General features: G+C 42.3%; 1 protein-coding gene and 4 long non-coding RNA genes across 7 annotated transcripts in view; 4 read left to right on the top strand and 1 right to left on the bottom strand.

Moving 5' to 3' along the window:
* The window catches only part of LOC115341667, an 8,668-nt gene extending 1,947 nt beyond the window's left edge, over positions 1-6,721 (top strand). Inside the window, exons 2-3 of the long non-coding RNA XR_003923480.2 lie at positions 289-420; positions 6,224-6,721. This is a non-coding gene — a long non-coding RNA (uncharacterized LOC115341667). The remainder of the gene's footprint in view (positions 1-288; positions 421-6,223) is intronic.
* Positions 6,722-14,867: 8,146 nt separating this feature from the next.
* Positions 14,868-21,036, bottom strand: LOC121233311. The gene is made up of 2 exons (XR_005932414.1): positions 19,284-21,036; positions 14,868-15,886 (listed from the first exon to the last, which is right to left on the bottom strand). It is a non-coding gene; the product is annotated as an uncharacterized LOC121233311 (long non-coding RNA).
* A 450-nt stretch (positions 21,037-21,486) lies between these two features.
* Positions 21,487-51,391, top strand: NAMPT (nicotinamide phosphoribosyltransferase). Of its 2 annotated transcripts, XM_030014465.2 has the most exons (12): positions 21,487-21,649; positions 32,945-33,101; positions 34,401-34,504; positions 37,025-37,153; positions 37,639-37,797; positions 38,158-38,294; positions 40,340-40,565; positions 41,755-41,874; positions 44,343-44,360; positions 47,104-47,244; positions 47,395-47,529; positions 49,295-51,391. In XM_030014465.2, exons 1-12 carry the CDS (start codon positions 21,590-21,592, stop codon positions 49,406-49,408), a joined length of 1,500 nt encoding a protein of 499 aa, XP_029870325.1. In that variant the 5' UTR covers positions 21,487-21,589; the 3' UTR covers positions 49,409-51,391. The 2 variants fall into 2 exon arrangements, with proteins under 2 accessions (XP_029870325.1, XP_029870326.1); XM_030014466.2 differs by lacking the exon at positions 44,343-44,360.
* LOC121233310 lies at positions 22,137-32,304 on the top strand. Of its 2 annotated transcripts, none has more exons than XR_005932413.1 (3): positions 22,137-25,199; positions 25,356-25,535; positions 26,168-30,113. It is a non-coding gene; the product is annotated as an uncharacterized LOC121233310 (long non-coding RNA). The 2 variants fall into 2 exon arrangements; XR_005932412.1 differs by adding an exon at positions 31,380-32,304 and having other exon boundaries at positions 22,153-25,535; positions 26,168-29,397.
* Positions 51,392-60,762: 9,371 nt separating the features above from the next.
* Positions 60,763-65,904, top strand: LOC115341753. The gene is made up of 3 exons (XR_003923523.2): positions 60,763-61,139; positions 63,187-63,353; positions 64,119-65,904. It is a non-coding gene; the product is annotated as an uncharacterized LOC115341753 (long non-coding RNA).
* The last annotated feature ends 5,631 nt before the right edge of the window (positions 65,905-71,535 follow it).

The raw sequence follows: 71,535 nt of genomic DNA, 5'->3' as shown, positions 1-71,535 counted from the left end.
TATTTTTTAAAAATTCAAAAAGCTATATTTAAAAATATTTAACAGTATATTTCTATTTTGTATATGCATCTCACTTCTCTGGGCAGTTGCAAACTTCTACAATCACACCACAAAGATTTCTCAGAGGGACTCACAAATTATTGATGTTTACCCCAAGGTAATTACTGTCACTCTATGTGTATCTTTCATCTGTCAGATATAGTAAACTGAGATACAGTCTGCCAAATGATGAATGCCTGTTTTCTCAAATCCCTTTAAAGATGCTCAACCTTTAACTGTTCTTCTCAGACACCAGATGAAAGCAGCATTCAGCCATTCAACAACTTCGTTTTGCTGCATATATTCTCCCAAGGCCATGAGAATGAAGATTCCTTAAGGACATAGGAAGGTAATCTCTGACAACGCATTCTCAGCTGGCAGGTACTTCAGCACATAAAAAATACCTGGAATAAATCCAACTATTTTGGGGGGAGTTGTATAAAGACTAATCAGATTCAGAATTCCTGTGCAAATGTTGATAGGTAAAATGGTATAAGATAATTTTAAATACTGGCTGTCTTCCTCATTCCTTCTGCACTCCCTTTCTGTTATTTTTTTCCTTACACTTTCTTTTGGCTTTGAAATCCCCAATCACATTTTCATTGCACATGTTTACATATGTAAAAATCTGGAAAATGAAGGGTTGTTTAATTTCCATGTACATATATGGGCTACGCTAAAGTCCATGTGAGTTACTATATTCTTCCTGAAAGTGCTGGAAACAGCAAAGGGCAATATGTTACTGCAACTTGTGAAAAGCTGCAGCTGTCTATTTAATTAGTCTGAGATTGCATTTTTCCAGAGTCAGTTGAGTTAAGAAGCTGTGAGCTGTGGACTGCCAGCTGACGAGGCTGTCATACCATGGCTTCAAGGGATTTGAACCTCTGCATGCCCCGAGAAAGCAAAGCATTTTCAAGGCTGCATATGAGCAATGTCCTGTTACAAAAGAACAGTTAACAGTAGTGTAGGTGGAGCCCTTATCTCCATCATCCGCAACAAAGCATAATTTTCTTTAAGAGACTGAGTGTCCAACCATATTTAGATACTTCTCTGCTTAGTACCTGATGAGTACAAGTACCCAGTGAGTACAAGTACCCTGTCCAGATTGATTGTACTCCTGTTATAAGGCATGTGCTGCAGAAGATCTGGCTCAGATTTTGCTTAGTGCCCAATTTCCCCAGTACAGACTTATCTGTAGTTCAAAGTAGGTTTCAGGCAATGTCAGGTCCCTCAGTGCTACGGAAAACAAATGTTCAGCTAAACATACGTTCCTCTCTGGGTATGTCTGCAGCACGTGTTTACCACCTGTTCTGGAGTGAACTAGTGGGCCCAAACTGCTGCTGTCAAATTGCTATGTGTCACTGGCAGTTAGTGGGAGATTGGGGATTGTTATTTTGGTCTGGAACACTATCCAGATCGGGCATGTCTCCACTGCACAGTGGCTCAAGAGTCCTTCCATGAGCATTGCACCCAAATGGCAGGGACACCTCTAATGCACAGCACAAACCTCATCCACCTGCTGCACGTGGGTCTTAGCGGTGTCTTTAGTGGCATAGGATCTAGAAGTTGCAATGGGGTCCCTATGGAATAAGTGACTTCTCCAAGACAAAAAGTGGGGCCTCTGGAGCAGAAGTGTGAGGAAAGTGTTCTTCTAATGGCAGAAAACTCATTGGCTCTGATGGTTACTCCACAGAAAAAGGAAACTGGGCTGGAGGCTCACAAAGCGTGCTCTTGAATGGTCTTAAAGGATTTATCAGTCCTGTTCCCTTTCTTTGGACTGCTGGTGCTACTCCATTAGGAGTGGCTCCTCTGCTACCCAGTTCCTATGTGGTCAACAGGCACACCCTTACTGGAAGAGGTGCTCCCACTGCAGACGAGGTGCGAGTCAACAGACCAGTCCTGATTCAGGGTCCCTGACAGGGTAGGGTCACCAGTCTCCGCTTATCTCTAGGCCCTGGGCAGCATGGCAGCCCGCAGTGTCTCTCCACCTGAGAACCTTGTGGAGAGAACACGTGTATCAATCCCTGCAGACTTCTGAAAACACACAATACAATGCACCGCTCATGTCTGCTCCCTACCGTGCCCTCAACACTGAGGTCTACATTTTCAGCAGTGGAACGAGAAGCCTCAGAGAGACTTGTTCATTTGTTGCCTGTGTTGTAAGAGGATTAGGCCATTGAGTGGCAAGGCTCTTTCAACACATTCAGCTCAGCAGCAGCCTATGCTTCAGGTCACAGAGAGAGGAGTTGAGCAAGCACAGGCAAGGGGAGGGAAGGGAGGAGTCAGTTTATGCACAGTATATGAAGGACACCATGGTAAATGCCCTCCTCTGCTGGTACTTTATAACCAACTCTAACTAGTGAGTGAACTGAGCACCTCTTGCTGATTCAGATAATCCTCTAGGAAACTGGATGATACCTTTGAGTACAGAGACAAAGCCCTTCCCACACTTGCTGTTCACCTGCTGTATGCTATGTGACCCATCCAGGTCGAGAAGTGGTCTGGTCCAGTATGTTTCTGAACACTTTAACCAAACCTTATTGCCAGTCAAGCGGGGATTTGGCTTTTAGAAAGGCAGGATGTTATTGGAGGATTGAAGACTGCTGGGGAGTGACAGGATATACCTGATGAAGTGGGGCAAAAGCACGTTTGTCAAAAGGCTGGCAATCCTGATAAGAAGGGCTTTAAACCAGAAAGATTGGGAAATGGAGGTTATGACCCACGGTTAGGTGAGGCAACAGAGGTTGGTAGTGGAGAGCAAATTATGCAAGTGAGTGGGAACAAGAGAGATGTCAGGAATGATAAGATAGGGTAAAAGGACACCCATCTCAAGTGTATGTCCACAGCCTGAAAAAAAAAGCATGAAGACCTAGAGCACTACATGCAGAACTGCAACATCACTGGAAAAACTGAGATGTGGTGGGACAGCTTGTATGACAGCAGTAATGTGAGGGATGGATAGAAGCTCTTCAGGAATGACAGAAGGGAAGGGGACAAGAGAGTTGTCCTCTATGTGAAGAGGCAGCTTGGATGTATGGAGCTCTCCTATGGGATAGAAGACATACTAGTTGAGAGCTTGTGGGCTGGGATCAGAAGACAGGCCAATAAAGATCATATTGTGGTGGGACTTTGTAACAGACCACCCGATCAAGGTGAGAAAGTGGATGAAGTCTTCTAACATGGAAGTGTCTGGATCGCAGACTTCTCAGTACTTTTGGGCGGTTTCAGCCTCTCTGATATCTGCTGGATGGGCCACGCAGTAGGATGTAAGCAATACAGGAGAATTTTGGAGGATGCCAGGGATAAATTCTTTACACAGGAACTGAAGGGGCCAAACAAGGGTGACATACAGCTGGCTCTGATATTCACAAAGAAGGAAGAATTAGTTGTGGGTGTGATTATCAGTGGCCGCCTTGGCTGTGGTGACCATGAAATAGCTGGCTTCGAGATCCTGAGGGGAGTAAGGAAGGTAAGTAGGACAGTACAGATCCTGGACTTTAAGAGAGCGAACTTTGGCTTTTTCACGCAACTGACAGGTAGAATCCCATGGGAAACAGCTCTGAAGTGTAAAGTAGCTCAGGATAGCTGCCAAGGCCTTAAGTACAGCATCCTCCAAGCACAAGTGCAATATGCAGGATGTCAAGTAGTCTTATCAGGAGACTTGATAGTATAAATAGGGAACTCATGACTGAGCCCCAGTGCAATCAAACATCATACACGAGGTGGGAGCAGGGATAGGCAGCAAATGAGGAATTTAGAAAGATTGTGCAGGCACACAGGGATGGGGTTAGGAAAGCCAAGTTCAAGTAGAGTTGAACCTTGCAAAAGATGTGAAGGGTAATATGAAGAGCTTCTACCACTACATTAGTAGTAGAAGGCTGAACAAAGAATATGGGACCATTGCTGAATGGGGTAGGCTATTTAGTAACAGTGGACTCAGAAAAAGCTGAGGTACATAGTGCCGCCTTTGCCTCTGCCTTCACTTACGAGTCTCTTGGGCACCTGGGTTGAAAAGCAGGGTTCAAGGAGCAGAACTACCAGCAATCAAGCCAGGAATGATTTGCTAGAATTCAATCCACCTAAGTCCATGGGACCACACGGGCTGCACCCAACAGTGCTGAGAGTACTGGCTAATATTGTAGTGAGGCCACTGTAATTTTTGAAAGGTTGGGGAATGTCCCCAACAAGTGGAAAAAGGCAAATGTTACACCCATCTTCAAAAAGGGCATGGTCAGCCTCACTACAATCCCTTGAGAAGTCACGGACTGCGGCCTCTTGGAGCACATTTCTGGGCACATGAAGGAGAAGATCATGACTGGGAACAGTCAGCATGGTTTAGCAAGGTTTTTGACATGCAGTCTCACAATAATCTTGTATCCAAGTTGGGATGTTACAATCTGGATAGCTGGACAACTAGATGGAAAAAGCTGGTTGGATGGTTTGTCTTAATGGTTAATGGATAGTACTATACCTGGAGGCAAGTAACAAGTGGAGTACTGCAGGGGTCTATCATGGGCCCTACCCTGTTCATTAACTTTACCAGTCACCTGAAGGAGGGACTGTCAGAGAGTTTGCAGGTGACAGCAAATTGACAGGGCAGGAGGGAGAACCAGACAGTATGGTCAAGGGCATAGCAGCCATTCAGAGGGACTTAGGCAGCTTAGAGGAATGGACCAGCAAGAACCTTCTGATAATCCACAAGGACACATGCAAAGTCCTGCACCTGCAACTGGAGAACCCCCTGCAACTATACAGGTTGGGCACTGTTTGGCTGGAGAGCAGCTTTGCTGAACAAGACCTGGAGGTCTTGGCAGACAGCAAGCTGAACATAAACCAAGTGTGCCCCAGCAGCAAAGGCTGACAGCCTCCTGGGGTGTATTAACAGGAGCAGCACAAGTAGGACGAGCAAAGTGATTACCTCACTTGGCATTCATTAGACCATGTCTGAAATACCACGTCACTATGGGGCCCTCCAATACAAGAGAGATGTTGATTAACTGGAATAAGTTCAGTGGAGGTTCAGGATGATCAAAGGGCTGCTGCACATGCCCCATGAGGAGAGGCTGGGCTTCTATAGTCTGGAGAAGAGAAGGTTCTAAGCGATCCATGGCAGAAGAGCAAAAGATAACAGGCATAAATTGAAATAAGAGAGGTTGTACCAGACTCGATACTGAGAAAAACTTTGTCCCCATGAGGACAATCAAGCATTAGAACAGATTGTCCAAGAAGTTGTGGAGCCTCCATCCTCTGAGGATTTCAAGACCTAACTGAATAAAACGCTGAGCAACACAGTCTGATCCCATAGATGACTCTGAGACCTCCTGAGGTCCCTTCCAACCTGAATTATTCTATGATTCTATAAACTTCATGGAGTTCTAATTGCTGTTGGAATTTGCCTCTGTGGCCCACTCCCAGTGAGCCTGGTGACACACCATGGATTCTGTGTTCAGGTAGGGACTGGAAGAGTAAGTTCTAATGGCTTTTAGTGGAAGTTATCTCCAACATACGCAGGTCTCATGCTGATTTACAACTGTCTGTGTATCCTGGGGCTCGTTTATGTGAAGAATTAAGAGGTTCCTATCTTGCTTTGTTTTACCAGAAAGTACCTTTTTCTTCCAGCCTTTCCCGCTTCTTTTAGCATACCACTGGAATGGTTCTGCTGATGATTGCTTGGACTCTTGGGAATGCCAGTGTGGCCTGACAGCAGGTAGACATTTTCCAAGGCTAGTGGAAGATGGAGAAGGGACACTGTAGCCCAGGAAGTTCTGTAAAAGGAAAAAGGGGGTGTGCAGAAGACAGTGCTGCACTGATTTTTCCCATGTAAGGAGAAAAAATGTAACTGCAATAGCACTTTGACAGTAACAACATGACACCAGGCCAATGGCAGGAAATGAAAGCGGATGCTCTTCAGAGCAATTTTTCCTCCCAGAACTGCAATCACAATGTACACAACCAACACAATTATTGCAGCATGGTCTTAACCAGAGTGACTGATGTGATGTAGCTCGCTTCTGTGCAGAAGTCATCTCCAGCTGATGTCAAACAAGGGAAACTCCTGTTTAACAAACCCAGCACGCTCTACTGTCTGTATGTGGTCTATAGCGGTAAGAATAGCTGGGACAGCTTTGGAAAACACTTGCATTCACAGTCTGTTGCACTCACGCTCCCTTGTCCCTTTTCTTAGGATTGAAGCAACTGTACAAAGCAAAGCAGTCACGAATTTAGGCTTCTGGGTAGTCAAGAACCATGGCATGAAGACTGAGGATGGTGATGACAGAGGAAGGAAGCTGTTTCCTGATTCCATTGGACAGACTTCACTTAGATCACTGTTCTTGACCTTGGATGGGAATGACAAGCCAGTGTCCCAGGTTTCCTCTAGCATGACAGGCCTTATATGAAGGCCAAACTACACGTGGCACCATGATGAACTCTTAGTCAAAGCTTTCATCTTGATCATCTTCAGTGAGATTATTTTTGACAAGCCCTTGACCATAGATTTACTGCCTAAATCTTGAACCAATATGCTGCCAATAAGCATCCCTTCCAGCACTGATGCTAGGAATTTCTCCTGATAGCAAAACCTGACGCCCTTCTTTCAGCATAGCCTCACACAAACAACATCATTTCTAGACCCAGTGTCTTCCTTCTGGAGGAGAATGAAGTCTGGGACATCTACCTTTGAGGAGAAGGAAGAAGCAAAAAGTAAAACCCTAAATTTAAACTGGATAAAGGATTAAAGATAGCAAAAAGAACAGCAAAAAACCCCAGAAGGAATAACAGCAAACAACAACAAAATGCAGTGTCCATGCCAATGGGCCCTAGCAGCAAGCTGCTGAGTGGAGGACTGCTTTGAGCTACAATACAGGTCATGGAGGAACACAAACAAAGTGGAGTGATCGGAGAATAAGGTACACACAGTGATGAAGGCACCACAAAAAATGCTAACTCTTCCAGATGACTACATGGAATTGAAAATTCAAGGGCTAAACACAATTAAATGGTGTAAACTGTTCTGAACCCAGAGCCTGGGACAAAGTCTGCCCCCCAAAAACCCAGTGGACATTTAAAAAATGGTTACAGATTTGTATGCCTTAATTTCCCAATCTATTAAATTAAAATAATAAGTTACCTACTTGATATTTTTTATAGACTTCATTCCTTCGATGTTCAAATGGCTCTAAGATCTTGGGAGGGTAGACTGATATAGAAGCACAAAACATATTCTTTTTGATTACCACCTTATTGATCAAAATTTCTCATATATTTGGAAATTCTCCCTGAATTAAAGTGACTTTTCAAAACCACGTAGCAGTGTTTGACTACATGTGAAAAATAACCTGAAGACCTTTGTTCCAATTAAGCTGAAGAGATGGGAAATTTATTCAGAATGTTGGATTAATATTCTTACTATTAAAAAAAACCTGTAAATCTCTGTGAGATAATAAAACCTCAAAAAAAACCACAGAGTATAAATTCTTCTCGTCTCAAAACTCTTTGGGCTTCTGATCTGGCTACAGCAGGAGACAGAAAAGTGTAAAATTTCAGTTCTTGGAGAAATAACCTATTAAAAAAAGTCTGTGTGAGGTATATAAAAAGGCATTTACCAAAGAATGTTTGTAATCAGCCTTCCATTAAAGAAAGGTATGTTTTCAAAATCTAACTCCATTGATGGCAAAAGCAAAACCTTCCAAAAATATGTACATGACAATATAGTGATGTGGACACTTTTAATTTCATTCCATAATGCAAGACCTGCCAATAATGGCATAAATAATCAGTGACTGATACTTTAAAACAAAAACCGCAGTCCATTTAATATGAGAATATACCTTTCATCTTGTCCACTGGCTAGTCCATAGAAGATAAGAATCTACTAGTGCTCCTGATGGTGTTTTTAATACTGAGAAACCCAGTGCTTGTGAGCTTAATAAGATTAAATGTGACAGGCTTGATATTGATATGATATACAGTCACACTAATGTGACATACAGCAGTTTTATTCATTATTTGAATATCTGTTTTTATCCAATAAGTTAGAAATTTGTTAAGAGTACAGGTCTTTATTGATCTTTGAAGGATTTAATTGTTATGATTTGACCAAACTTGAAACAGATCAGAAAAAAAGACATTTTGAAGTGTTGTGCTAATGTAGTCTTATGCCTTTGTTGAATCAGAGTTCACATCTGATAATCCATTTTACTTAAACTAGAGGAGGGGAAAATATCGGCTTAAATTTGCCTAATTCTGTAATCATTACACCCATTTTACATCGCAGTAACTACTACTGATTTCAGCATGTTTATGCCTATTTTATACCAGGGTAACAGAGAATGAAACAAGGCCCAAGGATTTTAACTTGACTCTTCTTAACCTTCCCTGTTCACACAGCTAAGTTGTATGTAATCAGTGTGTATGAAATGAGTAGAAGTTTATGCTCCAGCAGTGCCCTTAAAAATTGGAGCATCTGTACTTGCACGATTGCCACTAAATGCCAGGTAGAGCTGCACAGACCTGAGCTGTAGAAGATTAAAGCACTTCAGTTGCACTGCTTCTGTGTTAACTGCTAAGTGTTGCTCAGAAAATGTTAAGTGAAGTCCAGGTTTTCCCTAGGCACTTATAATCAAGAGTATTAAATCTATGCAGTAATTCACTATGATATTCTAGATAACCCAGCTGTAGATCAGAAATTTCACAGAAGATAAAATACAACATAGTCTTTTATACATTAATGAATCACAGTAGTATTTGCAGAAGTATTCAGAGGAGTACTGGAAGTTCTTGGCTCCTTATGATGAATTTACAGACTTTAAAATCTTTCTCAAGAAGTACACAGAAATATCTATATGGAGAAAGATTTCAGTACGCGTTGCTTAAACAGACTCGTCCCACCATCGTGAGCTCACCTCCTGAACCAGAACTGTTCTGAATTACTTTCATCTGAAGTCCACAATCAGAGGAAATAGTGGCTACAGCAATTGCTCAAAGTCATTTCCATCGCTTGTAGTGTCCTTCAAGGGGGACACCTACAGTTGCAATCTACATTCCTTATTCTGACGGGTCTTTCAATCAGCTCACTTGAAGAAGAGAGTCATCAAGAAGAGTCAGCTATCTTCATGAAGAGGTTACCATCTGTGCACAGTAAAAGGGGAACAGCTGATTCACATACTGCACTTTAGCCACCTTCCTTCACTGTCGGCATAACATTCAGGGTCTTCCATAATCTCTGGTTGGGATGACAGGGACCACCATTTCCTGGGTTCCCAATAGCCTGCATTATCCGAGCAACAGTGCCGCATTATCTGAGCGACCAGTTGGGGAATTTTCTGACTTAACAGGTAGGAAAGACTGAGTAGCTAGAACTAACGCATCTCATGAATACATATAGGCTTTAAAGAGTTTCTTATTAAAAAGAGAAGCTCAAATAAAACCTTATCTTGCTTGTTTCCAACACTTTTATTAACCTAGAGCGTGCTTGGGCTTCCAGGAAACCCCAAAGGTATGGATGACCCAGCTTTATTTAGTGCTCTGACAGAGAGTGAGGAGCCCAGAAACCCTGCAACCATTGGTTCCAAAGCTTCCAGGTTCATTCACTCTTCCCAGGGCTTCCACCTTCCCAGTTCCCTTCATCCTGCTCGGGCTCCAAGCCGAGCATCCGAGTTGTGCACTGCAGCTGAGGCACGTGTCTTGAAGCCGACCTCCCTGCCTCGATTTCAACATTTTTTTAAGACTGTGTTTAATAAAATGTTTGTGTTTATCTTAAAACAATTATTAACAAATCCTTCCACAACAAATATTGACATTTCTACCTTTGTTTCTAACATAAAGAATTTCATCGCACACACAAGTTTCCCAGAAGGCAGATATTTCTCTTTTCAACCAGCTCTGCTCCCAATTATTTCATGTACTTATCATTATGATGTGCTGGTAAGACAGAAAAGTACAACCATCCCCATGTTACAGGGAACGAACAGGCAGCAGGCTTGTTAACTGGTAAAGAGGACTTCAAACAAGATACACCATCACAAGATGGAGAGAACAGCTTGCAGTTAAGCAAGGGAGGTCCTGGTGGTAAGTAGCTGAGACAAGGTGACGGGAGCAAGTGAACCCTTGGGAAGGATAAAATAGGTGTAAAGGGGCTACCTCAAACGCCCATACACAAACACATGTAGCCAGAGAAACAGGAGCAGCTAGAGCTCTGCATCTGGATACAGAGCTATGACATCACTGGAATCACTGAGACATTATGAGACCAGTCATACCAGCAGAGTTCTGGGATGGATGGATGGATGGGTAGATGGATGGATGGACAGACAGATGGGACAGACAAAGTCTTGCAAAGGAAATATTAAAACATTGCCCAGGCACTCAGGGATGATGCCAGGAAAGACAAAGCTCAGCTAGAGCTGAAACTTGCAAAGGACGTCGGGGACAACAAGAACTTCTACTGTTACATTAGCTTTAAAAGAATAAACAAATGTGGGCCTGCTGCTGAATGGGGTGGGTGATTTAGTGACAGTGGGCACAGATAAAGCTGAGTTCCTCAATGCTTCCTTCACCTCAGGTACACCTCTTGGAAAGCTGATATGCTAGAAGAGATGCTAAACTGGATAACCAGCAGCCAGAACACCACTGTACCACAGTGTGACTCAACACATAAATGGGGACACAACTCCTCTGTTGATTTCCTGATCTCGTGGACTCCTGAGAACCTCCCCATAGCCATGATTCATAGGAGGGGTGGGGAAGATTACTCCAGCACTGTTTGCATAAATAGGGACAACTGACCATTTCTTCTATATATATATTTTCACTGTTGTCTTCTGGATTGTTTATTTTCAATCTTTAATTTCACTCCCACTCTTTTCCATTGCTCCATGCTAATTAGTTGACCCTCACTGTCCTCTCAGTATTTCCCTTTGGGAGGAAAAGTTTTGACTCTTTAGTACTTCAGCATCAAACAGAACATTGTTTCTTGAGCTACACACTCAGACATTCCCCCCCCCCACACACACACATTTCCAGTGTTGCATTTCCATTCTCTCTGTAAAATAGACCTTTGGGATTAACAAATATTGCACAACATTTATCAGTTAATTGTTATTTAAATCTTAAAAGTCTTCTAAATTTAAATCTTTTGATTGGAATCAAGCTATTATGAAATGGCAGATCTTTGCGACAGTATACGTTAGGTGACTGGATAATATATAAACACTAATAAGTATAAAGTGACACGGAAATAAATCCTCTTAACAGGAATATGGATTGATTTCCACTACTATGATCACTTTATAAAAGAGAGAAAACATTACTATGTAAACCATAGAAGAAGGTATCTGCAGAGAAAAACTACATCAGATACCTTCTGCCTCCCCGGCAAGAAGAAAGAAACTCCTGCCAGAACCAGCAAAATGGGTGCTTTAGATAGAAAGACAAAATGAATGAGTAAATGAAAACATAAGGAAGGGGCTGGTTCAATATAGTAAAATTAACAGAAGCTATGGAAAGGTTCACATTTCATTTGACACCAGGGATTGTCACAAGCCAACTATTCACCTCACTGGGTTCACTGAACCACAAATTTCCCCAAATATTTGTGGAATGATTATTACTTGCTACCTGATAAGCTAAATGCTGGATTTTAAATTTTTTTTGCTAAAGATTATCTCATTTCTCTGTTTAAAAAGTAATACTGCCGGAGATCTGATTATTGTTTCATCCCAACTCCAGTGCTGTTTTGACACAAAAATCATACCTCAAAATCAGCAATCTAAAATCTCACTCCTGTTTCCACTAACTTTGAGATCTCAGGATCAAATTTACAGAGAGACAAATATAAAAGACACCTTGCTAATGATCCCAGAGGAAGGACTAGCTATAAACAAGTGTGGATTTCAGGGGTGTGTTTTAATTATTTGGTTCATTTCTCAGAGCACTGAGGAAGTGAGACTATAGGCAGGAACTGAATTCAGGGAGCTTGGCAAACCAGGAGGAGAAAAGAAGCTGGCAAGAAAACACTGTGTGCAGGGGGCCGTGCCGTATTTCAGTTCAGTGCAGTTTACCAGATTGACAAACTCTCCAAATGTCGCCAGAATGAAAGAGTAAAGCCAGACCCTACAGGTATCTGTTGGGTAGGTGCAATCCAAATCAAATAGCTCAAACTGGGATCCCACATGGATTCCTGATGCAGCACAAGCCGTTACACGGTATGCCTGCCATCTCTCTTCCTACGAGGCTCAGGCAGCTTTTCCTTCCACTTCTCAGCACTTCTTGTAGCGCCTCATAATTTGAGGTAATGTGTTTTTTTAATTTATGCATCAGTCTGATCTGTATTGAAATTGATGCATAAAGTTCATCCTTGTCTCCTCTTCTCCTGCCACAGTAGGCTCCGATCTCCAGTTTTCATTTCATGTTTAATTACAAAGCACTAAATTAAAACTAGGACAAAGGTGAGTAAAGTAGAATTTAATGGAAAAAAAAAGACCTAAATCCAAACATACCACTCATAAAAAACTCTGAGTAATGTAGTAGGTGCCTATTTGTTCAGCCCAAAGACCTTCTCGGCGCCTCTCAGTTTGCTACTGTGCATGCCCACAGCCTGACTGCTTCGGTGCCTACCCCTCTTCAGCCCGTCAGCACCCACAGACAACATCCCTCTGCTGACATCCAGAGAGCAGTTCCAGGCCGCGCTTCGCGCACACTAACGGGATTAAGCTCTTCGCAAAATGCAGCTGCAATCTTTTTCCGTGCGGAAAGTGAGAGCAGAAAACTGCCCAGGCGTTTAAACCGCGGCAGGGCAGAAAGGGGCCGTGCGGATGCTCCCAGCCTGTGCCCTCAGCACAGCTCCCCGACCAGCTGGCTGCGGGCGAGCCTAGGCTGCGTGCCAGCCTACGGAGAACTGAAGATGGATTGGGTCTGAAAGAGAGCAGGAGAAACCTACATCTCACCTACATGGTAAGGATTGTGGGGCACTGCTCCAGGAGGGTGTCTGCTGCTCCAGTGACTCTGCATTTCACATAAATCAGTCCCCAGAGATCTTGGGAAGCACAGTGCCCTGCACAGTGCAAATATTGTGTAACACCGCTTTTTTTAAAAAATAACACTTTTTCAGGGATCTTTTCTGTTTGAGACATCAAAAAGAAAGATCTCCAGCTCCGCAAATGAGTGCGTACACACACACTACTTCATCACTTCTGCAATTATTCACCAAAGGTGCTGATTTTCATCCTGCTTAAGTCAATAAACTGCTAACATCCTAAATTTAAGCACCTGAGGTAGTTTTTGCTGGTTATGGGCTTAGGCTAATATTCTAAATTCAAGTCTTTTCCCTTCATTGTTACCTTAAGAAGCAACAGAATACAAACTGAAATATAAATTTCCATGAGAATTTTCCTGGTTTCAAAGGTGTTCTCCTGGACAATTCTATTTCCACCTCTGCTCAGGAAAAGCAAAAGCCATGACACAGTCCAGCAGCAGCTTGCATGCACCAGCACTGACTGAGCAGAAATGATCCTGCATCTGTATGCCGGGTTTTCTCACCTACAGCTTGGATGACTTAGCAGAACATCCCTGCATCCTTATGCAGTATCACAGCTCCAGCCACAGTTACAAATACCCTTGCTGACTGAATGAAATGGTCTTAATTTGTCTCCTAGTCAAACTATAATCCGTGATGAACTGTTATGAAAATGTACAATGCTTGGGGCTCTGTCCTGATCCCTTTATAATCTAAATATTCATACTCCTCAGGAACAGCAGGAGCAAGGTCTTTCCCTGATAAACCTCCCAGTTCCCTTTTAGAAAGGGTGCAAGGGAAAAAAATCGCATTTCTTGACACTTGTAGTACAACAGATTTTGTAACCTTGTGATATTTTTTGCCAGAAAACTGTCTGTTCAGTACAGCTTGCCCTCCATACCATTCTTTCAGAGAGCATAAATAAATTATTCCTTTTTTTCCTCTCTTTAAAGAAACAGTATACAAGATCCTGAGCATACTAAAGTCAGTGGCAGCTCAGAGGGCTCACTGGAGAAGCACTGCATGTTACAGGATCAAGCCTAAGTAGAAAGTGTCTGAGCATGTTAACACAACCCCAGAGAAAAGACAATTCAAGGCTGAAGTTCATGTGAGGGGACTGGCTGATGTCATAAACTGTGAAACTGCAAGTCCTCTAACTGATGGGTTGTAGCAAAAAGCTGAGTGTCTGGCCCTCCACTGCTTTTTACAAATGCGTTCATTTATCTTGTTTTGCTTCAGGTATTCTCCTGCACAAACCAGTATGAATATTACAGAAACTGGGCAATCAGTAAATATGTATAATCTTTCATGTTGTCTACACAGTGAAAACAGAAATTCTGGGCAAGCAGCGTTTCTAGGGAGTTCCAGGTTTTTTTCTTTTCTTCCCAGGTAGGTAGAAATCAAATGAAGAGAAATATAACCTTCAGCTTGCTAGAACGAACATGGAGACCTGGATCATTAGAAAGTCATCTTCTGTCTTTCCAAACCAGACAACTGTCATTTGGTCCTCAGACACAACCGTGGCAGTGTGGTTGAACTTTGCATGTTCTGCTAACTCAGTGGTGTAGTGAGTGTTGTCAACCTTATATTTTTACCTAGATACACAACTGTACATCTCTCTCTCATATTTGAATACATACTGTGTATTGTGAAATGCACAACAAAAATCAATCAGTTTAGCTTCAGGTCTCCTATTCCTCCACCATACAAAGCTCAGTCATGCCCTGCAGACACTGTGTTAGTGCAGAGGCTCTAGTTTGAATCAGTCCTCACCACATCAGGTGACAAACAAACATAGAACTAGAAATGGTCTCAGTTCCAGAGGACTCATTATTTATTGTTTTACTGCAGAGCAGTAAAAACTGATTAAATTACAAATGTTATTCTAGACAGACAGCAGTAAAATCTTCACACTATGTCATAACATCGCAAATTCTCCATTGGCGAAACACTGCTGAAGAAACTATTTACAAGTACTTCTGAATCTTGAAATATATTTATCGGAAATATTTCACTCTTCTTCCTCTAAAAGCCTGATGCATTCATTATGATGAACTGCCTCAGGGCACTGTAATGAAGTGGAGGAAATTTGATTTGGGAGGCAAAGAAAATACTTTGTGCTTACTTGTTTTAAAAGCAAAAGAAACCCAGCTGTTTGGATGTTTGGGAACCTTGATGTGTGGGCAAAGCACAGGCGATCCAGTCTCATATTCATGTCAGGTCCCTTCTTGCACTGTCCCCCACACTCCACAGCCACAACCTAACCGGCTGTAGAGGGCTATTTCAGTTGCACATTAATTGTGCCATGGACGCACTGAGGTTATTAATACAAAGTTTACTGGTTCAGGTGCAGCGCTGCACAAACAAGGTTAAACAGCCGTCAGTGTTGGTTCAGATCTGGAAGTGGTTTAGCCATTTTTATATGATCTGGAACATGAAGAATAAGCTCTACTGACCTAAGCCAGCTCCATTCACTGTATATCCAGACCACAGTACAAAACCAGGAAAACTCAGAAGTGCAACACCAGCACCTTTAACTTCATGGAGCCGTGTTAGATTCAGCAAGCTCCTGCTCAGGTCTTTCTTGATCCAAGCTGGTACTAGACAGATGCACTCAAATATCCATGCGCAACACTTACTTGCCATCCAGCTCACGATGAATCTTAAGCACCAAAAAAATGCAGAGCAGATCCACTTTGAGCGGTTCTTTGTGGCGGGAGCCTCAGGACTCAGCCAAAGCTGGTAAACTGTGCTGGATCCACAGTGACTATGCAGAACCAGTCAGGCATCTCTGTAACACAGGAAACTTTAGGGTGTCCTGTGGCATTCATCCACCTGTGTGACAGCATTTTCGTTATCTTAGCTTCACATCACTCCGAACAATGAAGTGTTTGAACTTCTGTTACTCTTTGAAGAACATGCAAAAACCTCAGTACTGGTTATGCAATGCATGCCAAGAAATAAAAATTTACATGCTGTGACACAAAGCCATAATAACTATCTGAAATTCACCTCTTCCAAAAATCAAGGCAAGAAGTCTCACAGCATGTCTGGAAAGCTAGTAACCCAGCTCCCAGCAGAAATGCATGCATTGACTTGCAAAGATAAGACCTAATGGCAAGATACAGTTCTTAAGAAGGTATAAAGAAAACCTGACTTGCTGTGACTCACACTCAGAAGCACAAAACCTGACAAACATTTGAAGGTTAGCTGTGCTGAGGTGTGAGTCTTGCTGACCCAGGTTCTGCAGTCATATAAAAAACCTCTTGGTAGCCAAGTTCAAAAAAGGGCTGCTATGCCATGGACTGAGCGGGAACTTCAGTAGACAGACCATCAAGCAGTATTTGAACAGAATATTAGGGTTTTTATATATATACACACACATGCACAGACAAAAGATCTAAATATCAAATTACATATAATCTAGTGTGACTGTTCACCAGAAGATTCTGCCATCTCCTGTAAAGAGAATCTTGCACTGGATTTAACCTTGTCCTATATAATGCATAAAGCAATTTCTCTTATTTTTCATACATATCATAGTCAGTTATTTATACAGTCTGCATAGCACATAATTTTTGAAGAGAGACTTCTACACAAGTGTTTGGATAAACTACAAAGCGGAAATACTAGGCTTGCTTCATTCACTGAATATGACTTAAAATGATGTGTCAGGATTTTTTTATTCACTTCTATGCAAAATAATCTACCGCTCCATGATTCCTTGTGATTGGGATACTATTTAACAGGACTACTGATGGATACTGTTTAGCAATGAGAATTAAATCCTTGAGCCTACTAAAATCTACTTATATGATCTTAACCAATTATGTACTGATTAACTCTGGAGTCCCAGCCAGGTATCCAAGGTGAAAGAACGCTACAAGAACGCAGAGAAAACCCTGAGACACTGCAGAATGGTGTAGGATGGGAAGATTTAGGAAGGATAAAAGGATATTTAGGAGACTTAGCCTTGAAAAAAAAGTCTACAGGCTCCACTCTCTTTTCCTCAAAGCTCCACAGCAAAGAATTGTATGCACTGAGATAGAGAGTGAAAGATGTCTGATAAACTCCAGCAATACCAACCTGGCTGTCAGGCACCGAGGGACTTGGTGCCAATCATTATAAGCTTAAACACCACCATAAGTACTAATTGCACCAAACCGAAAGCACAAAGGAGTACAGCTAAAATTCTGTTCTTTCACCAGAAAAATAACAGTATTAAGAGATAATGTTGACATTTAATCTGTCAGTATGCCTTGGAATTATCACCAAGATAAAAGGAGCATGGGGGATTGGTTCAGGCTCAGAATTATTGACCAAAAGAACCAGAAACTCTTCAGGGGGGAAGCATTCAGCCTCTGTGCATAACCATGGCGTGTACAGAAATTTCAGTCGCATAGATCTTCTATGCATCTGTGATGGGACTCTCACAGCTAGATGAAATAAATATCAAGTTTTGCAATAGTGATCAAAGAATGGATGTAATATCCATCTCAATTTGGCTGTCCTTGTATACCTCCTAGGACATCAGGCTGAGAACATATTTGCAGGATAGCTTTCCTCCAAATACAGCAGCAGACTACATTATAGACTTCATATACATAAAATGCTGACTGGACACTTCTACCATGCAGAATATAATTTCTTATCAGAAATCCCTGGGGAACAAAACATAGCCCTGGAGTAATATGAAATTATTAAACCTATCATTAGAGCTTTGTTTATTAGAAATATCTAAAATGAGTACTTCTAGAAATCTCTCATATGCTGAAGGAGAATGTTAGAAGATAATTATTGAAGAACGCTGATTCTATCAGTAGGCTAAATGGTGTCAAAACAAATTTAGCTGAAGGTGCATTTAAATTGAACAACATGATTTCTTGGTGTGGTTCATCTGAAAAGAGAAGTTAAGCCCCACATACATTACAAATCCTGGTTTCAATAAGCCAGATGAACAGTCCAAAGTTGGTTTCACAGATAACAGATGACAAATACAGCACAGGAATCAAGTGTTTGAGGCTCCTGGGATTATTTCTCTTTTGCCATTGTAACTATACTCCCACCACCTACTGCTGCAAGAGTTGTATTTCATTTTTTCCAAACTTAAAATATGTTCTCTTCACCAGCAAACTGTGATTTAATATAGTTCTGTTTAGCATAATACCATTTTCTATTAATACTCTGAAGTGTCCTAACTTTACAATATTTCATTACAGATACAGCTTTAGATATGTTCATATGAGCTAAATTAAACCATTATTCAAGTTCTGGCACGTCGTAAGATACAAGAAAGAGCCAGCAGAAGGAGGAGGAAGATGCTGACAATTAAAAATTCTGTCTGAGCAAATCATCGTTAATTATTCTATTGAAGGCTTGAAGATATATCAGCAGAATTCTGTAGCGAGAAATGTCATTTTTTTTTTAAAACACAACAAGCCCTGTAGTATTTCTCCGACTATTCTAATTTCTTGCAACAGTTAACATAAAAGACTGATCTTATCAAATTATTATTATTTTTTTTTTTTACTAATCTGCCTTATATTAAAATAGACTTTCCAAACGAAAATGAAGATTTATCCTTTGCGGCAGAGAAATTTCCCCATCAAAAATACACAGATAAAGGACATGGTAAGGGGGAAAATTCTGATGTAAACGACATTACAGAAGAAAGTTTTGGGACAAAACCAGGGAGATTTGTATATAAAGGTAATTTCAGATTATCCCATAATCGTGTTGTCGCATTGATGAGACACTCCACGAAAGGAATCCTCAAAAGGAATTAAGGAGGAGTCAAGTCCAGACAACTTCAGAAAAATCATTTTACATTTAAGAAGGATGTGGGAAAAGGTAGAGCAGCTTTCTAGACTAGCATGTAAATAGCACTTTAAGATAAGTTTTGCGAATTTAATAGGGCAGACCAAGTTGGCTATGCAGCAACAAACAAGACAAAGAGGTAAGAAGGGGAAGAGCTACAGAGCGCCCTGTGAAAGAAAATGGAAATTTCAACTTTGTTTGCTGTGATGGGGAACTAACAGTAAGAAGATAACTTTGTGTCCATGGGACTGAACAAGAGCAAGAGGAAAATCTAAGACAAGAAGAGTTAGTTGCAAGTTCATGGTGGATAATAGCAATAATAGCAATTACCATTGCTACTCCCAGATTTTGTTACAGAAGAGCACACAGACAAGCTGGCAGAGGGAAGCGTACAGGAAACTCCTGATATACATACTCTCTTAATGTTTCCAACTGCTTCACTGACTTTTTCTTGCTCCATGGGAACCCCTTCCCTCCTGAGAAAACTAATGCAAGTAGTTTCGTATAGCTTGATTATTGTTAGTAGCTGTCAGTGTTTACCTTCTTTCTTTTTAAACAGTAAGTAAATAGTAAGTAGTCACAATTAAACAAAAAACCTGGTGCTTCTCTCACATGAAATGGCATAAAGCAAGAGCACACTGAAGTCAAGAGGGGCACACAAGCATAATCAAAAGGAGAATGTGGGTCACCGTGCAATTATGGGTCAAATAGGACCAATGTAGAATCAGGCCCAAAATATCTGGATCCCATCCCTGACCTTATTCTTCTCAATTTTCTTGGATATTCATATTTGTATGAAAATCTTGACTGGTGAAAACCATCCTTTCTGAATCATCTTAACAAACAGTTATTAGTTATACAATTTTGGGTTTGGATTTGTATATCATCAAATGTCAACCTAAGTGTTAATTGACCAATGGTTTTACAGAAAAGGCTAATTAAGTAGCTTTTTTAATGCAGTACTAATCAGTAGTATGGTCAATATTTAATGTTATTAATTTTCCATACATCTAATTAGCAGAGAGCAAGAAGACCACCTTCCCATCACGAAAGAGCCACGATTGTGCCAGAAACCATATTTGCTACTTGCTCCAAAGGAAGCAATGTCTCGTGTTGTCCCAGAACAATTCAAACAATAGCTAAATACAATTCAAAACCATCAAGTATTTACACAGATTAGAAGACCAAGTACAATTATGATGATGTCCAAAAGACAGCTTTTGGAAGACATATGTATCTTTACATGTCATTCAGATCAACACGGGCTTAAAAGAGGGCTAGGAAGTATTGTTCTACAGAAGAGTATCTTATTCTTCCACTGGAGGAACTGGTTCTGAACAGTGGAGGTAGATGGAGATTTTGATGCTCTGGAAGACCGGGGAGTCCCTTCCGATACGGCAATCCCAGCACTTGATAACGGGAGGCCTGACTGGAGCAGCAGCTCCTACGCTTTGCTGGTCAGCCATCGTTCTCCACACGGCAGCAACTGCAGCTCTTCTTCAAGCGCTCACGCGCGCTTTCTACTTTCCCCCAGTTCTCCACCGTGTTACTCCATCTCCTTCCCCAAACTGACTCCGGGTACGCGTCCCCTTCTCCTTTCTCCTCCTCAGGCACCCCCCGGGGCCCTGGCCCAAGCTTAGATATTGCGTCCTCGACGGCTGCCGCAGCTGTCCTCTCCTGGCAGGAGAGCGGCGGCGGTCACACCGTTAGCGGTACCCGGGTCGCCCCCCGAGCCACCTCATTCCGAGGGGCTCTGCCCTCCCCACAGAGGACCCTTCACCCCAGGGTGAAGCACGCAAGGCCGGGCCGCGCAGCCGCCCCCGGCGGCCAGCCCTGCCCTCCCTTCAGCAGTTGCCCGCCATCGGTGCGGCGGCCTGCACCTTCCCCCCGAGGCAGCTCCCACAGCCCCGCCGCCGGCCGACACAGCCCGGTGCGGCACAGGGCCCCAGGGCTCCTCGCAGCCCGAGGGAGCGGAGGGCGGGCGGGAAGCCGGCCCTCCCTCGCGGCCGCCTCGCTGCCGCCAGAGCGGCTGACCCTGGGCGCGGCACCCCGGGGTGCGCCTGGGCAGGGCCGGGCGGGGCCGGGCCGGCCCCCCGCAGGGGCTGAGGCCGCCGCCCGCCTTTTCCCGTCACCGGAGGCGGCGGCCGCAGAGAATCGAAACCGGGGGCCCCCGCGCCTGCGCACGCCCCTCCCGCCCACCCCCCGGCTGCCCCCTCTCCTCCCGACCGCCGGAGGCGTCGGCCGCTCGGCCGAGCATACCGCCGCGCTGCCGGCCAATGGCGAGAGAGCGCGCACCGGCCGCGCAGCGGCGTCACCGAGCCGGCCCCGCCCCTCCTGCCCTCCGCCCGGAACCCAATGAAAGAGAACGTGCGGGCAAGGGGCTCTTCCCCGCCTCCCGCGGTGTCACGGCCACCTCCTCCCTTCCCCTGCACCGACCGGGCGGCGGGCCCAATCAGAGCCTGCCTGGCGCCCTGACCCCGCCCCACGCGCCCGGTGACCTCACGGCACCGCCTTCGGCGGCGGAGCCGCGCGGCCAATCAGCGGTGCGGGAAGCCGCGCGCCGTCCCCGCCCCGCGGCCGTAATCCCCTCGTCCCCGCCCCGTCCCCGTCCCCCCTTTCTCCTCTCTCCCCCCCCGCCCCCCGCACCGAGCGCCTGGCGGCGGCGGCGGCGCGGCGCAGTCCTGTCCGTGCTGGCGGCGGCGCCTCCCCGGGCTCGGCGACATGGAGTGCGCTGCGGCGGGGGCCGAGTTCAACATCCTCCTCGCCACCGACTCCTACAAGGTGGGCGCGGGCGCGGGCACGGCCGGGCGGGAGGGGGTCACCTCTGCGGGCGCCCTGGCGCCGCCGCCGCACCGGACTCGCCGGGCCTGGCGCCGGGGCGCTCCTGCCGCCGGGCCGGGCCGGGCCGTCCCCGTCGCCGCCGGCTCCCTTCCCCTGCGCGGGGCTGGGAGGTCGCCCCCCACCCCTCCCCTCCCCGCCCCGCGGCGTGAGAGAGGGTGCCCGGCCTCGGGGCGGCGCGGGGGGGGGGGGACGGCGGGGGCCTGGCCGGGGGGCTGCCCCCCCCCCCCCCGCAGCCCCGAGCTCGCTGCCCCCGCGGGGTGCCCGGGGCCGCGCCGCCGGGGGCCGGCCGAGAAAAGAAAGTGAAAGCGGGCGAGGGGGGCGCCGCCGTCCCGCCGCCCTGCAGGCGCGGAGCGGGGCAGGGCGCGGGGGGCGGCCGCGGCGGGCACGGCGGAGGCGGGGGGGGCCTCCCGCCGCCAACGAGCATCCTCTGGCCCGCGGCGGCGGCCGCCGGGCTGCCCGCCCGCCCGCTCCCTCCTCCCCTGGCCGGGGACGGGAGCGGGCGCACATGTCGCCTCGGCAGGAGGGTGGAAAGCGGGCAGAGCGGTGACTCCTTTTTTCCGTGCCTCGTTTCTCCCGCTTCGCTCAGCTCGGGCGGCGAAACGGTGCCGGCGGCTGGCTGCCCGCCTGCGGCTTTGTACCTGGTTGCGAGGCAGAGCGCTCTGAGGCGCCGGCTGCCCCAAAGCGCCTGTTTCGTAGTCCTCGGCTGAGTTTCTGGTCGTTGCGGCGTCAGGTTTGCTAGGCAAGGTGTTCGTCCAGAGTAGGGAGCCGCGCTTCGCGATCCTTCCTTCGTTCCGTGAAATCAGTTGAAAACAGCGTTGCCTGATAGCAACGGCCAAGTACGGGCGCGCTCGCTGTCCGCGCTCCGGCCCGGTGGTTTCTCACCCAGAAGCTCTCGACGTGCCTCAGGACGCGAGTGCGCCCAGGCCCGAGTCCTCCTGCGCAGCGGCGCGTTAATGCGAGCATACGGTTTCTCGGCACTGGGCAGAGCCGGCGTCCGAGTCCGGTCCTACGGATGCACCCTGTGGCTGTCTCCTAGGCTGAAGAACTAACTTTTTTTCCTTCAGGGGCTGCGTTGCAATGCCAAAGAGGTTGTTGGTGCCCTCAGCAAAACTACAGTAACAGTCCTGATTATAAAGCATTTACTATGTTATAGCTCTTTAAAGATTTGACCACTCAGATGGGGTTGGGGGGGGTTACTTCTAAACAGAAGAGTTGAAAAAAGCAAATACGATGTTATGGCCAGGTCTTGTTACTGGCTAACTACCAAAGTACAAGCCTCACTATGCGCTCCGATTGCTGACTTGTGCTGTTGTACCTGTCCCAGCTCCTCTGTGATATTATTATTATTATTATATGACGCTACATAAAGATGCTCTTTTTGTAGAGAAATTCTTAACATTTGTTGTTGCTGTTTCTGGGAAGGTGTGTTGGAAGACCGGAAGACGCTGATAAATCTCGGAGCAGCTCAGTCAGAGCATCCTAACGCTGCTGTTGAGGGCTCACAAAACTGCTTTCATTAAGGGCTTAATCTAGCTACAGTGCTCTTTAAGAACTATGTTTAAGTGTTCGTTATCAAACTTACTCAAATATGGAAGATCCACTTTTCTTCCATGTCTGAGACTAATCACATTAAATACTGTAGGCCTGGGTTTAAATGGTGTCTATTTTAAACCTAATTTGCACACTGCTTTTCCTAAATTCACTGGATCTGCTCTAGGATTAGTGGTAGTGAGGAACGCTGGGATGACAGATGACCACTTTGCTTCTGGTTTGCTGTTTCATAGGAAAGATGGTGTGGTAACGTTCCAGGAGTGGTAGAAATCTTAGAGGTCCAGTAAAGGCCCGAGTTGGTTTTGGGTTTTGTTTTTTTTTTTTCCCAGTTGAAAAACTGAACTTGGATGAGGTTTTCTGTGGCAGCTAGGAGCATTTTGTATTATATTAAAAACAGTTGGAATTGTCTACTTTGCTTTGCTAGGACTATTCAAATTGTCTCCCCTCCTATATGCTTTTTTCAAAATCTTAGGAACTCCGGCATCTTTGAACAACAACGCTTAAACAAGTAGCTTCTTTTATCTCGTTAGGTAATACAAACAAACATCACTTATCTTCTCCCTGGATGGTACTGGCATTTCCTAATCAATGAAACACACTTAGCGAGAGCACTTTCAGTAACAATTGCACTAAAATATCTGGTAGTTTGCAACATTAAGCTTTTTACAGGAGTTACCAAACACTCTTACTAGCAATTAAAACAAAAATGAGAATTGATCTTATGTGTGTGTTAGGGTTTTTTAAGATATTTCTGCTGTATCCACGATTGTAGCATCTGTTTGTGTGCAGTACTGTCCGTATATGACATTCAGACTCTGAGAAAAAACAACTATCAGTTCAGAGGCTTACTTGGTGATCCTATCGCAGTAGATGCTGATCCATACAAACCAATGTTGGTGACAAAAGTCATGTGGAAATAAGCAGCTCGGGAAAAAGAAAAATAAATGTGCAGACCACCCTAAACAGTACAACCCTAGCTTAGGCAGCTGTCCGTGAGTAAAAAGTTCTGGTGTCTCAGGGTCATATCTGTCACAACTCATTAGTTTGAGTGTTAGCTCCAGTGTCCCAGTTCTCTACAGCTGGAAATTTGGCGTGGAGAGAAAACTGGTTACTGGTTTAGTGCCTATATTGACAGTTAAGCCGGCCTCCCCTCCCTCTAAACTGTTTCCCCGTCTATGTGCACATCATAGGACACTTCCTCTTAAATCAGAGAAGATTATCAGATATTCAGTTTCAAAATCTCAAAAGCTGTTTTTGAAAAACAGCCGAGTATCATGCTAATTTCTAGCATACTGGGTATTTCTAGGTAGGAATAGTTCCCAGTGGGTGAATTTCAGAGACTTGCTACACGCTGGACCCAGTACTGAGCTTCCATTATGAACTGGGGCCTACTGAATTGTACAAGCACTCCAGGATTTTGAAGCTGGCCTTCAAATTGTCCACTTTATCTCTAACCCCCATAACAAGATAAATGTTTTTACATCAGTTAGGTTTTTTTTCTTCCTGTGTGTACTTGGTTGCGTATTCTTGAGCTCCTCCAAATCCCCCAAGAGTATAATTCCTCCTGCGTGCTGGGTATTATACGCCATCCCTTCAGAGCCTGGGTGTGGGCATATGGTATGGTATGTGTGCATCCTGCTGATAAATAACAGCGGTCTTTTTAATTCTTTGGATCATAAGACTTTCAAGAGATTCATCAGTGTGGTTTTATCGGGGGAACCTCTTTGTGTGAATGTCCAGTATAGCAATGACACTTTTAATAGTAAAGTTTTCTGCTAGTGACTCAGTATTACTGAAAAAGGGAAGCATTTGAAGTTAAAATCCTTGTTGCTAGAAAGCTGCAAGTGAGGGGCCATCAGCAGGCTCCTTGAAGCTCGCGGTTGATGCTGCATGATGTGTCTATACCAAGAAGTCCCTGCAGTTTTGTCCCTCTGTGACGGTGAGGCTTCTGTTCACTCATTGCGCTTCCCAAGGAAAAAGGTCCATGCCCTTGAGTTCTTCATTCGTCTGATGTTGTTGACACACCACCTGTCCATTTTCTTTCTCTTTGATTCCCAATGCTCTGTTTATCCCGTGTTTGTTTATTTCTGCACAGACGAGAAATCTTCCAGGGTGTACGTAGTCTGAAACGGTATTGGGAGGATCAGCTCAGCAGAGCTGTGTTGTTCGGTCAGAAGATACCAGTGACTGGTGTATGCCAGGCCTGGGTGGGATGGACCATGAGCTGCAAGTGGGGAAAGGCTATCAAAATGAGGACTGAACCTTGTTCACTAAAGTAATAAGAGCTTATTTTGCTTTTACCAATGGAATATATTACTGTTGCTTGGAATGTTTCATAATTAAGCTCATAGCTATAATAAACTGCCATGCAATTACCCCATAGGAGGAGCTGACTTGCTATCTAGACTGTAAATGAGATCTGTTTCAGAATTCAGTTCTTTCTGGATGCCTCAAGCAAGCCTAAAAGATATGTTTTAACTCTGTATGCCTTACATGTTGAATTTTAAGTATTTGTCATTCGAATGACTTCTTTTACTCTGCATGGATGTAGGAGAGCAGTTACTTCTGAATACACACATCTGAGTGTGTGTTTATTGCAGGCTCTGACAGCCTGTATATTCTTTATTTAGAAGGCTAGAGGTATGCAAGGAAGAGACATGAGTACTCTTTAGGTTATTGATTTTGACTAGTACTTAATGACTGCAAAATATTCTTTTCAGTAGCCCATATATGTGTATATATGTTTTTCTTTTTTAATTAAAATCTTGTGGTGGGGGTATGAATGTGTTCTCTTACCTCCTGCAATTCTGTCAGTGGGAAAGCATTGCAAACTTCTGGCTCACAGTCCTCATAAGAAGCAGTCTTCACTCTATCTAGGTTTGTTATCTTCCAAGTTTTGATTTGCAGTCACACGGTCCTGTTACAAACCCCGAGTCATCATTGCTCTAAAGGAACACTGCAACTATACAGAATTCAGCCAATTTTTAAATTAATGGAAAGTAACCCCTTCCAGAATCATTGCAACTTTCATTGTTGAAAAGGTAAATGTTTTTCTTTTTTCCTTAAAGAACAGGAAACTTGTAGCAGTATGTGAGGCAGTACAGCTGACTATTCGCAAATGTGTAAACAGTAAACATAAGGCATTTTGTCATCTTCTTTATTATAATCTTGGATGCAAAACACACAGAAATTTTTAGTGCTAAAGAAATCTGCTGTAAAGTGTTACCTTTTTTTAAACATTGTATTGTCTCTGAGCAATTTAGAATACATTCAGTTCTAGTGCTTACACTTGACCTGGTTTTTTAAATGAATGTGGACGTGGTCATTTACAGCATCTCTGCTGATAATGTGCAGCTTCCATAGGAATTCAGTTGCTTGCATGTGCTCTCCTTAGTTTTCTTAGTACTGACTGATCTCTTAACTTTTCTTTGCTCACCTCTGGTCCTCTTATTTTTCAATACACATATAAAAGATGATGGATGAACTGGAATAGAGACATTAAAAGTGGTACAAGATCAACCTTCAGTCATAACCTGCATTAGCTTGTCCCTCTCATCTCATAAGAGCAGATATCTCCCAATATTCTCACTTTAGTTCTTAAATATTATCTTAATCTGTATTATGCTTCACTTACACATTTTTAATAAGGGCTCTGGAGTCTCTCTAAGGCTACTTTCCTATGGTAATCTGAAGCTCATGTATAACTAAAATAGTAAGATTGTACTTGACTCTTAGATATTTTTTTTTATTATTTTTTTTTAACTCACTTCAAGTGTCTTGCACTTTACCAGCTATTGTCAGATGTCCTTTCTGTTGAGTTATTGAAGATTGATTCTTCTGACGTTTTCTCTTTTGTTCAAATAAGCTTATCATTTAACCACACTAACTTTTGGTTTGGTTTTCATTTCCACCTTTGTTTGTGGTGTGCATTCCTTTTATGATTGCTTTGAAAGCTACAAAAGCATCCTTGTTGAATATAACTGCTAGTCACAGTTGTGGTTTTTCGTGTTGTTGGGTTGGTTTTTTTTTTCCCCTGAAGGGGGTCAGCACTACCTTATAACTGCTGTTAGTTATGTCTCATCCCAGTGAGGTATATCTGATAAAGCATTTCCTTCGTTCCCAAGTACTGGTTCATCTCCTCGTTGTTAATGATGTTGTTTTCCATATAGGTTATTGGCAACCTTTGCTTTAACCTCTCCATTGGCTAAACCTCATAAAGGTTTAGATAAAGCGGTCTTTCAAATCACGGCCTCTTTCCACAATGTTCCGTAACTAGTGGGGATCTTAGAGGTGCTTCACAGAAGTCTCCCCGGTGTAAATGCCAGAAGCACCACTGAAGTAAGTCATCTAACTCAGTAAGTTGTATGTGGGGGTGAGGATCCAGCATCAACAAGCCATTCCGACACTGTACCCTACAACCATAGCTCTCATTTTTAGTTGTCACGTAAACCAGGCTACCATCAATTTTCATCCACAGTGGAAAGGATATAGCTCACTTCAGTGTATGAACAAGGCTTGCAGTACAGTGACCAACCCATACCTTGGGCCCTAATTACTTGCTGCAGACCTGAAGTGCCCTAGCTGAGTGGCCCAGCTGCTGGCTGCCAGGGCCGTGCTTCTTCTGGCTCTATCTTCCACCTGTCCCTCTGATTCTTCATGTTTCTGGCTGTACAGTGCCATGGGTTCAGAAGCTCAGTTGTTCTGTACCCATTTTGCACTAAAGATTTTTCAAAGTAACTCCAGAAAGGTCAAATATCATCTCAGTTGAACTGGTGTCATCTTATCACTTGTAAAGTTATGGTGCAGGCAAGATCCTGCTGGCTAGATATTTGGGGTTTTGTTTGTTTCCTTCACTGTAGGCAGGGCTTAGAAGCATCTTTCCAATGGCTCATGTTAGCACCCATCTGACCTAGGTGAGCACCAGGAATAAACCCCTGATGGAGAATTTGGCCATGCCTCACTTCTCTACTCAGGTTAAGACCTAGTTTTCTCATGTTTTCAAATGGTTGAGTTATATAGACTTAAATAACCTTTTAAAGTCATTTCACTGCAGTTTCTTGTCCAACAAAGATTGTAGATTATAAGATTATTTGGCTTTATGACAAAGGTTTTCTTATCTAGCCTATAAAAATGCAGCTTTTACCTCAGTCATCTCTGTTTTATGATGAATACCTGTTAATTCCTTTTTCTTAAAATTTAACTCAATGTTTGGGGTAGTTTTTGGGATGGCTGATCTAAATGCAATTTGTGCTTCATGGTTTTTCTCAAATAGCTGACTTGATTTAGTTAAGTAGATGTAGTCCTTCTGGAGGTATTCTTTGTTCAGAATGTACCTTTATTTGGATGAAATTTAATAAGGAGCTATCACAACTGGAATAAAAGTGCTCTCTTTTTCAGTCATAGTACGTAACCTTGTTGTAGGTGGTTCTTCCAAGGTTGTTTGTTATGCTTTTTGTCGATAAAACCGAAACCACCGCCTTTGAACTAAATATCAAAAGGCCTTTGAAGATATTTTGGGGTTTTATTTTCTTGTAAGGGTCTCTTAATCCCAGTAGGGGCTTTTGTTTGGTTTTTGGTTGGGTTTTTTTTTTCTTCTGTAGAGAGGGGATTTCCTATTGGCTTCATAGTCACTCCTACTTATCAAGAGCCCGCCTGTACAAGTCCTGCTTCTGTCATCCCCTAACTGAAAGCATAGATTTATCAATACTGTCTTGATCTGTAAGTCACCTAAAATAAATTTCAAATACTGTCACTGATTGTTCTTTCCACTCTTCTTTAGAATACAGAAAGATGCAAAACTTCATCTGACAACAAGGAAAGTTCAGGCATTTTCTGAAGCATAGTTTTCATTGTCCAAGTCTCTTGTAGTGTTGTGTTGGGTTTGGGGTTTTTTTTGTTTGATTGGTTGGGTTTTTTGTTTTCAGTGGCATTCTTTGTGTCTCCTGTGAACTGTTCCCGCTCCCTAGAGCTTGATCCTTTTTCAGACTGTTTTTTACCACCAGGCATTTCACTACATGCCAAACCTCCTGACCACCGCTATGGTGGATGGATATTATTTCCCCATGGCCTAGAAGTCCAGAAATGCCAGCTAATGGTCAGAGCTGCCGTGATGTTTTGTGGGCAGATGCTCCTGCTAGGTATGGTGCCCTGTCTGAGAGCTTGGAAGCAAAACAGATGGCCAGATGGGTGAACAGGGGATGTAGGTCTTGTGTTTAACTTCTCACATACCTATATAGCATGCTGGTAGTAAGCGTGTGCTTGTTGGGAAGTGTGGTACTTTAAGATTGCAATTGTGTCTTTAAATACTGAGTAGTCTGTGAGAAGCCTTGCGGACACCCAAAGGGTGTTTCAGCTTTATAGATTAATAGCTTCAAAAGAAGCACAAGTTATTTTAAATTACAGATGTAAAGTTTGCTTAGATGTAAATACCTTCATTGCCAGGGATGTGTATTTTTCACTGTTTAAATGGATTCTAATGTGCAAAGAATATAATTGAATGTTACACATGTAACTTGTAAAATTAGTTCATTCTCTCTTTCAAGTACTTGAAGCAATTTAATTGATAAAATTACATTTCTATCATACACAACATTTTTATTTTGGTTTGAATCCCTAGAAATAACTATTTTCTGGACACTAGCCGGTATATATTTTCAGGTTAAGATTCTAATTTAATGTCAGAGAAATTAGCTACACCTGTGTTTTAATGTTTGAGGAACTTGAGTGGGTTTTTTTAGGTTGAAACTGCCAGCAAGGTAGTCTGGACTAGCTGTTTCCCCAGGTATGCTACATAAAGGATAAATCTGCCTGTTAGCATTCCAGCCTGACTTCAGCCCTCAAGTTCTGATTTGCAGCCGAGGTCCCTAAAAAACCCCTGTATTGAAACGCAATGGGAAGAGGTGGCACCAACTCAATGTGTGCACTGGACACCTTAAGCTAACTTGGGCCTGTAACCCGTTTGAGAGAGAGAAGCATTTAGCTGGAGGAGATGTCTTTGAACTGCAAAAGTCAAATTTTTTTTTAAAGACGGTAGCTGAAGATTATGCAAATTTTAATTATAATATAGGTTTTGGCTTCAGCAACCTGCCCATAGTCAGTAAGTTGGCTAATTAAACTTTTTTAAAGAAATCTGAGTAGGCAGTCTCACACAGATGTAGTTTTCTTTGTTTTGCTTGCACTGTTGTGGTGAGAACAACAGCGTTACATTGGTTTGCTCTAGAGCTTGTCACAAGGAATTCAGATACTGGTTTGGGGAATTGTTCCTGGGACGTCTGCTATGTACGCTTGAAGCTGGTGGGTTCTGTGTTGAGCATTTACTCTGAAATCATGAAGCTGTAGCATGCCAATAGGATGAAGAATGGAAATAAAGTAAGTTCCCAGGTGATACAATCAAATCATAAAGAAACACCAACTTAAAGTCCAGTCCCAGTCATAAAAAAGAGCAAAATTTTTCATACAGTTGCTATAACTTGAGTGGCAAAGGTGCAAAGCAAGGAGTTTCTACGCTCTGTGCTTTACAGCAGATGAACCTTCTAATGATTTGTTACATGGTCCTTTTTCTCTGAGTCCATTTAATACAATTTTTTGAAAGGGAGCTGTGCGTGTGTGTTCATATTCCCCTTAGAAAGACATGTAAAATGGAGCATATTTTTTGACTGCTGCACAGTAAGTGGAGGGGAGTTAGGGGGTGTTTGTGTTAAGTTTGTTTTATTTGGGTTTTTTTTTCCTTTAAACACAATGATATTCTGAAGAGAGTTTTCTGTGAGCTGGCAGTGTGATTTACTTTTTTGGAAGTTCTGCATAGAACTAGGAAAGGACATGTTATAATTTGTTAAGACATTTATTAACAGCTAGAACTAAATCTAAAAGCCAGGTTTTGTCTTTGGGTCTAACATTACTACTCTTAAACATTCTGCTTTTGAGTGGCTGTGGAATTGGAACAGAACAGGTTAGTGCTCCATTAAATGCCTGTGTTGCAGTGTTTTGTTTGAAGTAAAGGCAGAAAACTTGCAATGACAAGCTTGGGTTTTATTTGATTGGCCTTGAAAACTTCATACAAATAAAGATAAAGGAAAGATCTGAAAATTGCCCTTTTTGTTATTTGAATGTTTCCTTGCAGCATTGGAAACACAACTGTAACAGCATTGTGCTGGTATAGGAGAACTGAAAAACTCAGCTGAACAGTCTAGTTCATTGTCTAAACTGAGTGAAATACTAACTATAAATGGCATTTGAGAGGAAAACAAAAACTGTATTTTTAAAATCCTTTAATATACAGGTTTAGCAATACAGGTAAGGGAAACCTTCAAATATTTTCTTTTGAAAGTGTCAGAGGTACATTTAAAAAACCAGGACAATAAGGAAGAAGTGGTAAAATTATCCCTTTTACAATTCCTTGTGATACGATAAACATTTTTAAGGTGATTTTAGAGTAAGAAGTAACAGCAAGAAACTTACAATGAACTCATGCTCTAACCTATAAATCTGGGGTTTTGGAAAAATTCAGACATGAATTTCACACCTGTTTGAGTTTTGTTCTGATGTATGATGGTGCTTTACTTGGCCGTAGGAACAGTTTTCCCTTATGGAATGCATAGGCTTGTTCACAGACTTTTTGTCATAATCTAAGAAAACTTTTGATAGCTTCACCTTTGGAAATGCCTTAAGCTGATTTATGTATCCTATAATTTATCACTGATAGTATGAAATTTATGTCATTGTATGTTCTTTTTGTTTAATGTGGAATTACGGATTTTGCATGGAGTTTGCTTTTTACACATTAGGAGGTAAAATTTTGCAGGTTTAAGTTGTTAATGTTTAGAGTGTAATTGTTTCAAATGATATATTACTCAAATTTCTGCGTAGATTTACTATCATTAGCTAAAAAAAGCTGTTATGGTTGAATCCAGGATAACATTGTATGTTCATATGACCAGTTTCCATGTGATACACACTTACAGGCTGCAACTTTTCATGCTTCCTTTATGCTGAACATGACCTTTTTCAAACACTGGAAACAAGTCCATCTAGCAAACTTTGTGGGAAGGTACAAACCTCAGGTAGATTTTAACAGCATTACTGACAGTAACAGGTTTGTAAGCTGGCTTTGATGTAACTGGGACTTGAGAAACCCACTCTGCTCATGGTGAATGAGATGCTTGGGTAAGGGCCGTCGTCAACGCCTTCTTCAGTCTGGGTAGCGTTTATTTGAACTACGTGACTATAGCCTTCAAAACTTCAATCAAATACAAGCAGGTACCTCCACTTTGGTAGTGGCAGGCAACTTAGTGCTGCCTGTAGCTATTTGGCTTGGCCAAAGTGCGGGAGAGTGAAAACTGACCTGGCATGTTGGTGCTCAGTGCTGCTCCCAAAATCCTAACCAGTGTCTTTCCCAGTTAATCAAAGCGAAGTCATCAGGGAGTGGAAAAGCTGACTGTGAAGATTACTCTAGGGGGAAAGGCTTGACCCAGTAGCAAAGAATAAGATAGGGAAGGCAGTCTTTTGAACTGAAAATTGAAGGCACCTAAAGAAGGGGAAATCCCCTAAATACCTACTGCATGGAATGTGAACGGATAAATAACAATAGTCCAGAAGCATTGGGAGTTACTCTAAGCTTTAATGTACAAATATGATTGTCTTTTGCAGTGATATTTTGAGCTCTTACTGAAGTTTTTCTTAATGTAGGTTACACACTACAAGCAATACCCACCTAACACAAGCAAAGTATATTCCTACTTTGAATGTCGTGAAAAGAAGACTGAAAATTCCAAATTAAGGAAAGTGAAATATGAAGAAACTGTTTTTTATGGTTTGCAGTACATTCTGAATAAATACTTAAAAGGTAACTGTCTCAAATTCCAGTAAAACTTTACCTGTAAATAAATATCTTAATTTTTCTCAAGGCTGGAGCCTTACAGTTGAAACAATTCCAGGTTGTCTTGGTACAACATAGGTAGTGACATGCATAAGATCTTATTTATGTGATTCTGAAAATGAGATGTCCACCCTCATAAAATGGTATTGACTTCTTAATTCAGACACCTCTCTACTGTGTTTGTTTATACCAATGGTTTATTAAAAACAAAGAGGTGTTCATATCCCAGCTTCAGTGGGCTAAATTGAAATGAATGGAAATAGAGCGAGACTGCATAGAATCGCAAGAAGATAGAAGATTAGAGGGAAAACACATTTCGCATTTTGAACATAAACGTTAGCCTGTATTTGCTGGTTTAGTTACTGTGTAAACTAATAATGTTTTTAATTTCCCTTAAATTTTGGTTGCCATTCAGGTTAGATCATTGAATATGGCAGCTACATGTGAAAGTGTTTTCAATATTGACAACTTTAAGAGTAACATCTGAAAATTCCTTGGTGCACGTTTAAGATTTTGTTTGCTTTTTTGCATTATGTGCAAATATCACCTGTTCTGACCTGAATGCAAGTTGTCTTCTGCCAAGCTTTAGAAGGAAAACTTTAGTCATATGGCTTATATATCTTTGTCTTGATCCACAATTCATAAATATGTTTGCCAATTGGGCCAAAGATTGGAATTCCACTATAATCAAACACTTGATAATCTTGTTTCTTTTCTCTTTAGCAATCTGAGGATTGTTCTCTAATGTTTCCAGTAGATGACTGGTCCTACAGCAGTAGCAATGCTTATTCAAATAATGTGGTTAGTCTGTCAGTTCCTATCACAAGGTGGTCAATCAAAGACTGGTTGTAAGGCCTCTCCACAGGGATTCTCCCTGGAGCAGCATAGCTTAACCCTTGTACTAGTCTGGTTATGTCTTGTTGCATGTGCCAACTTGCACAATTGTCACATTCCTCTGTGAAGAGCACTGCTACTAAAACTCATGACAGGTTTTTGACCGTCATGAAAGAGTAATAATCGCAAATTGTTCCTGAGTCACCTGCAAACCACAAGTGTATTTTATTGTTCGTTTCTTGGGCATCCTAATCTATATAATAAATGAAAGTAAAATTTGGTTTTAACATAGCTAGAGTACTGCATTTGACAGGTTCTCCATGTCTTTGTTGGGGGCAAAGTGACTTCTATGTCTGAATCTTTTTGTTGTTTATTTCATAAATTGATGAGTGTCATAAGTTTCTAAGCTTTCATCTGTTTATGAAACCACAGGTAAAGTGGTGACCAAAGAGAAAATCAGGGAAGCCAAAGAAGTATATAGGGAGCATTTTCAAGATGATGTCTTCAATGAAAAGGGATGGAACTATATTCTGGAGGTAAAAATTTATGAAAATAGTATGAGATAATGAAGGATTTATGAATCATCTGTAGAATAAATACAGCAGTCTCTCCTTTTAACCATGTGTCATGGTTTAACCCCAGCCAGCAACTAAGCACCACACAGCTGCTCACTCACTCTACCCCCACCCAGTGGGATGGGGGAGAGAATCGGAAGGGAAAAGGTAAAACTTGTGGATTGAGATAAGAACAGTTTAGTAGAACAGAAAGGAAGAAAATAATAAGGATAATAATAATAAAATGACAATAATAAAAGTGTTGGAATGTACAAAACAAGTGATGCACAATGCAATTGCTCACCACTCGCCGACCGATGCCCAGTTAGCCCCCAAGCAGCTATCTGCCCCTCCTGGCCAACTCCCCCAGTTTATACACTGGGCATGACATCACATGGTATGGAATATCCCTTTGGCCAGTTTGGGTCAGCTGTCCTGGCTGTGTCCCCTCCCAACTTCTTGTGCCCCTCCAGCCTTCTTGCTGGCTGGGCATGAGAAGCTGAAAAATCCTCTACTTAGTCTAAACACTACTTAACACACTGATGTTTTTAGTTGTTGCTATCAACATTATTCTCCTACTAAATCCAAAACATAACACTATACCAGCTACTAGAAAGAAAATTAACTCTATCCCAGCTGAAACCAGGACACCATGATAGTAAAGACTGGATAAATTTAGCTTTTTATGTTTAGTGTACGGGGAGTAGCAGCTGTCAAAGAATAATCATATAATTGCAGTTCCTTAGAGAAAAGTGATTTTCATCCTTTCAGATGCCAAATACGGCTTTGCAGGTAATAAGGATTTATGGCTGCCGTCAGCCAGCTGTATAAGTGGGGGCTTGTTGGCAAGTCTCCATATGTAATATAGTGCTTAGTGGTTGCCTGCATCATTTACATTGCTTTCTGTAACTAATCATAACCATTTTTATTCTAATGCAGAAACCATTACAACTTCCTGCGTGTGTAAATAGTTCCAGAAAATACATGTTTTGTTCCATTGTTTCCTAAATTTTTCAGAGCTACTTACATTGAACTTTATTATAAAATACAAGGCTTGAGCACTTCTGACACACAAATACTTCCAAATTAAGTCCTTCCACAATTATCCTCTTCCCCTTTTGTTTAAAAAGGTGTCAGTCTTCAAGTAATTGCAAACATCTCTTCTTAGTAAAAGCAGCAGATTCAGACTAATAGCATTCATCAGAGCTGTTCTAATCTCTGCAGATTAATTAAAAGCTAAGTTTCGTTGTGGGTTCTAGTGAATGGATATTTTTGGCACTTGAAAACACAATTTTTAGTTCTTTGCGTTTAATTTTCCCTGGATACCCTGACTGTATTTTATGGTGGCATCTGTCTGTGAATATGTCTGGATGTCATCTTGCAACCAGGGTGGACCATAAGGTGTGCAAGAAAAAAGTAAATTTCAACTAAATCTTGCAAATGGCAGCAAGGTAAATAAAACCACTGTTTTCTAAGAGGGAGTTACGGAGAGGTCTGTAGAGGACATGCATCCACTTCAAATAACTACAGATATGAATTCAATCCATATTTGTGTTTAAGCTACATTATACATTGTGAACTGCTCTCATCTGTATTTAAAGTAATCTTGATCCCTCTTTGGCTAAACTGAACTAATACACTTTCAATGCTGCATGTCTCTCCACACTGAGTTTTAATGTGGTTTAACTAATTCTGTTCAATTTTGGTTTAGTCAAAAGAAGCCTTCCTGCATCCCCCCCTCTGAATTAATGCAATTTTTGTTGCCTTTAAAGAATATCTCATGAGAAGCTTTCTGTCAAGAAACATTAATATACAAAACATTTTAAGTATTATCAGTTTAGCTTGCAGAGCTCTGTCAGAAAGTTGTAATTACTCTTTTAGAGTTGCTGTTTGCAACTTACTCTTTTTCAAAGGGCATATTTCACACAATTTTTAGTCCTTCAGGGATGAAAGACCGAATTTGACAAAAGAATGACACTTTAAGATTAGAGATGATAAAATATTATTTAAAATACATATTAAATGGATCCTGCTGTAATAAATTAACAAAGCACACATCTATACTAAGCAAAACTAGGGATTTTTTTGAAGGCCTAGATAATAGCTAAACTTTTTTTAGCTTGCTTCATGTGAAAGCACTGAAGAAAACTGAGTAGCAAATATTTCTTGTTCTGTGAGTAGAACTTACAGAATATTTAAGCCTTCCTGACTCAATTTGCACAAGGAATACAACTGATAACCATCATTTGGTTTGATAAGGAGACTGTTTTTTAGGTTACAGGATTTTCCTCCTTTTTTGATAAATGCAGATTTTTTTTATTTATTTGGGCTGGTGGGTGGGTGTACAAACAAACCAAGTTATTTTTAGAGTTGAAAGAAATTAAGAAGAAAAAAGCTTTATCAGTAAACTCATAGACTGAATTTTATCCATTGCAGTAAAATAAAGGAGAGGTAGGTCCTAATCTTTCCTGTTGTCTAACAATATTACTGTTTCTTACACAGAAATACGATGGCCATCTTCCTATAGAAATAAAGGCTGTTCCTGAGGGCTCTGTAATTCCCAGAGGAAATGTTCTTTTCACAGTAGAAAACACAGATCCAGAGTGCTACTGGCTCACAAATTGGATTGAGGTCAGTTTTGGAAAGTTAATGTGTTTTTTCTAAGTAAATATTAATGCACTTAAATTTAAGGCTGAATCCCATATTGCTTTAAGGGAAATCTCTGGCAGCTTTCATTTTCTGCTTTAAGTAAGCCTGGTTTCTTTTTTTAGTGCTCTTACACAGACCTTTTCCCACTGCCTGGCAAGAGATTGTAATAATTTTACAGGAAATTCGCAACAGCACTTTTATCCACAAGGAAAAGAGGTTGGGGGGAATCGTGTGTCTGTAGCTTGGGAGTGAAAACTCCTGAGATAGTCAATACCTGGCCTACCTTATAAAGGTATTGTAAAGGCTAATTACTTTAGCCCTGAAGCAAACTGCTGGAGTTATCAGGACTTTCTGAATGGGTGATGAAAATAAATAGACCTTTTTGTGCCTGATTGATTAAATGCCAGGTGGGGATTTTTAAGTCCTAAGCAAAGGTAAACCTAATAATGTGATGGGTTTTGTTTTAGACTATTCTTGTGCAGTCATGGTATCCAATCACAGTGGCTACAAACTCTAGAGAGCAGAAAAAGATTTTGGCCAAATATTTGCTAGAGACTTCTGGCAGCTTAGAAGGACTGGAGTATAAACTGCATGACTTCGGCTACAGAGGAGTTTCTTCACAAGAGGTAATGCTACTTGTCTAATGATTTGAGAAGTCTAATTGTTCTTAACTATAAAGGATTGTAGCATGTATCTGTTAACAATTGTGTCCCAGTTCAGCAGTGAAATTGTGAATGCATAGAGCACTGTGTTTGGACTTATTGTGGAGGGGGGAGATCTGGGGTGGGTATGTGTCTGAACTGTGAGCACTAGTCCAGGAGAGCTTTTTTCTGTATGGAAGCTGTCTTTCCTGTGTAAATGCATGAAGAGGGTATTGGTGAAACAGGAACCAAGTCAGAGTTTTGCTGTTACAAACTAGTGCTAGGCGGTGACTGGATTTAGGCTTCTATATTTGGCGTGGCAACTGGAAGTTGCATCTTTTTCAGACTGCAGGAATAGGAGCTTCAGCTCATTTGGTGAACTTCAAAGGAACAGACACTGTAGCAGGAATTGCATTAATTAAAAAGTACTACGGTACAAAAGATCCAGTTCCAGGATATTCTGTTCCAGCTGCTGAACACAGGTAAGATATTGGGCTATTAAAGCCTTTTTAAATATAGTTTAACAAAATGTAGTTTTTTCTTATCCATCTTTGAATCCAGAAAGATGAAGCTGTTTCACTTACACAGTATTAGCCATGACTGATCCAGCTGTTGAGGCTGAAGTTCAATACTGATGCCTCTGTATGTTCTAGGGGCACAAGAGTGGCATGGTTGTTCTTAACTATAAATGTGTTTTAAATGTTTTTAACTATAACCTTCTTATCAGCATCTAAGTAAATTTGGATGATTCTTTTTAGAATGGACTTGAAGGCTTGCAGGTTGAAGTAGATATTGAGGATTCACATTATGAACTTTAAATTTTGTTTTAAAGATAAAATCTTAAAATGGAAAACCATGTAAGTTGCAAGTCTGGACTCTACCAGATCATGTTCTTCCTCCAGAAGAGGCAGTTGCTCTAAAGCTTCCCATCAGTATAACTAATTCACCCAATGGTAAATCCTTGATCTCTCACTAAGAATTGTGAATGAGTTTTTTGAGAGTAAGGAAGTGATCTCAAAAAGGCGCTCTCATTTTTTATATCCAAATCCTGTACAAGGTCAGGAGTGAATGCAAATCCTTGGATTTCACTTGCATGTCTGCATACTGAAATGAACAGAATATAAAGGAAGGGACGGTTGGTTATTTTCTTATCTAGTACAAAATCTAGTGCTTTTAAATAGTTAATATTTTCACTTAGGATTGCAAGACAGATAATAGAAAGGCTTACATGAATAGTCCTCATAGGCTGATCATAGTGATCATCTTTAAAGGAACACTGCTTCATATAACTTTCTGGACCACTGCTGTAGTGCTGTTCTAGAACTCCTGCTTTATCAGTAGACAACGTTTGTCTGAAACATCTTAGCTTAGCTTAATACCACAGTTAAATCCAAAAATGATGGCCCAAGCAACTATAAAACTCATTGTAATGGAAGCAAACACACGGAGTCAGAGAACAAGCATCTTTTGCACAGCATATTGAAGTAGTGGGATGAGAGCAGACAGCTTAAACTGCCCTAGTTAAAGTTCTCATTGCCCAATACAGACTGCAGTCACCCCTTCCAAGTTAATACATGAAAAGGGTTTCGTGCAAGAGACCCGAATCTTTCCAGAATTGTTCTACTGTTCCACAACCTGCAATGCGAGGTTGTGTTGTGAGTGTGATGCTTGCCTCTGGCACCAGGGTTGTTCCTTGGACTGCCCCATTTTTCTGAAACAAATTTTGTTTTTTATCGTCACTACTGTGATCTGGGGCTTGTCTACACAGTACTTAATGCTAGCATTTTATGGTAAAAATTCAATGCCCACTAGCTCTTACTGCACACCTATGCTTTGCATGAGATCATTATTTGGTGTTCACATGCAAGTTACTAAAGTCAGTTATGTCAGCTGGTCTGTGACAGCTACATACAGAACAGCTACTGCAGATCAATTGACATTCAGTAACTTATTACCTCTCTTAGGAACTCTGTTTTATGTGCTTGCCTGTACCCTTGTACCAAGGGTAATGCCCTGAGGTTCCTCTAGAAGAATGTTTGTATGAGTGAGCATAATGGTTTTCTATCACTATTAACAAAGAAAATAGATGTGTTTTCTTCTAAGATTTTTCTAACATAAGCTGCTAGTTCTCTACTTCCCATTTTGTAGTCTGAAGCTGCCAGAGCAGATGTTCTGTTCTTGGATCTGTAGTTCCCTAACTGTCTGATTTTCAGATTTAAAAGAGAAACCCTCTCACAAATGTTTAAAAAAAAATAAAAAATAAAAAAAAAAATCACATTTACATGTGAAAGAAGTTTAATGTGTCAAGTGTTTGTCTGAGTTGCCAGAGATAAATCCAGGGTGCTGTTTATTTAGTATATGGTATATTTACTATCCATGCAACACAGAGCTGATAAACACATAGTTTATGCTGTCTTGTAATCATATTGCCTATCATTATCTTGAACTGTTGCTGGTAGGAAATATAGAATGTGTGATTTAACATATAAATGCTGTTCTAATATGGATTTTTCAATTGACTTTACAGTACCATAACAGCTTGGGGGAAAGATCATGAAAAAGATGCTTTTGAACACATAGTGACACAGTTTTCTTCAGTGCCTGTATCTGTGGTTAGTGACAGCTACGACATTTACAATGCTTGTGAAAAAATATGGGGTGATGACTTAAGGCATATAATTGAAGCCCGAAGTCCAGAGGCACCACTTATTATTAGACCAGATTCTGGGAATCCCCTTGACACTGTTTTAAAGGTAATCCTTTCTTCAAGTCATTCGTATACAAGGTTGGGAAGGGCAATTGTTTGTCTTGTAATAACCAGCTAACAAACATAGGAAACATAATGCTCTAACTTGGTATGCATGGTATGTAGTTGATGCTGGATAATTTGGACCTATGAAAAATGTAAACATTTATCTCATCTCAATATAGATATGGAAACTCTTTTGCAGTCTGAATAGTTTAATCTTTTTCATCAAACCCGTTCTTGAAGCTTTTACAACAGTTACCAGTTTTGCTGGTCTAATAATGCTGGAATGATTCTATAAAGAGAAACTTTAATCACTTAACAAATAAAATAAGAAACAACTTGAGTGTTAATAAATGCCAGGCCAATAAGACTTCTTACCACCAAGTTTAGGTATGTTGGTGTCCTGTATTAATGTAATTCACTGTTTTATGCTGCATGTTTAGCATTATTGTGCCTTTTGTAAGACATGCATTTAAGTCAGTGGCACACGACCTCCAAGTTGAAAAATGCGTCTTGCCTTGTACCTCTTTACAGAGCATAATGATTGTTGCAGTTCTATAATAAAAGCTGTTGATACCTCTGAATTTGAGTAGCTGTCAGTACTGTTTTAATAAGGAAGTAGGGTAGACTTTAGTTATGTTGGTACTCTTTCAAATTAGGTCCATACAGCTTTAACACTTTTTTTTTTTTTTTCCCTTTGGGACAAGTGACATATCACAAATAGGAACTTTGAATAATCTTTATCAGAGCTCATAAGAAAAACTCCTAACTGAAGTGTTTCTTTTTAATTATTGATGGCTAACAAAATTGTAGAAAACTGAAAGCCTCATCCACCGTCTTAAGGAAGGTCAAAAGAAGAGCAGAATCTTCAGTTGCACATTTAATAGCAAAAACTCGCAGCAACCAAAGAAAGAAGGGAAGGAAACATGGTTCTGATTAGCTTTTGGGTACAAGTTCATAAAGGCCAAATGGTCTGTGACTGCTTTAATCTAATGGCTTCCACCACAACGGCTGGCATGCTTTTTGTTTGTGTGCCTATGTGGATAGATTTAGACCAGGATATGTGGGTATATTTATGGATTTTTCTTTTTTTTGAGAGAGACACCATGACTCAAATGTGGAAATTGTGTTTCTTTATTGGAATGGCAGATTTTTATTTTTATTTTGAACTGTCTCCCTTCTCTTTTCAATAGGTCTTGGAGATCTTAGGGAAGAAGTTCCCCATTACAGAGAACTCAAAAGGCTACAAATTGCTGCCACCATATCTCAGAGTTATTCAAGGGGATGGTGTGGATATCAACACATTGCAAGAGGTAGGAGATCCTGTTCATGTGTCAGGGTGACAGTGGCAATGTTGATATTTAATCTGGACTCTGTTATGACTCGTCAGATATTGCAGCAGAGACTGCTGACCCCACCCTGCCCTTCATTCCAGACGCTGGTAGCGATATCCTAATGCGTAAAACAAATTCATTAAAACTCCACAGGGAATTATTAAGATGCATAAAAAACCTAAAAGGCACTTGCTAATCCCTCTGTTGTAACCCTTCTCCTCCCACTGTCTCTCCTTTTGTTTGCTTTCATCCTGCTTGTCAAGTCTAATTCAGATCAATGTCTGGCAGTGTTTGGTCCTTTCGTTGATATCTAAGGCACACTGCTTGATTGCTATGCTATATCAATAGTAGTAATTAACTGGTTTGGCTCATTAGTTATGTGCCATCTGAAGTATGCTTGCACTCAAATATTGAAGGTGTAGTTCTGAAGGAGACTTTTTAAAAACAAGAGTAAGGGAAGTGAGTTCATTGATTTGGCAACTAGTGGAATAAGGATTGTTGAAAGCCCCGAAAATATGTATAACAGATTAGACTGTAGTCTGAGTCAAAAGTGCAATTTCATCAAAACAAAAATTGGTTATTTAGTAGATGCTGCGTGCTTGAAACTAGTTACAATTCACCACTATTGACTAGATGGAGATACTAAACAATGTAATGTGGTTACAAAGGTACAGGCTGCAGTAACTACAGATGATGAGGGGCATGTAAAAGGAGGAGGACTTGACTTTATCAGGTTTGTCCCGGATCATTAATCTTCAGCTGTATTCAAGTTCAGAAACAGAAATAAGTTAGATAAATTTAACTTAAATTTTGCTTCTCAAAATTAGGAGTAAGAGAGACATCAGGCTTGGTTTTTAGTTAGTCTGAAACTATCTGCATATCTAATGTGGGCACATAATGTGAACCTCAAAGACAGAACTCAAATTTGTCACACAGATCCTTAGAGAGCAGTTAACATTGAGATTTTTACCTGATATGCCAACTGTAGTGCAGTCACGCACTACAGTTTTGTTCCTCATCCAATAGCCTTCAAAGCAACTTTTATTTTACTTTATCTTTTTTTGTCCCATGTGGCTTTTTGAGAATATACAACTGTGCTGATGTGCTTAACAGAACACAAGCATGAGAGGTTAATAGCTGGAAAGAAAGTCTTATCATTAAATACTAGGGGAAGAGACACTTTTTTTTTTTTTTTTTAATAAACCTCTGCTTGTTCTCGACAACTGTTTGACAGGACTGATGCCTGCGTTAGGCAAAGTATGTTGTGGTTGAGATTTTCATGAGTCATCACGGGAAAGAAATTGGACTATGAATTCTTTCTTGTAAGGAACTCAAAGGTTCCTTTCTGAAAGTTGTACTGGACAAAATGCAAGGATGCTCATAGCATGAACAGTAATAAAAATATTAAAACTAGTATTTAAAATCTTTACATTAGAGGAAAAAATGCACTGCTTTCTAAGTTCTAAATAGAGCAGGAAAATAATTCCAGCAGCTAGTGGGTGAGGCTAAGAGGCAGAAGGAGCAAGTCTTTGTTCAGATGATCTGCCTGTTTACATATTTTCCTCATCAGACTGTAACTGATGATGAGGAACAGTCTACCTGTAATACACAGTAGAAGAGAGTTGAAGATCCAGTTCCACAAGACATACAGAGCAGACCTAACTCACTGCTGCCTGGTGGCCGCCTTCTCATCTCTTCCTGACTCTGTAAGCTTGCTGCACACCTCATGTCAGCTTTGGTCATTGAACCGTGCTGGTTATTAAAGTAATTTAGCCCGCACATGTAGCAGCAAACTAACTCAGCCAAAAGTGATCAAATTTGTGGTTTAGTGAATTACATTGTCCCCAAAAAGGGGCCAGTACTCACGAGCACAATACAGGAGAGAAAATAAACTTGTTTTCAGCTGGGAGAAGCAGGCAGGAGGGAAAGAGACACTTCTGATTTGACAGCAGCAAGTTATGTTGGAGCAAAAAGACCATGATCTTGCAGCCTAATTTTGGTCATGTTTAAATTTCATGGATCTCTTTATTCTCTTATGTCAGCAAAACCAAGGTTACCATGCTGACTTTTGGAAGGCTGGGTAATAGTTTGCCATTTAAAAAAAACAAACAAACAAACAAACAAAAAAACCCACACACAACCCTGAAGTATAATTCATCCTTTTCAAAAAGGAGCTTACATGAACAGATATAAATGTATTATTGTGGCCATGTTTTTTTCCCCCTCTCATAGCCTATGCAAGTCATTATTCTAATTACTCCATATCACTCTTAGATTCTAGGCATGATTTATTGTTATGGATCAGATGGAAGGTAACGCGTACCATAGGAAAATCTAGAATGAGTAATGAGCAATCAGTCTTATTTAACTATCCACAGTAGCTGAAACAACAATATAGAAAACAACTCAGAATATAAACTGGATTTTAAAATTCTTTGTTTTAATAGGGGATGCTGGTAGAACAGGTAAGGAACCTTTTCTGACTTTCTTCTAGCATTTTCACTTTTTAAAATCATTCCAATCTGCTAACTCCACAATATACTACACTTTCAAAGGATTTTCTTTGAACATTCAATTTCCAGATGTCTTGAAATTTTTATTCAAAGAAAATCCTCTAATCTGGAGTCACAGTTGATGCATTAATCATGCTCATAATGGTCAGAGGAAGCTGGTCAGAACCTTGACACCTGAACTGTTCTCCCTGCATAGCTTTGAAAGTGTGAGACAAGAAATTCTTCTGTATTGCTTTCATTTGGGGGGAGGCTTAGTCGTTTCAGATCTCCCCCTTTTCTTCTTCCCTATTACTGCTGCTGCTTGCCATCTCTTCCCCATACCTAAGGATGGGCCTCTGCTGTACGTCACTGGTACAGTCGGAGCTGTCTTTCAGCTTAATCTCGATGTCCCTTTCCTTCCACCCCTCACTAGCCAAAGATTAGTCAGTGTAAGGAAATTCCTTGGGAGAGAGTGGAAAGGTGGAAGCCAGTTCTTCACCCAAGGTAAGTGAGGAGTTGTGCCTGTGGCACAACGTGAGCAAACTGTCTGTAAATGAGAGCAGGAACACTAGCTGAGAGAGGGTTCACGTTTCTTCTCACCCAGGCAAGAAGGTTAAGCGGCCATGGCCCAGCTATACTATACTTGTACTAGCATCTGTTAACCTACAAGTATCAGTGAACGTGAAGTCTAAGCATCATGTGCCTTGGTAGGATGTTGTTTATACCAAGTATTTTGTGCTACATCTTGTGGGCATGTTCAAGTGAGTTCGGTGTCAGACCTGATCTATAAAACTGGATAAGGAAAGTTGTAGAATACCTTAGCTCAGGCTTGGTCAGCATCTGGACAGAACTTGATTAGAGTCTCGGTGGAGTTTACCTATACTTGCCTTTTCAAAAGACAACATAGATAAGCAGAGTCCATATCCAGGCCCAGTCAAGTCTGGTTTCTTATGGTACTATTGAGCCTTATGCTTAAGGAAAGGGTATACCAAATCCCTTTTCTTACCCTTCCTTTGTCTTCAGTTACTTCTGAGTTGCTTAAGGGAGAATTTAATTAATTTTAATCCTTTATCCTCCCTGAGTACCCCTTTTTAACTGCTTCCTGGAGAACCTAATCACCTGAAAATACAGATTCCTTTTGTGCATGGTCACTGTCTGAAAGGATATGATGGCCACTGCTAAAATTCACAGGATTGTCACATATTGAGGGGGTATTTGTTCAGGATACAAAGCTTCCAAAGGATTCCCTTAAGTGAAAGTCATGGTGATAGGGCCTGAGATTCTTTTTGCTTGGCTTCTTGGATGAGGCTGAGTAAGCTGGTACCATTAAAATGATGGAAACTCACTGATGAGATCTCTGCTGGGGAAGTCTCTGCTAAAAATATAGTGGGAAGGTGTTGAGAGCATGCCCTCAAAAAGTTATGGCTCTGCAGTCTACCCCTCCTGTTGGCTGGCCTCTTGTCAGGCATTCCGACTGAGAGTATCTGTGAAGAGACAGTCTGCATGTGACTAAATGGATAAAAAAAAAAAAAAATACTAGTATGCTCTTTTGTTTACGCTGGCTACCCGTTTGCCACTGTCTGAAGTTGGAATTATCTCTTTTTCTTTTTTCCCTAATGAATGAAACTTTAATTTTGCCTTAGCTGTCCCTTAAAAAAAAAGGCTTGACAACAGTAACTCCTGAAACAGTCTTGTTCAGTGTTACTTTGGCATTTCTTTTTGATGCAGGGGGCTGAGACTGCACAAAAGATTGCCAGATTTTGATGATGTTGATTTTTGAAACTCTGCACTGTTCCCCATAGATTATGTCCTTACATTCTGCTTCTCACTTTCCTTTTCTCTGGATGGATGGGATTTTGCCATTTCACCGACTCTGAAGTTTTCTCACGCACTTTTGTTAGTAAAATGATTAGGACATAGGAGTTCAAACACTCTCTTATTGGGGCTATTACCATCATTTCAGGCTGTCATAAGGGTAACAGGTCAGGGAAACAAATCTTGGCCATTTATGAGCATGACTAAACTAGCACCCATTACTCCAGGCTAGAGGATGTCATGTTGGTCTGGATAGAATGAGGGTGGGGGGAAATGATATGGTAAGTTTTAACTTGACTGATGATAGCAGTGCAGTTCACATTGATCTGTACTTGCCTGAGAAGGTGGCAAAGCAAACTTTTTGAACAGCTTTATGTGTTTCCATTACCCATCTTTGAAATTGCTAATCTGATCCTAGTTAATGTGATCTTCAGGAGAACTGCTCTGTTGAAGTCATTGGTCAAAGTGGGTAATAACTTTCTGGTGTTGATGAGCAAGATGACTGCTTTGTTTCAGGATATAAGCTATGCTTTGAGGTCTTCCCATAATTCTGAGAAATTGGAAGGCTCTACAATACTCCCATGAAATCTTCTATTTTCTTTAGAGCTCTGATTGGCTGGGCAGTGCATTACTGTGCTACCCTAGTTTGGGAAGTATATATGCTGGCATGATAATAGTTTTACAGCAAAAGCTTTCTATAATTATGCCATGCTGCAATCACAAATAAAAATGCAAACAACGTGCCAAATATTGACAGAATTGTTATGTACGTCTCCTGGAAACTGAATGTTAGTTGGTTTAATTGTCTGTAAAAGCATCTTGTTTAAGTAGAATAATATTTTTATGGAAAAACAGCATGGCCTAAAAGTATGCTCCATCATAATTTTCTTTTTCTTATTAGATTGTGGAGGGAATGAAGAAGAATAAATGGAGTATTGAGAATATTGCCTTTGGATCTGGTGGAGCTTTGTTGCAGAAACTAACCAGAGATCTCTTAAACTGCTCCTTCAAGTGTAGTTACGTGGTGACCAACGGTCTCGGGGTATGTCTTTGTACAACTTCTACCATTATGTTTTCAATAGAGGCCTCTCCACTTGAAAACCTGTTTGACATTTCCTGTTCCACCATCTGCATTAGGTACACAAGCCCCACAAAGCCCATTCCTTTTTAAAAAATACTCTTTTCTTTTTAGGTAAATGTCTTCAAGGATCCGGTTGCCGATCCAAACAAAAGGTCAAAGAAAGGACGACTGTCGTTGCATAGGACACCTGCTGGAGATTATGTGACGCTTGAAGAAGGCAAGGGAGATCTTGAAGAGTATGGACAGGTATGAATTCCAAAATGTATTACATCATTCTTCGTGCAAAAATAGACCAAGAAAAAGCAGGTTATAACTTAATTTCAGAATTTATTTTTGATTGACTTTTTTTTTTTTTCCCCAACTCCCATCTTATTACCTCAGAATTGTCCCCAATGCCAAATTCAGTAACAGCAGAATGTTAGAATGCCAGTAGAATGCTCAGGCTTTACAATTAGGGATCTTTCTCTTTTGTTTGTCTCCAGAAACAAGAGAACCTTGCTGGTTTTTCCCAAAACTAATGTGTCAGTGTTGCAGAATATATGCTAGCCAGGTAGTTTTGTGTGGGCTATATTGCACAATTTGAGTAGTGACCTAAGTTGGAGGTGGGAGAGGGACAGGTGTAACTAAATTTGTTTCTACTTCCCCACTGAGATTTTTAAATAGTTCCTTCAGGTGTTAATGCTCTGTATGTGGAGTAGTTGCCCAATTTCCAAAGAGGTAAATACAAAACAGGAATTCAGTTTCCCTGTTAATTCTTCACGATTGTAAAATGAAAAGCTATTTCAGTAAAATAAGCACAAACTTTATGCCAATCTCAGACTTTCAGAGTAATACTTCTTATGTTCTCAGTGTGCAAGCAATTAAATGTTTAACTGCATGTTGAGTCTCTTCCTGAATTAAGAGAACTGGAAATAAGTTATCAAATTGCACTTCAGCCTTTAAAAGCTGGAAGGTTCTTGAGTTTTCTGGTATACAGAAGCACATTTCTGTGCTACTAGGCAGAGGAGTACTACTAGGCGTACTGTTTTATGCAACAGTAAGCATAAAACTGAGATCTGAGATAACTCAGTCTGTTTTCTGTTGTGAAGTATGTACACTGTAGATAATGTGCTCTGGATGAAAAAATCTAAGAAAAAAGGCTTTCCGAGTTATATATACACATTTGCATGTATATATGTTTGTGATGAACATTCATGTATGTGTGTGTATATATATATATATATGATGTAGAGAGGGAGGGACCTAATGGTGAGAAATCTCTTCAAAACAAATCACAAGACTTCAGCTCTGAAATTAGGTGATATATAGTTCCTTCGTTTTTGACAGGTGAAATAATTAATTAAAAAATTTTCTGTCCTGGGATATTAGAGAGGGTTATTTGTGTGGTACAGATTCTGGGGCTTCCTGGAAAATGACAGGGAAATGTACTCTTTTGTGGGTCCATTTCCCTAAAGCCATAGGTCCTTGCAATACAGAGCAATGTTGCTTTTGTGCTAACTTTTCTGTACAGAGCTGTGCTTATTGCTCTTTGTGTGCTCTTTGCAAGCACTTCGTGATACACTGTTTCAAAAAATATATGTACAAAGGGTACTGTGAAGAAAGATTTTTAAATTTTTTAAATTTTTTTTTTTCACAGTTCCTCTAGAGGAAATAAATACAACTCAATTACAGAGGTTTAAATGAAATCTTTAATTGGTTGAGTGTCGCCTTTCTTACTAGCTGCTCTAGCAAGGTATATTTAGCATGTGTGTATTTGGCTTTGGCCAGATGTGGACAGATAAGGACCAGTCAGTACAAAGCTTCTGTCTGTGCACAGGATGGCCTAAATCCTTTCTTCTGTCTAACCATTAGTGAAGGGTATCAGAAGAAGCTGTAAAAATTTAGTATCTTGACAGTCTAAAGCTTTAGTCTTACCAGGCTTGATTTGGGTGCTTGCTTTTGAGTTTGTGTAACCTATGTTGTTTGTTCATTTGCCAAATCACTCTTGCTAAAACAGTGGTATTTCTTGCAGGATCTCCTTCATACAGTATTTAAGAATGGAAAGGTAACGAAGTCATATTCATTTGATGAAGTAAGACAAAATGCCAGGCTGAAGAACAGTGAACTAGAAATGGCGTCTCACTAAGTTTCATTCCATGTCTGTGTATGTGTGTGTGTAACAAGTATGTACTGCATAGCTACTGGGTTTATTGTACAGATTTGTGTGTTTGTGTTTTATGACATTGTAGCCAAATTATTTGTTGGTTTATGGACATACTGCCCTATCTTTTGCCAGTCTTTAGAAAAGATGAAATCAGGAAATGGTACTTACATTGTAAAACATATTTAATGCTAAAGTGTGCTTTTTAGGGCCCTTTGCCAGTAGTGATTCAATCTGGTATTGATCTTTTCACAAATGAGACAGAGCTGAGAAACTTTTTTATATATAACAGAATATCACAAAATGGATTTACATAAAATTATCATGATTGCTTTATGTTTATATTTAACTTGTATTTTTGTACAAACAAGATTGTGTAAAATATATTTAAAGTTTCAATAATTAAGTCTTTCCAACTTTTCATGATTTTTATGAGCACAGACTTTCAAGAAAATATTTGGGGGGGGGAAATCCATTGCCTTTTGTCCATTAATCAGCAAATAAAACATGGCCTTAAAGTTTATTGTGACATTGTACCATTTGATGACTAAAATCAGGACTCGTATCTCCTTAAGAACCCATAGAATTGCTGACCTCACTGTTTCTTGTAGTTGTCTGTATTAGTAAATCTGCATTGAAGAAAATGACTGTTCTTACTAGAAGGTTTAGGTACTACAGACCTTGCTGGCACGGTAAGGTATGTAAATGAAATGCCAAATTTGAAAGGATTCTCTACTGCAACTTAACTTGCCAAGTCTATCCCACTTGGCATATGCACCTCAATATTTTAAGAATAAAGTTTTTAAGAGATCTCCTCTTCCACTATAGAATATATGTGTAAAATACTGAAATATGGAAGCGGTGTATTTTAAAGTAATTACACTTCTGGGTTTATTTTTCATATACTGTAAGTGACATGACTTTAAAGCAAAATACTGGACTGGGTAGTGCACTTTTTTACTTTTTTGTATTTTTTTCATTGATTTGCCTTTTGTCAGACTGGATGTTAAATTGTAAAAATGTTTAACTATTTTTGTTAACAACTTTAATAAAAATTTATGCTAGCCAAACTCCTACATGAATGGCAGACCTGTTTCCCCTTCTCGCCCCGTCTCATTGAGGTGAGGAGGGGCTTTTATTTTGCAGAGGGTAACTATAAAACAATATGTTTGAGAGATACTTTTGAACTGTCTGCACTTGATTGTATTTGCTCTCTGCATATGCTTGATTTGAATATCTGCTGGAAAACAAAACTGTTGAGGATTTTATTTGAGAAGCTATGTAGTAACCTCTGAAATGTTTGATAGTACTGTAGGATGGCTCTCGCTAGAAAAGTACCTCCCTTACTTAAAAACAACAGCAAAAGCAAACGGCTCCTGTGTTATGCTGGTGATCAACTATCCGCCAATGGCTTAATATACTGATGTAATTAATGCTTCTAATTAGTAAATGATGTTACAGAAAATTGTTAGGGGTACTTTAAAATAATTTAAGCCTACAAAATTTTATAAACCGTTCTTTTGAAGGAAGACTGAAAAGCCATACTTCATTGTTCTTATTCTCTCACCAAAAAGGGCCACATCAAAGCACCCATAATATTTCCAGGGTTTGTGGTTAAGATGTTTATGCCCAGTCTCAATAGTTCTTGTTAATAAAAACCTGTTTTCCACTTGTAGTGTATGTAATTATACATTTAAGTGATGTATTGTTTCAAAAATAGTGCTTTAGTAAGACTCTAAATGCTGACCTTTCACACTGAGGAACTGCCTTCCCTTTGCTATTAATGATATTGTTTGTATTTGGCCAGGAAAGATTTTAAATCTGGACCTAGGATCAGTAGCAGGTAAATAGTACAGAGCCTATTTCACTCCTCCACATGTGTACTAGGGAATTTTATGATGTATGGTTTAAAAAACAATAAAGTAAATGCTGCTTTCATTCTGTATCAATAAAAAATTTTGATAACTATTGACTATCCATAACTGATATTTTTGTACTTGAGAACTGAGGATATACTGTGGAAGCACTGTTTTCTTGTGTACCATGAAACACATTCGTAATTGTTCAGTGTTGTCTAAAACTTTTAGCTTATTAGTTGGAGACTTGAAGCAAATTGTCTACTTGTGCATGTCACTTTCAGAAGGTTGTCACATCACTCATTTTATTAAATGTTAATATCTTTAAAAGAAAAAAGAAAAACACCTGGTGCTATTCAGACCTGAATACATGTCTCTGTGTTTGGTGGTTTGACATTCTGGGCATCAAGGGGTTGACAGAAATTACTGCAGTGCTTGAACCATACAATATCCTAATTCTTCCACATGAAAACAAACAGCATGTTTAAGTTTGCTTTAAATTACTAGATTTGTAGTCATTGATATATTTTAATTATCCCCATTTCATAATATAAATACAGTATTTGTATTTAAAAATAGGAATTGGGAGTTTTGTGTTTAATACTGTTATTTGTAACCATATTTAGCATAAGAAATGGATTTTATAAGACTATTTTTTTCTTCAGCTGCATGATTATGAAAAGATGCTTTTTTGGTACTTTGAAAGATCTGAGGAGAGAACAGAAGAGTACTTAACTGTTTGGTTTGCCAAAATCAAAACAAAGCTTAAACAGTTTTTTTCTTATAGGTTTTTACATTCCTTCTTAACTTGTTTAGTGAAGAATAAATATTCCTCACTTAAATCCTCTGTTAAAGTAATTTTAATGTACTTGGCATCAAATACCAGTATGTAATACACATGGAAATAAAGTTTAGTTCTGGCAGTGAAAATAATAGCCATTTGACTGTGTCTTAAAGTTGTGATGTTGGGCATCAGATTTCATTCCTGTGCTCTTTGTTGCCAAACACAGACCAGAGCATAGCTGTGCTGTCCTTACAGTCCTCCACAGGAGAGCTGCTCCGTTGGCTTGCATGCAGTTTGTGGCTAAGTGATTGAATTTACAGTCAGCTCAGTTCTAGAGAAGAGAAGGGAAAGTGGGCGCTCTTTGCTTTTTTGCTTTGGTTGTTTTGGGGCATGAGCACACCTGTGCTTCAGCTTCTAGCCTGTTTGTGCTTAAAAATGAAGCGCTTGTAATTGAATTTGATGTAAGGAATTATTCTCTATTTATATTTCACATAATCTTTTCTCAAACAAAGATTCATTATTTAAATTTTACCTCTAAAGCCACTAGAAATGCTTGTTTAAAAGCAAATTAACCAAAGATGTTGCAGCCTTCAGTTGACTTCACTATCTGTCAAAAAATAATGTCAGCTCTTCAACAGCGAGAACCTGTCATGTCCCTTTGGACAGGATTTTCATAATTAGAAGTTGTTACACTTTTAACTCCTATGTAACTTTAAATTCCAGAGTGTACCTTACAAACAGAGATGCTGTTAGTATGGGTGTATAAGGCACCTAGTGTAAAGATTATTTATTGTCCTTCGTTGCTGGTTCCTTCAGGTCATACTATAATGTAAGAAAGGGGCTCCTGTAGCCTACAATAATGGCCCTTTAGCACTTGAATTCAAAGTCTCTGTTACATGATCTTTACAGAGAACATGCACAGCCGAAGTGGTAGGCAGGTGTGTTCCTCCTCCTTTCCATGCTGGTAAAAACCTCCAGCTGCAACGCTCCAGCTTTTCTCGCTCTAATCGGCCTTTGCGCAAGTTAAGAGCGACCGCCAAGGGCGAGCGTGCCGTCGTAGGCTCCCGGGTCATCAGGCAGAGGAGTCTGCGGGGAAATTCCAGGCCTCAGGCTGTGCAGGCGAGGGCAAGGGACGCACAAATGTGTCTCTTCCTACATCCTCCAATTCTACCGTAATAAATAAAGTAGTACCTGTGCTGAGCTGCTGAAGGCAGGAACTGCGAGGATGCGTTTGAGCAATGGTAATTGTGTCTCAACCTGGTCACATATGGCTTTTTTTGTCCGTGAGAGCCCCATTAGGGTCCTGTAGGTGCACACCTTCTCTGTGAAATTTGTAAACACTTGAGTGACAGATGATCCTCTTGTCTTAAACCTGGTGGATAGAGGCACCTTATGTGAAGAGCTGTATGCCTTCTAAATAACCTGATGCTCAGAAATAAGGAAATACTGAGATGAAAGATGCTCTGTAAAGTCACACTGACTGAAATCAGTTGTTAATCATGGATGTTATGTTTGTTTTTTTCCCATTTTACTAGTAGCACAGCTGACCTTGTTAATGATTTTAAAACACCCTTGACAGTTATATAGAGATGTTTGGTTTTAATTCATGGTAAGGGATGAAAAGCATTTAGCAATACAGCATTTCCAAAAAGTATTTTCCTGTGGCACAGTATGTTGTAGAAAGGTACCCCGATTTCTGCTGTAACATAATCCGGACCAATTCAAAGGATATGGGAGTACTTCTTCTCAAGTAACGTATTTGTTCCATATCATTTCCTTACTAATCTTTATCTGACTACTCCTAACTGCTTTTTTAATAGAATTTCTAGCATTTTCAAGGGTGAGGCTTCCTGGAATCAGAATTGCTGTCCTCTCTCCTGCTCCTGGCTGGAGCAGAGAGGTCTCTTAAGGACGGATAGGGAGCCATCATGCCTCCAGCAATGTTTTTACTTCCCTCTTACACAACTTTTCTGAAGTAGGAGGGCAAGTTTATTGTTTGTTTACCTTTGAGCCAAAAAATCAGAAAATTTGGGTTGTATAACTCCTTTTTTTCCAGCAATTTAGATTGCATCTAAACCAATTCAAGCTGTTTCTAGATCACTAGATAGATTTACACAAGCATACTCTGATTTATTAATATATGTAACTACTTACATTTTCTTATGCTTCATTGATTAATATTGGTCTATGAGATCTGAGGCTCTGATTCTTTGTAGTTATTCCAATGCTTGTGTCAAGTAAACATATTGTATGTAGCCAGCTAATTATAAATTATTGAAAATGGCTTCAGAATTTTCTGTAATTACAGTACTTAAGAAATTCAAGTGGGTAGATAAGAATGCATGGAAGGATCTGAGGGCTCGACATTCTTACTTCTTTGTCACTAGTTTAGGTTATTAGTGTAGCTATTTAAAGCTTTCACATCAGCCCTTTTATACAAAAGGAGATTAGGAAACTTATAATGGCTGATTCATATCACCAAAATATTAATAAAAGTAATACCCACTCACATCAAACCGACTGTATGGACTCTAAACCTTTTATCTTCTAAGGTAAGATGAAGAACATCAGTCTGAAACTTCCTTCCCTTTCCCACAAAAGGGAGAAGAAAAAAGCTATTTTCTCAGAGCATTTGGATGCAGTTTCCCCAGCTTTCTGGCTGTAAAGCACAAGGCTGGCATGGCCTTCCCTTTCAAGGAAGTGTTCCCTATTCCAAAAGATGCTACCCTATATTAAGCATAAGGAATTGTGGCTCGTTGTTGGATGTGTCAGAAGGATGACATACCCCAGCAATTTAAGAGGATAATCTCTGGGCGAGATGGCTTTGGGTAGAGATATGTCTGTAAGTCACAGAAAGGTCAGAGCATGACAACTAATCTCCCTCTGGTGAGGGTGCCTCCCTGTGATTTCTGTCTCAGCTGAGCAGGTTCAAGTCTATCCTGTAATCTGCTGTGAAAACATTGAGGCTGTTCAACCAAAACAGAGTGTAGCCATGTCCCTGTGATAACAAAGCAGTGGTCTGTTAATGTGCCCCAGTCTAACCTTAATCCATTTTTCAAGGCTTGTAGCTACTTGTTAAGCCGAATGCCAGTGACAAACCTCATTAAAGCTACTGTTCTTCCCACACACTGTGGTTTTTGCAGCTTCACCTCCAGCACTGTTGCTTGAAGACCATTATTTGCTGTTATTGCAACTATAAATCTCCAGAAGATAAAAAGGAAGATTTCGCCTCTGTACAAGGTTTTGCAATTTTTACACCTTCAGACAAAAGCAAATAGATTAACACACTAAAACCAAAAGAGAAAGCTGTCCCTTTGCTGCCTTTCATGTCCTTGGTTGTGACCATGAAAATGTTAATAGGCATGTGAGAATCTGGCAAAACTAAGAATTTGTTCCCTTAAAAACTGGTTTCCTTAAAAAAAAACCCATATACTGAAACATATACTTATAATCTTTATAGTAATTAATAAAACACAGCTGAATACTCAAACACTTTAGCCTGGTTTCTGCAGGTGCTTCTCGACTCACCGGTCCCAGCCAGATTGCACACGGTTTACACACAGTTAATACCATCAGACAGAGAGGCTGCCCTGGCACACAGAATAGCAGGACAAAGTACTCAAGTACATAGAGACCACAATGCTGGGTCTTGTATCTGCTGCTGGGAATGTCCAACACTGCTGCCACGATGAACCCCAAAGGAAAAAATGCATTTTTGATGGGCTGGGTGAGCCTAATTCAACTCCATCTCTGCTTATAGCTGTGGAGACTATTCCCATAGCTGTTCTGTTGTAAGAAAGCATGCATGTGTTGAATCCCTGGTCTATCTTTCACAGCTGTACTGGATTAGGCAAGACCTGGAAGGAGTTTCATTAGTTTCTTTGCTGTTACAACGGGGTGCTGCCCAAAGGCATTTTGAGACAAGAACCCATATGGTTATTGAATATGTGGTGTGCTGTAACCAGCATGAGAAGAGGGAGTGACTTTGGAGGTTGTGATACGATTGTAGATAATAATTCCTTCCCAAGTCAATTGATAAGACATAAATGCTGTCACTGAGATGGTTGTTATAACACTGCAGCAAAGGCAAGGATATCAAGATTCGTGTTGGCTAAGGCTGTCTCTCTTGCTTTTTGAAGTCACTCTCTTTATCCGCTACTCTCTTAAAACACATGGAATTTGGAAAGTACCACTCTCACCAAGCAGCCATGTGTAAGTTTCATACAATGGGGTAAAGCTCTGTGTTACAATCTCTGTTCTTGCCTAACATTTGAATTGCCTGGGTTTCTGGTTGGTTGGTTGGTTGGTTGGTTTTAGTGCTACTGAGCTTTGTACTGACATTTTTATGAAGCTATTTTTTATAACCCCTGGAATTTGTATTTAAGTGGTAGTAGATGAATCATAACACATCACTTCATGCGTGAGGTTAGGATTATTTTTTCCTGTACACATCTGTTTATGCTGAATTTCATCTCCCATTTTAATTTGCAGTTGTTGTGTTTCATAAGGTCCTTTTGCAGTTCTTCACAATCAGCTCCCATCTTTATTACCCTGAGTAACTCAGCACTTCCAGCAAACTGTCACCTACTTACTCATCCTTCTCTAGATTGTTTAATAACATGTTGAGTAGCATGAGTTCCAGCACAGATCACTAAGTGGAGTTTCACACTCTCTGTGAAAGCTGAGTATTTTTCCTACTCCGTTTTCTATCTTTGATCAATGTTGTATCCATGTAAGCACCTCCCCTCATGTCTCAAACCTTCTTAGCTTCCTTCAAGACTTGAATAGAAACCTTGTTGAAATTAAAGTAAATTATATTAAAAGGGTCTCCCTTATCCACACACCTGTTGACTCTTTCAAAGGACTTCAAAGAAAGTGACTTTCTCTTGCATGTGTCATGCAGAGTCTTCCCCAGGAGCTTAAACTCTTTCCTTCCACTCTAATTTAAAAGTTTGTCTACCTTCAGCATCCAGTCCCTTGGTCTTTCTGTGCCTTTGTCCACAAGATCGAAAGTCTTTTGAAAATTTGGAAAATCTGACTCCAGACAACTCAGGGAATTTGTGAAACTGATACTTGTTCTCCTGCTGTCTTTGCCATGGTGCAATACAGTTCTCAGTGGTGAACGGCACAATGCTGGCAAGATTCTACAGTCTTATTCGTGTGTTGACAGTCATCTATTTCAGTGGAGTACCTTGGGATAAGAAAACCAGCTAGCCATTAGGACAAATCTGCTCTTCAGGTTTGAATTAAAGAGGAACAGTTACCAAGTGACAGACCAACCTGTGGGAGGCTTGTCACCTGGTGATGCTTCTCAGGGACTTGCATGAACAGGAAAGCTGGGCATTATAAAAGAGACAGCCTCACTAGCCACTTCACAAGAAATTTGGTGTGGACTAGAGGCAGAGAGAACCTAGTTTGCACAGTGCTCATCCTTGGACTCCAAAAAAGTTCTTGTATTCAACAAGGGACTCTGAACTAAACCAGATACCAGAGTACTTCTGAGTAAAGAGCCATTTGTTTTAGAACCCCATGCAAGACTCTGTGGACATGTCTCATGTCCCGAAAAAATAGATATATAAACCTGGTCACCTCTATACTTGAAAGGAAGGTATATTGAAACTACTGAGGTGCCCCTGGCATATTTGCTGGGCATGAAGTGGGTACTGGCAATTGGTATTTTACATATACTGACTATACAGGGATCATGCATTATACTATGCATATAAGTATATGTACATATATATATATATTTTACTCACACAAAGATGCAAATCTATCTATGAATAGACAGATGTATATATTCTATCTATAGAAGGAAATGTCCATAAAGACTAAAGACATTCTAATAGTGATCTTTCATAAGCTATGATCTTTCACACCCTCTGCATACAGGGATTCTTGCCCTATTTCTTCTGGATAGCTTCATCTTATACGTGAAAGGGTTGTGTAAGCAGCCTTTTCAGCTACCACCTGACTGGCAGCTTATGCTGAAATGATCATCTATGATTACTCCTAAATCTGTCTCTGAATTACTGCTTGCCAAGACAGTCTGCGTGTCTTGTCTCTGGTGTTGTGTAAGTTGGTATTTAGCTACCTGCCAGTGGATGTTATGGGACTGCGACCAGGCGAGTCAGGTTTGCATAACAGTAACCTGTCTTTGTCCCTCTTTATTACCCTTCAATTTACTTGTCTTCCACAGACTTTATCAGCAGAAGTTTTATGTCATTGTCTAGTTCACCAGTGAACAAACTGAATTGTGGCAAAAAGACCTCAGCCCTTTGGCATCGCTGCTAAATGTGGTCATGTTTATTGGTGACTCCCAATGATCAATATTTTGAGATCAGTGAAAGAACCAGGTTTTAATCCATGTAGTTAATTAGCTGGCAATTACATATTGCACAAGTTTTTAAAACCAGACACAGTGCTGTACTAATGCCTTGGAGCAATTAACATTGCATTATGATGGTTTTCTTTATTCAACGGACCTGCAATCCCACCAATGAAGTCACAAGCCCTATTTATTTCCCTTTGTTACTGCTAGCCGGTAAAGTGCTCTGAATTGAAAGGTTAAGGACGATCTCCTTCTCCACTCGGGACGTCCTTCTCCCTTTAGCTTTGAGCAGGAAGTGCTGCCAGCCAAATCCTGGTTTCTACTGCAGTTCCTAAGGATGAAAAGAAATATCTTTAGGTAAGGAATCTGCTGGGAATATTTGGCTGGAGAAAACACAGCCCTGGAGGAGAAGTGGGACCTGTGTGTTAGCTAGGTAAAGACACAGGAGGAGCGGGGACCATCACCCTGGGGACTGTCCTGCCTGGCACAGCCCAGACCTGGCAGCTCATCCGTCCCAGGGCAAATGTCTGTGTTGGACCAAACTCGCCGAGCCCCAGGTCCGGGGCTCCGGCTGAGCTGCAACGAGGCTCCTGGGCCGTGGGCTGGGGGCAAGGAGGAGAGGTTCCAGGTGAGACAGGTCAGGGCACTTGGAGGCACTCGGCACCTGGACAGAACCAGCAGGTGATCACGCAGCTTGCAGCTATATTTCTATGAAATTAAAACCCGTGTATGTTGGTGATAAAGAAGGTGGAAGATGGCTGTAATGGACCTAAATCTAGTTGATGATAAGTCCCAACGTGCTGCTCCAGCAACATTTAAAAGCTTCTGAAATGAATATAAATGTAGTGTTCACCCATGTCTGTGTGCCAAAAGTCACTACAAAACAGTGAGCAATGCTGATGAGGTAGGAAAAGACAGGAAAGGAACAACATTTTTAAGGGAAAGCACAACTTCTTGAGATACACATGGTCCAGGGCAAGCCGGTGATACCCACTCTCTGGTGGGAAGGGCAGCCAGCCCCCAGCCCCTGTTACACCAGTGGTAGCGATACACACAAGAGGACCTAGGCGGTTTTCTGTCAGCACTGATTTCCTGAAGATAATGTACGCGTGGCCATAGAAGAATGAGTCTGGGGTCTGCTTGCCTTTCAAGGAAAGCCAGGAATGCTATCATCCAAGCAGAGGAATTTTGTTTGAAAGGGATACAGGGCTCTGGGGTGTTGGGATGCTGTGGGCACAGGAGTGGGATAGCCACTGTCAGCAACAGGACCACCCAGCAGGTGAGCTGGTGTGCTGTGTCTGACTGACATCGGGCATTCCTACAGAACAGGTCTCCACAAGGGTCTGGAGAAGAAAGTCTTGGCCTTTCCCAAGCTTGCAGGTGCCAGGTAACTGCACAGAGAGCCCGTCTTCTGTGAAGGGAGAAGCTCAAAGACTGAACTGCTTCAGCCAGGACTTGACAACCCACGGTGGCTCAAGAGACGACTCTGGGAGAGGAACATATGCATTTTTTAGAGCAGCTCAGATGTAAATATGTCCTGTATTTTGGGGACTATCTATAGTGCAACAGAGATAATGCACCATAATACACCTCCCAGGGTCTGCCCTGGTTGCCTCCCTGGGTTCCTCCAGCCCTGCTTACTCGCGGGGAGCCAGGAGTTTTCATCGTCTGCAGAAGTACTTGCACACCCACTGCAGCCTCAGCGTGCAGTTCCCTGGAGGCTGTGCGATCCCCCACGGGGTAGCATAGGGCTCTGCCTGGTGTGGTTTCCACCTGTGTAGGACAGCCACTGACATGGAGCAACCCCACGGTCTCCTTCCTCCTCCTCTACCCTCTGGTGGAGCTGCCAGACTGTCCTCCCAGCCTCTGGGGCCAGTGGCCCTGGGCGGCAGGGTCCAAATCTGGGGCCAGCGAGGCCACTGTGCTGTTAGTGTTTCCAGAGTGAATGTATGGGTGATGGCAGGATGAAATTTAAACTGCTGAGTTAGATACAACCCAGGTCTGGATCTGAGAAGTATAATGTCAAAAAGAAGGTGGGGAGTAACCGGCCAGCAAACCAACCAAGGGTGAAGAGGAAACTCCACTCAAATGCCCAGCATACCCCGGGGAAAAAAAAGGATTCTGTATGAAGTGCATTTTCCTCTTCCACATTGCTCCTGCTCTGTCAGGCATGAGCAGGGACTGGCAATCGTCATTTAGCATGCAAGGTGCTTCCCACTAGGCTGAGCTGTCCATGTAAGGTGCATTTGTGTTTAAAACCGAGTTCCAGGTCAACCTAGCTGCAAGCTGGGGGAGAGCAAAGTCATACAGACCAAGGGAGTCTGTAAGGAAACGGCTGCTCCAAGGATGCCAGATGTCTCTGTCTGCATGTAAGAAAAGCCGGAGGGACAGACACTGCTGTTGGCATCCTGTTAAGCACAGGCGAGGACTGTATAGCTTTCACTAGTGACCTTTCAGCTTCCAAAATCTTGGCTGTAACTTGCTAAAATACAGTTTGCCTTCACTATCACACCTGTCCAAGTGGAGGTGGGCGGGAATGAACTGAACTGGAGCTGGCTGAGCATGCTTTGAGCATGCTGCTTCCCTGGAGGTGCCAAGCTGAAGCCAAGCAGCATGGCCAGGCCATCCTGGGCCTTGCAGCGAGTCCTCTGCATCAGAAGTTGCTGCCTGGATGCTGCTCTCAGGAGGGACCTCTCAGTCCCCACAGCCCAGCAGACTCTGGAACAACTCCTCTCCCAGCTCCAGGTAAGTCCTGAAGGTGAGTGAGCAGTCTCAGGTCAAAACTACATCAGGTCTTCAGGGAGCGTCAGGCTTCTGGTCAAAACCACTGCACCTGCCTTGTGTCTGTACGGGGATTGTTTCCCTTGGTGAGATGCCTGTCGTCTCTGGACAGGGTGTGAGGTTTTTCTCTCCTGTTGGTGCAGGCTCGGGACAGGGCACCCCTGGGTGATGGGCAGGTGTTGGCAGAGCCAGTGGCCCACGAGAGATGCGCCGTACTCCTGCCGCCTTCATTGGCGCTTCCTTCTGAATCAGCTCCTCTCTAACGGGCTGGTGTCAGCTCGGTGCTGGTCAGGAAAGGGCAGCAGGCAACACCAGAAAGGAAAAATGATTTTGAAAGTGGAAGAATCCAGGATTCTCTGATGCCTTCCTCTGCCGGGTGAATAACAAACCACCCGGCCACAGTGTTTGTAATTAGACTCTTCTCTGTATTTTTAGCAACTGATCTATGAGATCATTTTGCTATTTTCAGTTGTTTGTGACTTGGGACTTTTCTGCTGGGAACACGCTGAGTGGGAAGGAGTACATACCCTGAGCTTCAAGCAGGGGGCTGAGCAGACCCTACATACCCAGTAAATTATATTCATTTTCTGAGCAGTTTATGTCCTTGGAGCATCAGCAATCCAGGGCATCAACAACAGTTTTGGAAATGCCCTCCAAGATGTTCCTCCAAGATGTAGGAGAATAAGCATGTACCCAGGAAAAGTCCAGACAGTCTTCATTAAACTGACCTGATTGCTTCCGTAAGCAGGCAGAGTCTGTCTGTAAGCCTGGATGTCATCTCATGTGTCCCATTCACAAGCAAATAGTGTCTTGCTTAAAGCAAGAAATGTAATTCCCACACATGCCTTTTGGTGACCCAGTGGTTTCAGTGCAAATGGTCTCACAGCAGATCATATATTCTGTGTACACTACACCATTCTCAGCATTAACACAGTGCTTGCTGCAAACACCTACGTCTGGCAGCTGGACACCATTAGTGAGCCGGGCCCTCCGAAACGGGCAGCTTGATCGTACCCTTCTTGCCTGCTCCTCTCCTGCTTGCCCTGCTGCATTGCATGCAATGTGCTTTACATCATCTCTTATCTCAAAGTGCAAAGAGACCCTGACCCTGAGTGCTGCTGTTCATTCACAGATGACTAAAGATGCAATAATTAATTGTCTGAGCGATAAGCCACAGCTATAACTTTACGTCAAGCCTGCAAAACTACCTGCAGGATTCCCCTAATGCCACCGTGCTGTGCTAAAACTGCGGCTTCCTTCGTCTACGCCAGAAATTTAACTTTCATTAAACAGAGACAACCTCTTGCAACCAGGGCAAGGCTCAGAAGAAACGAGTTACTTGGGCTGTCTCTAAGTGGCGTGGCCCCGGCAGCGCAGGGGCTGGGACGCGGGGCTGCTGGCTGCGGCACGGCATGCTCCTGCCCCGGGCATTAGGTGTGCCTTAGCCTCTTGCTCCCGCGGCTAACAGCTCCCCCTCCAAATGTGTTTCACATTGTAGATGTGATTTCTCGGTAGCAGCATCCTCCTGGCATCACATCTCGCCAGCCCAAGTCCTCTGTAACCTCACTTTTTCTGCCCAGGTGGCTACGTGTGGACACGCGTCAGCCACTCCCCATCCTCTCTTTGACGGGATAAATAATCTCCCACCGCAAAGGGCTTTCTAATGAGGAGCTTATCCTCTTTCCCCAGCAAACCTGCGCCACATCAACAACCCTCCGAAAGCCCCTGCAGCAGTTGCCACCCGGGTGCCAGCAGTGCCACCAACCCTTTGGCTCAGCGTCCCCCGGCAGCCGGGCCGGTGCCTGACGGCGGGACGCTGGGACCTGGCTGGCGCCCCGGTCCCGCTGCGCCCACGTGCCGGGCGGGCGAGCGCTGCTGGCCTTTAAGCGGGGTTTCCCGCCAGGATGAAATTCTGGCTCTGGAAAACCAAGGGTAAATCCGGGGGGCAGGAGAGCTCAATTTCGTCTGAGCAGACCCCCAAGTTCAAGGTAAGCTTTGGGATTTTTGGCAGGGCTCTGCCGAGCGAAGCACCGCCGCTGACCGAAGCACAGCCACCCAGCCTGCGTGGAGCCGCGGGACGCTGGAGCAAATCGCAGCCTGACGGCCAGCGACGACCTCTGCAAGCCAGCGAGTGCGAGATGTCTCAGCCTTGGGACCTCAGCGATTCCACAGCTTCAGGTTCACCAGCTCGGCCGCAGAAGTTTTAAGCTACTTAATTACTTTTTCTATGGTGCTTCAAATGTATAAAGTGCTTATAGAAGTACAAAATGGCACTTTTACCACCAGGAGACTGTTTATCTATTTTTATTTCCTTTCAAGTTAGAGGAGGCGAGTGGAAGAAAATATGAACTTGCTTTCTCCGAGAAAACAAACTGACCTTTGAGTGTTATGAAAGCCTTTATACAATAATTCGGGCAAAGAGAACTGGAATTTCTCCCGTGAAGCATATTTTTCCTTAAAAAATGCCAGTTTGCTAAAACCAGAACAGTTTGCAGAAAGGCTTGGTTTCATGAATCTGTCCATTTGATAGTTGGTTAGAAAAGTTTTGGAAATGCTGAAATGCTGAGTTTGTCAGCATAACTCTTCAAATATGACGTTTCTCTACAGTTAGAGTTAAAAAAAATAGAATCAGAAATTTTAAAATAGAAAAAATATATAATAATTAAAAAAATAGAATTGAAATAAAAAAGAAGCTCTTTTGCATTATTTAAAACCAAAGTGTTTAAACTGACCTAATCCAAAACACACTGTGGTCATCAGTTCACAACAGCCTTGAAATTCATATTTCTGGGGAGTGGAAAGTTTACCCCATCCCAGGAGGAGACGGGTAAGCAGCCCTGGCAGGAAAGCTGCAGGGTAGGTGGGGATCAGGGGGGTGAAGCTTCATGCCTGTGCTCTAGAATAAACTGCTGACCTTGTGCAATGGCATCACTTTCTTTACAGGTATCTCTTCTGAAACGGGCTCAAATAACTCCCTGACCTGCGGCTGTGACCATGATCATGCAACACATGAACTCTGCATTTGGACAGGCTAGCATGCAGCCGTTACCTCCTCTCAAGAGCTGCACACAAAATAAATACATCCAGTACCGTGATGCAAAAATAATGTTGGTTAGAAATCCGGAAGCCCCTTCTGCCTCATGACTATTTTCTCCCAGCAGCTCAGAGGTGGGACACAGCCACCGCATGGTTCGCCTGAGCCTGCACGTGGTGCGGGGAGGGCTGGGGCGATGTTGGGTTGCCCTTATTCGTACTCGTTTTACTGATCTGCCCCTATTTGATGGGTTTGTTTTCAGTTTTCAGAATAGCACAGGTTCAAAGCAACAGGTGAAGCATTTCTGGCTCTCTCCCTCTTCACCAAAGGCAGTGCAAGATGTCTAACGAAAAAAAGAACAAATATTAAGCTAAAGGCACATGTTGGTCTTACTAACCAACACTTACTAACCTTAGAAGGCTTATTACTGTTTTGCTGCTGCTTTTTGCCCCAAAAAGGAAGTATTCTGGGCTGGAACAACTGTGAGGCATGTTTAGAGCAAGATAAAACTCCAGTCAAGATCCTGCCCTCTGTTAAAGGTATTTTTGTCCAGGAAACATATTGGGAATAACTGGCGGGTGGGGGAAACCAAAGGAAATAATTAAAAATAGGTGAGTAAACTGTCTTTCTTTGCCCCCGCTTTTTTTTTTCCCCTGCTTTCCACAACAGAGAAAGCACACAAAACCAATTACATTCATTCTAATTTTGGAAAAAGTGGGTTATTTAAGGCCAAAACAAAAACGGAAGACTTCACCCTGGAATAACACTCTCCAGAGCCTGCACTGGCAAGGTACTAAAGCACTTCCCAGCTGGGTGAAATGATGCTGCCTTTGGCCTTAAGCCCCATGGCACACCAAAGGCATGAAACTGTGCCTCATCGCAGATATCTTTTATCGTGGCTTAGGGCCAAAAAAGCAACAATAATGACTTATATTGTACAGCACATTTCATAATCCACTGGGGTTGCAACCAAGTGGGTTGTGTGTAGCTGTGCCCTTCTCATTCAAATTCCTAAAAGTACCAAATTAATGTGCTGGTTTGTGGTTGTTAGAGAAGACACTAAGTGGCCTGCCTTTCCTCTTCATTGCTTGATAATGCATCCCGCTGCAAGTCCTCCTGAGAACTGCTGCTGTTGATTTTTAACCTCCTAGGGCTGAAACAACATTTTAATACCAGGAAGTGTATAATCAGTGCAAACCTGCCCTTGCTCAGGTCCCCAGCTGGAGCAAGAGATGTATCTGTTTGAAACCCAGAAAGACAAAACCATTCGTTCTCAGCTGATCACCTCGGAACTGCTCTCCCTGGCAGCTGGGCATAAGGCTCCTTCATGTGGAATTAATGCCTGCTCTTCAATAAATCACCCATCGCTTATTTTTTTGCCTCCTTGCTGCTTAGCCTAACATTTTCCTGAATAGCCAGGAATAAAGTGGCATTGTAGGCTTTTTTAAGTTCACAGAGTTGCACGTGATTAACAATAGCCAAGAACCAAAAGCATTATGCTTAAACATGTCTAATAAATATAATGGAGAGAGAGAGAAGTCTGAAGGCTTTTCTACATCTGAAACAGATAATTCAAGGGTCATAAAAAATTCACTGCCATAAAAAATGTAAGTCCCTGGAGCTTTTGGAGTAAATCCAGTCTGAATCCAAAGAGCATCAACAAGGGATGCCTTTAATAAAAGTTTAATTAATGAATCATTGGATCATGCAGTTCCTAATTCTCTTGTAGTCGGCATTTTACCTAGTAATTAGTTTATCTATGCACTGAGCTCACACCAAAGCCCAGTGTCCTCCTCCTGCTGGGCGATACCGCTGGTAGACACTTGTTGATGGTCTCCATGGCCCCTGGTACAGCCACGCTGGCTTGGCACCCAGACCTTAGCTCAGAAAGTCACCCAAAACCACAGTGCCCAACCAGATCAGGCGGGTGCCTGTACCTGCACCCAGGGCTTGAGGGGTGGCTGGGGATCCGACGTCCCCCCACAGTGGGCAAAGAGGCACGCGTCCTCCCACTGAGACCTGGGGCGATGCGGTGGCTTTCCTCATCACCTGGGATTTTGTTGGCGATGGAGAGTCTCTGTCTCCCAGCTCCTGCTGGCACTATCCTTGGAAGTCGCAGGGGCAGGATTTGGCTGGGCTGTTGGAGGCTCATCCTCACCCTCCTGGAGCCACAAAGCTCCCAAGGCAGTCAGTGTGGTGGTGGGAGGGGTGAAACCGGGACCATGGGCACCTGAGCTTGGGCCTGGGGGTCCCCTGGCCACCTGCAGCATGCTGGCAGGAGCCCGGAGGAGCAGAGCAGCCCAAATAAAGTAATTTTGCAGCCCAAAATACTGCCATTGAAGCCAACTCAACGTCAACTTGCGTTCTACGTGTTTACGAGTTGTCCTGCCCACCTTTGGTGTGGAAGAAATAAAAATGGTTGTACACTAGGCTGACGTGGTCCCTTCAGGCTCGGGCTTCACTGTGCTTGGAGGGAAGCCCAGACCAGCTCCTGCCCAGAGGCCACCACAGCACCCAGCCTGGGAGATGAACCTGACCTCAGCTCTGCAGAGCATCACCTGCCTCCTGGGATGTCCAGCGCAGTCCTACATCCAGCCTATGCTATAGGCCCAGTTCAAATAGCAATAGCATGAAATTCTATTTCACTCAACTCAGTTTTGTTTTCTATAAAAACACGGTAAGAAAGTTCATTTCAGCAACCAAACTGGGGGGATTCATAAAATAACTATCACCGTCCAGCTTTCTGAACTCCTCTGTTGTTAGATGGAACTGGTTTCTTTTGACGACTATCTTTATTTTGACTATTTATTTAGAATATTTATTTTAACAACCAAACTAGTATGAAAAAGGCTGCCTTGGCTCCAGACCCAACCTAGCAGCCTTGAGGCTGATCTGCTTTAGGTTTCTGAGACTAGAAACCAGTGCTGGGATTGCAGAGGTTGCTCAGTGTATCACACCTAGCTTTGCCTCTTGACCGTAATGCCACCTGAGCAAAGGCTGTGCCCCTTCCCTGCCTCCTTGCTTTTTTGGGGCATTTTCTCTCGGTAGGTCTATGAGGCCTTCTACAGGGAAATACTTCGTAACCTCTACTAATCATAAAAGAAATTAGGTAGAAACCCGCATAGGAACCCTCTAGTTAGGATCTCGAAATGCATCTTGCCAAGAGCCAGAATCAACATCTCTTGGAGCAAAAGACCGGGTTTGTCCTCCTCAAAGGACAACAAAATATGTCCACAAAGGACACCAGTGCAATCCTGAGTCTGCGCTGCGCCTCTGCAGTGAAGCCTTCATGCTCAGCAGTAGGTTCACTCTCAGGCTGGCATTGATTCTTGGAGGCTGGGACCTGCTGGAGTAATCCAATGCGCACAACAGCACGTACATGTCTTTTGACATAAGGGTGGCAACCGAATGCCTTCACAGCTGGGCTGAGCAGTATGATAGAGCTAGGTTGCTTGTCTGACTTTGTGAGAGACTGAAGGAGTTAATGTCTCAAACATTGTGGTGGGGGCAAGTTCTGTTTAAAGACAAACGCTGCACAGCAAGGAACCAAGGTGAAAAGCCCATCAGCTCAGGCATCAGCAACAGGAGGGGGAGGGCGTGCTGGACAGTGCGCAGCTCCCTGTTCTGATACAAAGATCAAACAATGGCAGTGTCTGCAGGGAAGGAGAAGTTACTCCACAAACGACCCCCAAGCCCAAAGGCTCACAAACTGCTCATTAACCTGACCAGTTCAGGTGCCCGCCCGAAGGAGGGGCAGGGATGGTAAAAGGACACAAACTGAAGCCCCGGGTGCGCAAGCCCACCAGGACTGGACTCCTCAGCTGACTGGACACCTTGGCTGACTGAACCAACGCTGGACCCAGGACCGGTGAAATCTTTCTCTCTTCCTTTTTCTCTCTCTGTCTTCTTCTCTCTTCCCTTTTTCTTTTCCACAATCCCTACACCTCATCTGTTTCAAGATACAAACCATTGACTAAGTCTGATACTAAGAGTAGATCCAGCCGCCCCTAGACCCTTCTCTGAGGAGGAGTCTGGAAAGCAAGGGGGTCTGCTCTGAACCTCATGACTGAACAGGAGGGATCTCCTTATTCCCTGAATTGATGTATATGGTTACCCTGGGTTACACAGTTTACAGAGGTAGTCTTATGCCAATTCCTGTTGTGAGAAAACCCTGCCACCTACTACCACACCTCCCCAGTTCAGTTTGCTTCTGTCATGAATACAATCTTTAACTGATCCTTTGGTGTCATTTCACCTTAATTTAGCCTGAGGGAATTTCGAATTAAACACGACTCCCTGGTCTGTCTAGTCTGGGTCTTGACAGACTTGGCACTATGGGGTGGGATTGTGCACTGTGGGAGAAGCCGGTATCAATCAATCTCAGCGTTTTTAGCTCCAGCCTTGGTTATGTGAAGGGCCATCTCATTCTGTGAGCACTTTTCACACATCCCATTATGATCCAAGCAGGTTTCTTACCTGCCTCCTGCTGGGGCACTTGTGGGTGGGAGGGTAGGGGATGGTATCTCCCTCCCTCTGTGTTCCCAGGCTGGGTAACCGGTCCCCAGCTGACAGCCAGCTGGCAGAGACACTGCTATCACCGTACTCACCTTGGGGTCCCCTGGAGAGTGTGTGGCAGCGCAAATGACTGCACAGCAAGTGCAGAAGGCAGTCCCTGAGTCCTGCACATCACCATGTCGTTCGTCACCACTGCTGCAGTACGACTGCTGTTCTCTCACTGATTGCACTTCTTTTTAATGAAAGTAGATGGACTTTAAAGACCCAGAGGAGTGATTTCAGGCAGGGGAAGGTCAATGTGAGGCTCAGTCTTGCTGGGCAACTTCATACTGCTGAGACTAAGCTGAATTTGACAGTGGTTAGCTAGAAATGTGTGGATGTGCCTCTGCCCCTGGAGACACGTGTCCACCAACCCAGGTAGTCCCTGGCTATGACCTACCCTGTCTGCAAGGGGATGGAAGCAAGTTTTCCATGGCTGGACTGAGCGGTGGGATGCACACTTGTGGTGGGTACAGTTGCAGGGAGGGATTTCATGAAGCTCCCAGTGCTAGCAGGGAGCCACCAGGACAAGTTCAGGGGTTGTGGCAGCCTCCTGGAAAAAAAGCCAGCACGGGTTGGCCACTGCCCATAAATCCAGCGAGGCCACTGTGGCATGTACGGGCTTAATGTGGGAGGGCAGGTGTGGCTGGGAGGGATTCAGGGAAAGGAGACAGAGATACCATGTAGACAAACAGGAACAAATAGGATTCTTTAAGGAAAGTCCTACTTTTTAAACAAGAATAGGAAACCCTGGAGGAGGTGGGGATGCTGCTGCTGCTTCATCCTTTGTTTCCATGAGCAAGGCAGGGAACTGCAATGCAGTTTTCAAACAAACACCTGGAAGTGTGAGTCCAAGGCATGTGGCAGCTACAGAGGCACCATCTCAGCCCCAAGGTTTTGTCCTCTTGGGCCTGAAAACACCCGGGGTGGCTGTGCCTGACTCTGGTCTCATATAAACCACTATGAATCAGACATAGATCCCGCTGAGTCAGTAGATGCACATTACTGCCGTCTGTACCTCATTGCTCAGTCTCTGGTATGCCATTTCACAAGGGATCCCCAATTCTTTGGTGCAGGTCTCCTTTTCCACACATTTTAAAGAAGATTAATTAACCTGAGCCAGTTAATATGTCAACCAAGTTGAAACATTTGCAGGTAAAACATAGAGCTCAGGTTGATAATGAAAACTGGAAACATTACTAGACCAAAACGTAGCATCTGGAAACAAAACAGCTGGGGATGCACACGAGGCTATTGAGCTGGTTTGATGGGGAGCATTGATTTTCCTCTACAGTCAATTGCTGCCACATAACTTCACAAATACTCCCTGCTCCCACTTTGTTCAGAAGTTAAAAATGCCCTGCAGTGCTGGAAAAAGGGTTGATGAAACAATAGCTCTTTTTGTCTTTTCTTTTCTCGGCAACACAGGGAGAGCAAATTGCCAGGGAAAAAAGAAACAAACACACACGTATCCGCCAAGATGAGGTTCGTCCTTTTTGCCAGTGGGCTGAGCAGAAAGTGTAGCATATTCCTCAGAGGAATCACAATGACTGCAGTGAAAACTACAACTGAGCCAACTCTGGTGCGAGGAAATCCTAAGTTTTCCCACATGAAATGACCAGAGAAGATTTTTTGTCACTGAAGACTATTACCCTCTTCCACAAAGGCAGCACAGGAGTTAAGAGTGCAAGCAGTTGCCCTCAAGTGACAGGACTATAAATCTCTGTCTTAAGGGCAATGGAAATGAAACTGCCTCAAGTGCTATTGGAAAATCCCTCCTTGTTTCTTACTGGGTTCAACCAAACAGAATTAAATCACTATTTTTTCCTTACTCAGGGCTGTGTATCTTGTAGATAAAGGAAGATAAATGTACAACTGTCCACCTCTGGCAGCTGATGCTCTGTGCGCAGGGGCTGTAAAAAAACCACCTTCCAGAGTGAGGCAACGACTCATCCATACAGGAATCAAGCCCTATTTTTGTTGAACTTACTTACTTTTTTTCTTTCTGCTAGGGAAGATCCAACACCAACATTGCTGTCATAGCAGCTGCACAAGGAAATAAGTGATTTCCTGTCTGAGCGTGTTCCATCGTGCTGCATTTTATTTTTGTGCTAAACCACAACCAAGCATGTCACTCCGCCCTGTGCTGGGGCACTCTACCCCATCCGCTGCCATGGGAAAGGCACTGGGAAAACATCAGGGAGGTGAAATGTGCCACAAAATGCCCACGCAGTACTTGCGCCAAATGCATTCCCCAGAACTGTGCTGCCGAGGCAGTTTTCTGGACTTTCAGAGTAGCTGAGGGCTCTTCTTGCAGCATTGCCCCTGCATCCCAGAGCTGTCAACCTAAATGGGGACAAGAGATCCAATCCTTGGCACAACCTTCAGTCCAAACTTGCTCCAGAAACCAGAAGATAAAGAAACCCTCTATCTGGCTGGGAAAATAATGGAGAAAAAAGCCAAACATTGACAAGCCTCTTATTGCTTTTCCTTTCCTTAGTAAAAAGAGCTAACTTGCATCCTAAAAGAAGTAGGTTCTGCTTGGGTGCGATGCCGCTGATGTCTGTGAGAGGGCTATCGGCAAGAGCATTTGGGTGTTTTACCCTAACGCAGAAATCCAGAAAACGCACTGCCAGCTGATCACAAAATTCATAGGCACCCCCTGCTTCCTTGCAAGCTTTTGCACAAGCTCTGGCTCAGACCAATGTGCCCTTGCACCAGCTGGAGCAGGACGCAGCAGCTGGGTGCAATGTGACCTCCGCTGCCCAAACC

Source organism: Aquila chrysaetos, chromosome 5, assembly GCF_900496995.4.
Source record: "Aquila chrysaetos chrysaetos chromosome 5, bAquChr1.4, whole genome shotgun sequence".
In the NCBI taxonomy this organism is placed as follows: Eukaryota; Metazoa; Chordata; class Aves; order Accipitriformes; family Accipitridae; genus Aquila; species Aquila chrysaetos.
This window is presented reverse-complemented; position numbering and strand designations above follow the sequence as displayed.

What these genes read in the sequence shown, in the direction of transcription:
- NAMPT (XM_030014465.2), top strand. Translation starts at nt 21,590, where the DNA reads ATGGAGTGCGCTGCGGCGGGGGCCGAGTTCAACATCCTCCTCGCCACC. An exon ending in TCGCCACCGACTCCTACAAG is followed by an intron (nt 21,650 to 32,944) that starts GTGGGCGCGGGC and finishes TTCTTAATGTAG; the next exon opens with GTTACACACTACAAGCAATA. An exon ending in GATGGAACTATATTCTGGAG is followed by an intron (nt 34,505 to 37,024) that starts GTAAAAATTTAT and finishes TTTCTTACACAG; the next exon opens with AAATACGATGGCCATCTTCC.